Source organism: Hipposideros armiger, unplaced genomic scaffold, assembly GCF_001890085.2.
Source record: "Hipposideros armiger isolate ML-2016 unplaced genomic scaffold, ASM189008v1 scaffold_38, whole genome shotgun sequence".
Lineage (NCBI taxonomy): Eukaryota > Metazoa > Chordata > Mammalia > Chiroptera > Hipposideridae > Hipposideros > Hipposideros armiger.
In genome coordinates this window covers 4,486,449-4,558,537 of record NW_017731388.1, presented here as the reverse complement: position 1 = coordinate 4,558,537, position 72,089 = coordinate 4,486,449, and positions in this window count along the sequence as shown.

Sequence of the window (72,089 nt, the reverse complement as noted above, 5' to 3'; positions counted from 1 at the left end):
AGCAACTCAATGTCCCTTGGTGCCCTCACCTGCTGCATTCATGGATTGGGCTCCTCAGATCCCCGAGGGCTCTCATGTTTGCATGTTCTGTGATTCTGTGATTCACTTGCAGGCAATTGTGAAGGGATGAGATGAGAAAGGAGAAAGATGAACAGGTTTGTTTCAGAAGACCACAGGCTCCCCAGTATAAGAGAGGATGATTGTATTTACAGGGAGAGTCTCACATCTTCTCTGCAGTCACTGCATAAATGTGGCTCCATTGGTATACTTACTTACTGTCAAGTTGTTTCCCAGGGCTCCACTCTACAGCACACTATGCAAGAGGGAGAAGCCGTGTTTCTTTCTTTGACTTGAGCTAAATGCCATCTCCTGTGTGACGTTTTCTAGGATTGACCCCGTTCTCTCCTACCACCTATCACTTTGCACTGTTGCCCCATACAGGCCTATGACTAGCACTAGTATGCATGGAATGCATTCTAGATCCTTTGCATTATTTCTTCCCTCCTAAAAGGAAAGAACCATTTGTGTAGAGCTCTTCTGTTGTGCTGCGGCTATCTGGGGAGCAGCATAAAACAGAGATATGGAGAATTGGGGTGATGGCAAGGACAGCCATGACAGCTATTGAGCTGGAATAGTGTACAACACATGGAAAGAGAAAATAAATTGGGTGATTTAACCCCTCAAAGCTACCAGATTTCTTCTAAAGGCCTCTGTCTTCCCTAAAACCAAATCTCAACAGAATCTACCTGAAGCACACTAAACTCTTTTAAACAATCTCTTACATTCGCTAATGTTTAGCCCACATAGAAGTTAGATATCATGTCTGGCACTTACTGGAGCCATTGCATTCAGGGATAGATAAGAAATGATAAGCCTTGCTTTCTAAAGAGTTCAAATGGAGAAACCTAGGATGACACATATGTAGTAAATTATGATACCATGTATTTATGGCTATAATAAAAATATGCAAAAAAGTGTCGTTAAGGTTGAATGACTTTAACCTTTCAAATTCTCAGTTAAAAATGACAGTGGGATGTGTGGATATATTATGACCAAAATAACTTATACCACCAGTTTGCAGAAATGGTAAGACCTCAGTCAGCTTGATTAATGGCCATCGAGCTGGTCAGTGATACCAGGTCAATACTAAATAAAAAGAATGCTAAAGATCAACAAGAGGTAAAAGTTGTGACTATGCTTAAATCACTCCTTTCAAAGTCCTTTACCAACATCCACTAATTAATCTTTATAATACTGCATTAAGAGTGATGAGTATCATCCTCCCCACTTAAGATTTTGAAATACCAGGGTTTAAGGCCTTTCATGGGAGATGCTCAATGTGAGACCAGAGCACTGACACAGGCTGCTAATAGGCTCTTGATACCGTAGCATAGGAGGCACCCCTGGCTAAGAGCATAACGAACACAGCCAGTGATGCATGGTCTAGAGTCTCAGCTCCCTTTTTTAGTATCTGCATGACCTTAGATGAATTACTTAACTTTTCTGAGTTTCAATCTCCTTGTTTATTCAAAGGTGTTGATGCATTTCCCTAAAAAGCTGTTTTAACGTTACAATGAGTTAATGCTTATAAACCCTTGGAAAATAATAAGGGCTCAATTAAAAGCAATCATTGTTGTTATTATTAAATGGATTTTTGGATACACTGGCCATGATCTGGGTAATTACCGTAGGATGGGACCAGCTAGGAGAGGCAAAGTGCAGGATCAAGAGGTGCCCCTTGGGACAGAAGGAAACCAATGTGACTTGAGTTCTTGCTATGTGCCAGGCATTGTGCTAAACTTAGTCATGCCCTGCTTAATGAGGGGGATATGTTTTGAGAAATGCATCATTTTGTCCTCAGAATATCATAGAGGGAACTTACACAAACCTCGATGGCGCAGCCTATTACACACCTCGGCTCTATGGTAGAGCCTATAGTTCCTAGCCTGTACAGCATGTTGCTATACTGAATACTACAGGCAATTATAGCACAACAGTAAGTATCTGTGTATCTAAACATATATAAACATACAGAAGGTACAATAAAAATATGGTATAAAAGATAAAAAGTGGTGCCCCTGTACAGGGCACTTGCCATGAATGGAGCCTGCAGGGCTGGAAGCTGCTCTGGGTGAGTCAGTGAGTGAGTGGGGAGTGACCGAGAAGGCCTAGGACACTACTGCACATGACCATAGACATTATATACATTGTACACTTAGGCTACACTAAATTTATAAAACAACACGAGATTAAATCAAACCCAAGAGAAAATGATGCAATCAGGAGACCCGGTAAACACAAGATGCCTGAGGCTGCTGCCAGTACATGGCATACTGTTTTACAGCAAACTTTTTTCATAAGTAGAAAGAGTCCACTCTGAAATAATAAAAAAGTACATTATAGCAACATTTTTGTTGCTAGTACAGAAACTAGCAACAGTCATTTATTATCATTATCAAGTGTTATGTACTGTACATAATTGTATGTGCTATACTTTTATACAATTGGCAGCACCACAGACACATGAGTAGTGCATTGCCATATGACATTATGACAGCCATGCTGTCACTAGGCAATAGGAATTTTTCAGATCCCTTATAAATTCACGGGACCACCATGGTCTATATGAAGCAACACTGAACGAAATGTTGCTATGCCTCTTGTGACTGTACTTTATGGGTTGGATTCTAAGTTGTTTTTCCATTGATTCCTCACAATAACCCTACAGTGGTACAACCAAAGCTGATGCCCAAACCCAAGCTCTTTTCCTCCAAAGCATGGCAGCTTCTGCTGCACTGGGGCGCACACTGTTGGGAGGGTGGTCCCTGCTGCAGTGTGGGGTAGGCCAGGGCAGCGGTTCTCAGGAACACAGGCTGGCGGGCACAAAGTCCTTCAGTGAGGGTGAGAGCTCAGCTTTGAGCTGGCGCTCCGGGGAGGCTCCAGGAGAGAAACGCCAAAACAGCAAAACAGAACCCTCATCCCAAGATTAGAGGACTAGGAAGAAAGTAAAAAGAGACACTCAGATCCAGGCAACTACACAGAGATCCAGGGATGACAACAAGATACAAGGGCAGGGGGCGGAGCATCCTCTGGGAAGCACAGATGTCAGAATTCAGAGCCCAGAACATTAGCAAGGAGCATGAACAAGTTGACGGGATCCCACTGAGGACGTTTGTATTTTATTTTACTTCCAGCCACTGGACCTCTGTTAGTGATCAACTTTTTGTCTCTCAGCTCTAAATGTACCCTTCAATATATGCTGCGAGATAAATAATGGAATTCCCTTAAATACTTCTTTATAGTGAGCACGCTGTGAGTCTTTCTAAGTAAAGAGTACTGACAGAAGAGGCAGGAGAACGAACCTTCCCGGAATTTATGGCGCTGGCTGGAGAGCGTGGGAGGTCGGGAGGAATCCAGTAGAGCCTGGACCAGCAACAGTCCCTCAGTGACCTTACAGTTATTCTTTTATCATAATGAATAATTCTTTATATTGAACTTCCCTGTTCACACTACTGTGAGGGTTCTCTCTCCTGATTGGACCCATTCTGATACAACCCCTTTGTCCATATGGAATTTTATCAGAAATGCAATGTTAGAATACTATCCACACTCTGTATCTACCCAGGCCCGTGAGACCTGAATCCCTGCTTCCCTTCTGACACACTCTTATCGTCCCTTGGTTGCTGAATACACGAACTTTTCTTCCCGGCTTCACTCTCTACAGTGATCGGGCCTTCTACCTGCAACTTCTACCTGTCTCTTCCTTGTCCTCCTGACGGGGCCCCTGCTCCTTCCCCAGTGCAGCGCCCTAAGGCAGCCCTTCCAATCACTCTATTTAGAGTGTTGTGTTCATATCTTCATGGAATCATCACTTACTGAACTCTTGCTAACTATCTCCTCCCACCCTCACCCAACACCTGCAGCCCCCAGCCCCTGTGCAAGACGACAGACAATGGCTGCCACCGCCACGCCACCAGCCTTCAGCACAGTCCTGTACATGGAGGGGCCTCGTAAAAATTTGTCAGATGGGTGAGGGATAAATACAGAGCCCTGATGAAAGTTTCCACACCGGAGGCTCCGTCCTCTCCCTTTCCTCCACACCCTACTCTTCTGTGGCCACTCAGGCATCTTAGTGGGATTCCAGGACTGACAGGAGCTATCCTAGGGCATATGGCGAGAGCTCCTTGAAATCCTACACTCCTCTTGAAATCATGATTGTTCTTTTAGGCAGGGCTGCCAGGCCGCAGCCAGCTGCAGGGAAGAGGAGGCAGAGCCTGAGGGCTGGGCTGCATGCCACCAGGAATCTCCCCAGGGGCCATGTTGAAAAACTAGAGCCTCAGTCCCCGCTTCTCACTAGGGCAGACAGCCTGCTCGCTGCAGTGAACAAAACAAAGCACGTGTGTGCCCTTTATTTCTGTGTTAACTTGTTATTGTTGTTAACGGGAGATTTGAAAATAAAATACCTCTACACTTAGAATCATACGATCCTAGAGCAGAAAGAGACCTTGGCACTGCCCCGTGTAGCCACCTGCTCAACTTGCATTTTGCCTGTCTGCTTTCGGGAACTATAATAATTACTTATTTCAAACAGTAGTAGAGTGGAGACCTGCTCCTGCTCTCTGGCCTACGGAGGAGGAGGTGCTGATGGCTGTTCTGGGAGCTGGGGTAAAAGGGTCACTTCAATAGCAGAGGTAGCTCTGACCCCAAAGAAAGTAAAAATAGGAGCTGACTTGCAGGTCATCAGAGAGAGAGGGAGTGGGAGGAAGCAGCACAGCCCTTTGGGCAAGCCCTGGAGGCGGGGTTTAAAGAACTTGTAAAATCAGGGACTCCTCTTGGCTTTCCCACTGCCCTCCAGGCAGGCTCTGGGGTCCGAACCCAGAGGCAAAGTGAGAATAACAAAAAAGGCTAGCCAGGGTGAAAGAGGCAGAGTGTAGAACCAGTAGGAGTTTCCCAGACGAAAGCTACGATTGCACCTATATTTCTTGGGAGATGCTCTCTGTGAAACAGAGAGGACCAGGGAATGGCTGACAACTCTTTCTTCATTTGCAAAAGAAAGTCCAATATAGTGAGTCTCTGGGGTTTATGATTTACTAATCAAATAAGTAATATCTAGCAGTCAATATTTTCTTGGTGACTGATTTCTCAGCCTTATCCATGGACATCCATAGAAAATGAATTATGGTGTGTGTGTGTGTGTGTGTGTGTGTGTGTGTGTGTGTGTGTTACACAGATTTGACTTACAAATGAGGTGATTATTTAAGACATAGTAGAGAAAGGGCATAGCTCTTTTTTTTCTTTTTGCCATAGCTATCAAATATAGATAGCTTTAGGCAGTTTATATGAGATGCAACATGATATACTTAAGAGCTTTGATTTCCTTTGATGATAATTACATAATTAGCCCTAATTATTAGCATTAATAGCTAGCATTCATTGATCACCATATGCCAGACATTCTACTTCACACTTAACACGCACAAACCTTAAAATAATCCAACGAGGCAGACAGTATTACTATCACTGTTTACTGATGAGAAAACTGAGACTTGGGGAAACCAAGCAATTTGGCCAAGGTTACATGGCTAATTGGTGGGAGGATTGGAATACAGACCCTATATTGCTGCCTATACACTGGAATCCATTAATCTTATTGATGTACACCAGCCACACAGTCAGGAAATGGTGATACTAAGCACAGCCCATGTACAAGTTTAGAAGTAAGTGAAAGCCCAGTACAATAAGAAGGAACTCTTCTTATATAGCTCAAGAGTAATACATGAGGAAGGGTCAGCGGGCAGTAGAAGATGAGGAAGAGGAAGTCAGGGACTAGATTTTACAGATGAGATGTATAGTATTACAGGTGTTGAAATTTTACCCTAAAGGCAAGTGACATAGTTTGCCTTTTGTGTTTTGAGCAAGGCAGTGTGATATTTAAGTTTTAATTTTGGAAAAGCTTGCTACATTGGAAAGGAGGAAGGTAGGATACAGCGAGCGGAGTAATAAGGATATGGAAACGGTCCAGCTAAGCTAAGAGATGGTGGGAGCTTGAATTAAGCCAAGGGCTGTGGGAATGGGGGAACCTCAGGCCCAATATGTGAAGGAGGTAGGATCAGCCAGCCTTCATGATTGACTGGATTGAGGAGAGTGAGAGAGAAAAGAATCGAGGATAACTCGCAGGTTTTCAAGTTGAACAAAAAGGAGAACGACAAAGGCATGTAAAGTGATGCACTCTTTTGCAGCAAAGTGAAATGGGAAGCTTGTAGGCTCCATTTGGGACATATGAGTTTGGGATGTTTATTCTCTGCACAGCAGTGAAGATGTGAAAAAAAATTATCTAAAATTAGTACAGAAGTGGGGATACCTTTATGTTAACATGAACAATGATGCTATCAATAGGTATCATTTGCATTCTATTTTCAGAAAATACCCATGCGTCTAAACGGCATACAGTTTTTAAAAACTGGATGAGAAAGTAAACCTATGACAAGCAAAACACCCTTGTAATATAAGTAAACAACTTGTTCTAACTTCAATGAAAATAAGTGAAAGGTTAAAAATAATCACGCTTGTGCACCTCTCTCAAAGAGCCTCAGCAAGCAAAACACATTTTGTCATAGTGGGATGGCAGTGAAGTGTTCAAAAGCACCATAAAAGTCGAATTCTCCAAAAAGTAATGTAGGTGTCTAGGTCAAATGCAAATGAAGAAGTATGCAAATAGAGCTATACTTGACTACAAAATCAGATGCTTAAAAACATTTCAGGAAAGTGAAGTTTTAGTAGCACAAAATTCACCCGGTCTTCATTATAATACATTTCCCATTTGTGCCATTCATTCAATGTACTAAATGCATGATGGGACTCCAGTTAAGTAGATTTAGAAGCTGATTATGCTGCATTAAATGTATTCACTTCAATTTTAGCAAGACTTTTTTTTTCCTTTAAAAGGATTACTAAACCAAGAAAAGTAGAAAGTAACACGGGAAATAAAATACGTTTTGATGATGCTATAACAAGATTAGAAAATTGAATGGCTTCATGATATCATGTAAGAACATACGTCCTCGCTTATCTGATTTAAATAACTAAAGAATACATTTCAGCTTTGTTAATTGCTTTTACTCTGTACTTGACACCTTCTGTACACATTAGTTCACCGGCTGAGGCAGTATTTCTCTTGAAACACCTATTTTTTGTTATGAATTTATAGGGTTGGTTTTTTTCTTATTAGAATACATAGGACACTCAACAATTAAAAAAATGATCAGGAAAAACACCCTGGCAGGTGTTTAGAAGAACTGGCCCTGTCTGCCATTAAGAACGAATGTCATCAGTCTGGGCCTTAATACACTGATCGCTAAAATGAAGATGTTGAATTACATTATATGATCTCTAACTCTCTCCTTGCTCCAAAAAATATATTTTTTGGGGAAAAGCTAGTTGGATGCTATTATTTGATCCTGCCTTCAATCTGCTGCTATATAAAATGATTTAAAAAATGTAATGATCAGCATTATAAACATATCCATATGAATTTATCATCACAAATAGACTATATTGTACACCCACCAAAGCTACCTAAAATTTAGCAGTTTTACTATAGTCATTTCCGTTTGTTTCTAAATGAGCTCAGAAGAGAAGTAGCAGAAGAAGAGAATGATTGAAAAAAAAAGAGAAGAATTTCAACCATTTATAAACTCATAATTTTACATGGCATGAGTAGCCTAGCCTATATACTTTCAGAAGTGCCCTTTTCAAGGAGCATTTTTAAATTATAAACTAATACAGTATGCCCACTTAAATAGGCATTAGGCCGACCATCAGCTTGCATATATGATGGGTAAGAGAACATTTTTCCCCAAGGCCTACAGTTTTAAAAATTAACTAATTACCATAGCAGTGAAAATACTTCAGAGTAGCCTGTCTTTTATAACAACCCTTGAATTTAAAAGAGCAGTTATAATAAATGTAAAATAATTTGCAAAATAAAGCTAGAACAAACAAGTTGCCCAGCCTCACATTATTCATAAACAGCCAAGGTTCTGCCGATTTTCTCAGTTTTCAAATATTTGCCCCAAGCACTTGCAGGCACATGTTTTCTTCTCTTTCCTTTTCTTCATTCTCTTCTTTGGAAATGATCCAATTGATCTTCAATTTCTGTCTCTTTTTTTCTCATATTTTCTGACTCCTTACCTTTTTAGTCTACATTTTGGGATTTTTTTGCTGGTTTGTTTGTTTTTAAACATTTTCTTCCAACATCTCTGTTAACTTCTTTCAGTTTGGGCAAACGTGTTTTAAATACCACAGAGCTCTTTCTTATTTTCTGAGGACTCCTTCATAATAGCATCCTTATTTTATTTTATAGGTGCAAAATTTCCTTGAGTTTTCATAACTATAAACTATACATTTTTTATTTCTTTATTCCTGAATTATTTCATTTCTCTTTTGATAAGTTATTATTGTTATTATTATTATTATTATTATTATTATATTTGTGAGAATCATTTCCTCAAATGCCTGATATTCCTTGGTTATCTTTTCACATTTAAAAACCAAGCAATAGAAAGGCTTACTGAGGGCTCCACAGGATTGAGTGAAGCTCATTTTTTGTTTTAGAAGCTTTAATTTAGCATAAATGGCCATGAGCTCACCATTACACTGGAAATACCTTCCATCAAATGCTAGAATGTGGAAAGGTTTTTCTCTAGGTAACCGGCATTCACGCTACTTACACTATTCTCTTTTAACAATAACTTCCAGTTCCACAGGGGAAAAGAAAAAGAAAAAAAAAGCTTTTGTATTTCATTTGTTTTTTGTTGATTGAGGAACAAACACTTAGCAGCTTAGCAGTCAGGAATTTTTCAGCCAGGGATAGGAAAGAGGGCTGTCAACAGTTACCTATACAGACCTATAATTAACACCTTCGATTTCTCTCTTACTTCTCACTAGTGTCCACTGGTTGTGGTTCTCCATCAAGCAGGTCAATTTTCTCTCCCTACCATGGTGATCTCAGTGTTGATCTCTAAGTTGATGTTTGTTCACCCTGTTTCTTATGTGATAGTCTTTCATCTCAGTTTTATCTTCCAAGAATAGGTTGCAATGGCATCCACTTTTTATTTTTAGGATTGTACCAATTTTATAACATTTATATTCGTTTTAATGGGCATGGGCAAGTGATTAAGAATGATTCTGCCTTAGGGCGAACCTTCTGCATTAGGGAGAACCTGCAGGCTCAATGGGCCTTCACATAGGGGCTGCATGTAGGACATGAGCCCCCACACTTAAGTTTGCAATTTGCTGTTTGCAGGGAAGATTGTGGGCTGCTTCCTGATTCAAGTCTCGTACTTCCGGCTGAAATTCCAGCTAATTCCTATGACAGTCTTGAGATAAACTTCTTGTTTTCAGGTTATTTGCAGTACAAAGATGATTGACATACCCTGACATCAGTGTAAGATCAAGCTCATGCAAGTGCTTTTCTATCTTTCTTCAAAATTAACTCTTCTGTTCTTAAAGGAATGGATTCCTGGAAGTCTAATGTGCGATCTTGTATTTGTTTAGAGCAAAACATATATTAAATAGTGCACTTTTCTTTATGATTTTATTTTACTTCCTTTGTTGGCTTGTTAGCTATAACTCTTAGAGATGCTTTAGAGTTTACAGTAGATATTTTAACTTGTCACATTCTACCTTCAAGTGATATTATGCCGCTTCACATCTTGTATAAGAACTGTACCATAATAGACATAATTCCATTTCTTCCTGACCCTTGTGCTATTTTTGTCATATATTTTACTTTCACATGTTATGAAACTAACATGACATTATTATGTTTTTTTAAATACTTAATTATCTTTAAAAAGATTTAAATAATCAGACACTTCTATTATTTCCTATGTATTTACTGTCTTGTTGCTTTTTATTTCTTTGCTTAGATCTATATTTCTATGTGGTAAAATTTTCTTTCTGCCCTAAGGACTTTTTTTAACATGTCTTATACTACAAATCTGCTGGTGTTAAATTTTTTTCAATATTTTATATATGAAAAATACATTTTAATTTTGCTTTTAAAGATATTTCCATTCAGTCGAGAATTCTAAATTGAGAGGTTTTTCTTTTCCTTTCAGTACTCTAGCGATGTTGGTCTACTATCTTCTCGCTCACACTGTTTCTGATGAGAAACCTTTTGTAATGCTTGTGTTCATTCCTCTGTACATTCTTTTTTCTTCTGGCTACCTATAAGATTTTTTTCTTTATCATTGGTGTTCCACAATTTGATTATTATGTGCCCTGATGTAGCTTTCTTTATGTGTCTTGTGCTTGTAATTCACTGAGCTTCTTAGATCTGTGGCTTTATAGTTTTTACTAAATTTGGAAATTTTTCTATCATTCTTTCTTCAGATGTGTTTTGTGTCCCCTCACATCTGCAGAGACTCCAATTGGAAGTTGCCCCATAGCTCACTGATGTTCTTTTCTTTTTTTTCTTTTGTTCTTTTTTTCTGTTTCATTTTGTATAGTTTCTCTTGTTATACCTTAAAGTTCATTGATCTTTCTTTTACAATGTCTCAACTGCTATTAATGCCATCCAGTATATTTTTCATCTCAGACATTAAAGTGTTCAACTGTGAAACTTGTGTTTGGATTTTTTTCCCCTTATGTTTAATGTGTTAACATTTTGAATACATGAGAATCTTTTTATGTCCTTATCTGCTAATTTTGACACCTGTGTCAATTCTGGGTTGGATTTGATTGATTGATATTCCTGTTTCTTTTACAATCAGTAATTTTTGATTAGGTACCAAATATTGTGAATATTACTTTATTGGAGCTAGATGATTTTGTATTAAGTATTTTCAATAAACATATATTCTAAATATTATAAATATTCTGGAGCTTCAGAATGCAATTAGGTTATTTGGAAGGAGCTTGGTCTTTTGGGATCTTGCATTTACAATTTATTATATGGGATCAGAGCAATGCTCAGTCCAGGATTAATTTTTCCCACTGCTGAGGAAAGATCTCCCTAAATACTCTACCTAATACCTATGAGTCTTGAGGTTTTCTAATATGGCTGAAGGGGACATGCACTAATCCCAGTCTTGTTTGACTACTGAGGACTGTTAACTGTAATCCTTTCAGTTTGCTTCTTTCCTAGCTTGGGTAGTTTCCTCACATGCATGTACATATATAAGTATTCAATTGAATGCTAGAAGAGAACCATCTGCAGTTCTCCAGAGTTCTCTCTTTGTGCAGATATCTCCTCTCCAGTATTCTGTCCTGTAAACTCTAGTTGTTTTGGTTTTCCCAGACTCTCAGGTCCCTCGCCTCAACTCAGGGAGTATACCAAGCTCTGCCTGAACCCCCAGTCCCTACACTGTAGACCAGAAACTATTGACAGTAAGCTGGAGAAATCATAGCACTCATTGTTTCCTGTCTCTCAAGGACCACCGACCTTCACTGCCTGATGTCCAGTGTCCCACAAGGCATTGTTTGTATATGAGGTCAGACAACTAAGTTCGCAAACTTGTTGCAATGATGTTGCTAAACTTTTTTGATATCAGAGAGCTTACGCATTATGAATTAGTACCACTGAACAGTTAACCAAGTTTACTATTTGGAAATGCTGAAACGACTGCATGAATAAGGTAGATGACCTGAACTTTTTGCCAACAATTCATGGCTTTCACATCACGACAATGCACCAGCTTACATGGCACTGTCTGTGAGGGAGTTTTTAGCCAGTAGACAAATAACTGTATTGGAACATCCTCCCTACTCACCTTATCTGGCCCCCAATGACTTCTTTCTTTACCCAAACATAAAGGAAATATTGAAAGGAAGACATGTTGATGACATTCAGGACATCAAGGATAATACAACAACAGCTCTGATGGCCATTCCAGAAAAAAAGTTCCAAAATTGCTTTGAAGGGTGGACTAGGCACTGGCATTGGTGCATAGCTTCCCAAGGGGAGTACTTCAAAGGTGATCATAGTGATATTCAGCAATGAGGTATGCAACACTTTTTCTAGAATGAGTTCGCGAACTTAATTGCCAGATCTTGTATATTGTATCCACTTTTTGTTGTTGTTTCAGGCAGGAGATTTGATCCCTGTTACTCCATCTTGAGCTATTAAATAGTTTTCCATTGTTCCAAGAGGACCTGGAAGCCTCCAGAAGAAATGACAGTGTGGTACATAGCACAAAAGCAGCTAAAATTTGAGACATAAAGGAATCAAAGAAGCTGTGATAAAGAAGCTGTGATAAAGGATGCCTTTGAATCAAATTTGTATAGATGTATGACTAGTGGCCTGTTGAGTCTAAGCAGTGGGGAAAACTTTGCAAAATCTTGCGTCTAAGGATAGTCCCAATTTTCTGGAATCCAAGAAGGATGGGGACTTACCATCTAAAATAGGCTTTTTTGTACAAAATAGGAACAAGTGTTTTTTGATGATGGCACTTTTGTAATATGAAGCATGATAGATAGATGATAGATGATAGATAGATAGATAGATAGATAGATAGATAGATAGATAGATGATAGATACATAGATACATAGATGATAGATAACAGAAAAAAATAGTTAATTCTTATAAAGTGTTTAGCTAGGCATTATTAGTGTTCAACAAGTATTAACTCACTTAATCTTTTCAACAGCCCTGTATGTAGGCACTAATATTACGCCCGTTGTGCAGATGAGAAATCTGAAGCACAGAGAAGATTAAAATTTTGCCCTAGTTCACATGACTGCTAAATAGAAGAACCAGGACTTGAGCCCAAGTAGTACAGCTCCGAAGTCTGGATTCTTAGCCCCCACACTCTACACACTCTCTAGCTAGATGAATAGAGAAAAATGAAAACATACAGCTTCCACACCTAAAAAAAACCCTAATTTTCCACATCACATCCTGGATATTCTACAGTAGAATAATATTATTCTGCTTTTGGTCACTTGGCCTCTACTTCCTATCTTTTTGTGGAATTTTTACTTTTAAGAAATGGACATGTTGATTGAGTTTGAAGTGAGAAAGAGACTCAGAAACCTCAGATGTGATGATTCAAAATGCAGCAGTAAGTGGACATATAAGGAGCATATTTTCTAAAAGACAAGGTCAAGAGTGCCTAAAAATGTCTTTATAATGTGTGTTCAGGAAGTCTATGGCACCGTGATTCAACTATTTTAGAGTTATAAGACTCTATCATTTTTCTCTGAATTTTGCAAGTGCTCATTTCAGAGTGCTGTGTAGCATTAAAAAAATTAAAGTGATATAAAATTTAAAATTTTACTTAAAAACAGTCGAAGCACCGTTTGAGATAACTGATGGCACACTATGTTGTTGGGGTCACTGAAATTTTAAATTATTTATTAAATTAGAACTTCTCTAAGAGTTCATTGTAATCAATTTTCCTATTTAAATAATGACTCATGGGGAGATAAAATACAGCATTGGGAATACAGTCAATAATATTGTAATAACTATGTATGTTGTCAGATGGGCAATAGACTTATCAGGATGATCACTTTGTAAGTTATATAAGTGTCTAATCACTATGTTGTACACCTGAAGCTAACATAATAGTCTATGTCAACTCTAATTGAAAAACAAAAGAATTTTAAAATAATGACTCACATCTATATATGCAGGAATACACTTTAAATATGATTTTTTCTGACACTAATGAACATACTTATTATAATTACACAGCCCAGAGCAAACATAATTTTTTTAAATGTATAATTGCGCTTCTCCTTCCGAATGAGCCTACACCAATGAACGCTACAGATGGGAGTGCTAGAGACGGTGTTGCATTGTAGCTGTAGCAGTGATTCTGCTTATGAACTCTCTACATGCCCCAGGCTCCCTCCTCCAACCTCTTCCCTGTGTCTTCTCACTCTCTTGGTGGTACCACTCAATCACATGGTATTCATACCAATTGCATATCGAAGATACTTCTGCCAAGACCTCTTCCTGATTTTTATTTCAAAGTGCCTCCTCCTTAAATTTCCACTTGGATTCCCAATAAGTGTCTCGAGCTTGACATATACAAAACTAAATCCCTGAGCTTCTGCTCAAATCTACTCCCCCATCTTCTCCATCTCAGGGAATGACAACTGAATCTTAATGGACGAATCTCCTTAAGACAAACACTTTGAGGAGTAATTCTCAGTTCCTCTCTTTCTCTCAAATTCCACTTTGAGTGCATTAGAAAATATGCTGGTTTCCAATCACTTCTCACCATCTATGCTTCTACTCAAGCCAGAGACATCTCTAGCCTCAGTTATTGCAATGCCCCTCTAAGGATCTCTTTGATTTCATCCTTGTCCTCCAACAGCCTATAAAACAGTAGCCAGGGTGATTTTATCATAAAAATAGCAGATTATGTTCATTTTCTGCTCAAAACCCTCTACTGGCTTCCTTCTCACTTACAGCAAATGCAAATGTCCTTATAATGGCCTACAAAGCATTAAAAATAGGCTTTCTATCACCTTTCACATCTTGTCTTCTACAGTAGCGCCTCCAGCAGAATATAAGGTGAGGCACACAAAAGCCACAAGTGCAATTTAAAAATTCCTAGTAGCCACATTAAAAAGTCAAAAGAAACAGATGAAATTAATTTTAATAATCTATTTTATTTGACTCAATATATCCTAGATGACTATATGTGAATATTGGGTTGTCAGAAAAGTCATGACGTATTTTTTCTATGTTTTTCATTGCAAAAATGCATCATGACTTTTTTGACAACCCAATATTATCTTTTCAATATATAATTAATAAAAACGTATGTATATTTTCCATTCCTCTTTTTGTACAGGCTCTGAAACCCACTGTGTATTTTATGCTTACAGTTCATCTCAATTCAGACTAGCCACATTTCAAGTGTTTAATAATTGCCACATGTGGCCAGTGGCGCCATATTGGACAGTGAAGTTCTACAACTTTTCCTTCTCATTCACTGTGCTCGCATTATATCTGGCGTTTGCCTCTCTGACTTCATATTAATATATACCATCAGTAACTTTAATTTTAGGAAACAAAATCCTAAATGTTTGTAGGAGTGTAACGGTTTGGCAGGGGTGGTAATGGTGGATGGCAGACAGGGTTTATAGGCAAGTTTTACAACAGAAATACACAAGCCAAAAGCCTGGTTATCCCCTTGGACTGAATGGACAGAGGTGTGGTAAAAGTACAGTGCAAACAAGATGGGTTATTGCAATGAAGTCTCAACACAATCATAAGAATTTTGGGAGATTCTAGAATATTTTCAAAAGTTTTTTTTAATGGTTTATGTTCCTAGGAAATCCTCTTAATTAAAAATACTTGAGTACTTCAATTTTGGTGCAAGGAAAATAGGGAGCTCAAAAGTACTGTCTATGACAGGTCTTGAGTGGAATGGAACCTTTAAGGAATGGAGTAAGAAAAAGCTGTGGAAATGAAAGTGAAGCAAATAGATTCTTTTTTTTCTTTTTTAATTATTTTTTATTGTGAAACACTTGAATGAAAGGAAGCTGGGAGCACCAAGGAAACAGAAATCTGAGAAAAGAACAGAGAAATAACCTGATTTCTGGGTTGGGGGTGGGGAGTAGACAGGAAGAACACTGCATGAGCTGTCATTTCAGGCCACAAAGCTTCATGGAGGAGGTGTCTTGAAATGAACAACTGCTTTTTGAGGATAATTGAGTTGTATGAGATCTTACAACTAAATAGAAGGTGGTGGCAAACAACCTTCATTGAATATCTCCTCTGTGTAGGTAATTCTGCACATAATATTTCCTTTCATCTTCACAATATCACAACAAAATAGATGGTTTTATTCTTATTTTCCAGATGAGGAACCAGAACTCAGAAAGATTGAACACCTTGCCCTGTGCCTCCATCCATTCAGGTTTCTATAACCAAATGCTATAGACTGGGTGGCTAATACACAACACACATTTACTTCTCACAGTTCTGGAGGCCAGGAAGTCCAAGGCACTGGTAGATTCGGTGTCTGGCAAAGCACTACTCCCTGGTTCATAGATGACCATCTCTTCACTGTGTCTTTATATGGCAGAAGAGGTGGAGGAGCTCCCTGGAATCTCTTTCATGAGAGCACTGATCTCATTCATGAGGGTTCTGCCCATGTGACCTAATCACCTCCCAAAGACCCCACCTCCAAACAGCATCACACTAGGGATTAAGTTTCAATATATGAATTTTGAGGAGCCACATTTAGTCTTTAGCCCCAAGATCACACAGCAATTAAGTGATAGACCCCGGAAAAGAGTAAGGCTTGAAACTAACCGTAGATCCCACATTCATGCTATGGCTACATCCTTGGCTCTCGGTGTTTTGTGGGAATCATTTATTTCCCAAACAGATTCCCACAATGCATCTGCTTCACACTGAAAACGTTCCCTCATTTCTGAAACATTATTTTTTCACCTTCTTTACACTTTATACTATGCTTGAGGTAGGCAATCAATAAACATTTAATGAGTAAGTGAGAAAAAAAGAACCCTCATACACAGGATATATGCATTCTATATTTCTTTGTCCAAACTGCAAAATTTGACAGTAACAGCCTGTAAACATAAATAATATTCATAACAAAAATATGCATGGCAATTCAGGAATCGTGACCTCTTAAAGGCAGTGTCCCCTCACAGGGCACTATGTACTCATCGGCAAAGCGAAATCTGGGGATTCTGAACAAATTGAGTATATGCATGAAAAACGTCTCTAATTTTTGTATTATTAAGATTTTATAAGATATGTAATGATTCTTTGGCGGACTTGGTTGCAATGCTCATTATGAAACCTGCAAAAGAAGATTAAAATAAATCTCAGATGTCAACACAATCTCCTGAGTAATTCTTCACCCAACCAAATGATGCCATCCACGACTGCATTATCTATGAAGCTTAGAATGGCTAATGAGGCCCATCTATTGTGATAAAACCTGAGTTATGCTGAGAGACTTTTTCTCTCTTCTCAGCCAAGGGCTGTAACCAGCCCCACTTGTGGAAAGAACCTGGCTTTTATATTTAAGGCAACAGTGAGAATGTGTGGTCTAGGGCTAGAAGATTTCAAAGTCAAAACAATCCTTGAGTTGTATAGACAATTCTCACAGGCCAATGTCAGCTTCATGAGGGCAGGGAACTTTGCCTTTTCTATTCTTTCATGTTTCCCAGGAAAGTACTTGGCACACAGTAAGAGCTCAAATCATATACACATAAATATACCTAGACAGATACATGCATATACAGAGACACAAGCATATATATGCTAATATCAATAAAAGAAATATTCAAATTTTGTTTATGTCACCAAAAACCATCACATGTACCCCTAATCATCCCACTACCTGAGAATTACAAGTGTCATTCTTTGGAAAACACTGAATAGAGTGATTTTTAACACCATTTCCAGCTCCTACATTCAGTGACTTGTTTATTCTGTTAACTTCAGCCTCCTACTATGATTTCAGATGTCTCTAAATAGCATTCCAGTTATTTGTGTTTTCATCTATAATTATTTTCTCAACAAGGATTTTTTTAAATCCTTATGTAGCTTTTAAAGAAAAAATAAAGCATTTGAAATATGAAATTTATCTTTCCTTATCTGAAAATTTCTGTAATGTGCCTCGGAAACAATTAAAGATGCAAATATAACTAGCAATATGGCAACAGAGTGATTCAAACTCAGTAAAAAGGAGTGAGCATTAATTCTAGTTCTGCTATTAACCCTCTGAGAAAATCTGGGCAATGTGTTTTGATGGTAATGGTGGTATGTTTGTTTGTTTACCTCCCTGGTCCTCACTTCCTCATAAGAAAAATTTAGGGAATTGGGTCCTGAGTGACTGCTAACATTTTTTTCAAACTCTGAATTTCTAGGATCCTAGGAAACATTCTAACCAAATGTATGTCAGCATGACTGGCTTTAAAAAGGCACAGCTAGAGACTGACAATCGGTCTGACTGCAAGGGATATTGGCAGAGTGTGCCAGGCTCCACCTCTCCCTTAAAAAGTGAATATACCCGTATGATTAAGAGTAATCCTTGATGAGTACACCTGCATGATTAAGAGTACAGGAAGGTAAATCCTGCTTCTACTACAGAATAGCTATGGGGCTAAAAGTCCCTTTACCTCTTCAGTCATTCATAGAATGGAGAAAGGAGACCTACTCTCATAATACTGAGAGTATTAGATGAAATACAAACATAAAGTATTTGCAGTCATACCCAGTGCACTCTTCATCATACAGGTATATTCTCTCTTTAAGGGGGAGGTGAAGCCTAGCACACTCTGCCAGTATTCCTTGCAATCATACCCAACTAATAGTTTTTATTGGTGACCTTATCAGAAAGCATCAAAGAACAAGGAATCTACTTCATGGAAATAGAGGCTTCCAAAAGGAAAGAATTGGTCCAAATTAAATCTCCTCTTCAGACTAAATTGTTGTTGAAATTTGTTAAGACTTATATCATTGTTCACAAGATCTGAACCCCAAGTAATTCTTTTCATGCCAGTTCATGTGGTAGATAAATGGATAACTTCAAAACGAGTAGATTAACAGATAACCCTGTTGGGCTTTTATCTGTGTTGTTCTTCTCTATAAAGTAGAGTGTTTGGTCACAAAGTATACACTTGGTTCCATATTAAGATAACTATCCACATTCCAGTTTATTTCTAAATAAAGAGCATAGCTGCTTTTGTAAAGTCAAAGGCAAACCCTTTGTTTTAGAGGTTGAATGGGCTATTTCCCTACATACCTGATTACATGCTGAGCATCCCTAAGCTATTGACGATTTCATTATACTGAGTGCAATAATCCATATCAACAGCTTATCCCTGTTTTGAATTATAAAATGCAGTTATTTAAAAAGCTAAGTATAAGCAAACTGATCTACGTCTAGTCCTTCAAGGATTGGACGAGGTCCAAAATCAAGCAGGATGCCGAGCAGCTCCTTAAATTTAAACACTCCCTAAAATTGTCTTTTCACCAGAATGAGGCCACCTCAAAGATTAAAAGCTCTCTCCTTTTTTTTTGTTAAAAAAAAAAGAAAGAGAGAAACCAAAAGCACGTAATTACATTCTAATTTAAAACTCTAATTGAGTGCTCTTGTATTCATAAGATGTTCCACTTTCCTTTAAGGACAATATTCTTATTAGTCACACAAGCTATCTAATCATTTAAGGGCAAGGCTTCTTCAAACCATATACCTTTGTTGCAAAGCAAATGAGAAAGTACAATCCTGTCTTGTTTTCCTGAGTGCTTCTCACTTATATACCTATAAAAGCAACAATCAAATACTCAGGCTGAAAAATGGTACCTTCTTGACTAGAACAAGTCCAAAGAGAGCTTAGGCCTGTCTGCATTTTATAAGGTAGCACTCCTCCTGATCTAAATCCAAAGAGTGGGAAAAACAAAAGCAAACCAACAAAAACAGCCAAGGGCACTCATGATTAAAGAACAAATAAATTTGGTTAGGGAAGGAGAAGGTGAAGGATTGAACACACTGGCTTTGGAACCTGGGAGCCCCATGTTTAATCTTAGGTGAGTAACCCAATCTCTGAGCCTTGCTATCAAGAAAACAAGGGTAATAATAACAATATCTCTCAAAAAGAGCTGGAGTGAAGATTACATATGATAATACATTGAAGTGCTTTAAACTCTTCAGACAAAGTAATCAATAGATATTCAATATAATCATCATTGATATGATCAGGAAATAATTTGCAAGCAGGAAAGATACTGCAACTAATCTCCTGCTCTCCCTTTTGCTCTCTCTCTATTCAAAAGTGTCAGGGGAAAGGGGAAGGAACTGGCATTCTCAGAGTCAGCCATGTTCCAAGTATATAGGTTATCTCAACTAGTCATCATAACATCTATTAGAGGTAGAAGGGATTATATCCACTTTAATGATAAGGAAACTGAGGGAGAGAGAGGGAGAGAGAGAGAGAGAGAGAGAGAGAGAGAGAGAGAGAGAGAGAGAGAGAGANAGAGAGAGAGAGAGAGAGAGAGAGAGAGAATGAGATCAAGAATTCTGCCCAAAGTCATCTGACCAGAAAATGGTAGAGACAGCCTGAAGCCAGGTCTCCAACTTCCCAGCCCATACTTATCCTGCTACAAAAAGTTTGGGTTCACACACACACACCTTTTTCTAAGGCATTTTGAGGGTTTGTTTGGGGAGGTACTCACAATCTGACACAACCTAAGCCTAGTAGCTTCTTCATTTAATCCTCAAAACAGTCCCAAGAGGTACTATCATTATCTCTATTCATAAATGAAGAAACTGAAGGTCAGAGGATAAGCAATGTAAAAATTCAAAAGCTAGCAGCAAGTTGTGGATTAGGGACTAAACCTGAGATCTGTTGGATGCCAAAGTCCATATTGTTTGTCCTATACTGGGCACTTTCACGTGAAGGGCTTGTCTTAATAGAAATCCTTCCTTAAAATGCATAAAAACTTTCCCTTTTAGTCTCTTCAGTTATATAAGATTTTATTTTCTCTTGGAAAATTAAGCTGCCTTGTGGTGAAATTTTTCCTGCTGAATAAAAGTGATGAGAACAGGTTCTGTCTTTGAGCTTGGTGAAAAGGATGAGCAACTCAGCCCAGGCATCCTGCTGGCTTAGAGCTCGTGTATTCAGGCATCCAACAAAGGGGAAAGGTTCAGTTTGATTCTAGCAGAATGTGGGATCCATGCTACTCATTTGGAAGCTTCTTCTAAAGCAGCCCTCTTCCACACAGAGAAGTCACAATGGTGCCCATCTAAATCCTCGTGACCCACAAGGTGAACTTTAATAGACCACATATTTCAACTAGGGAATTTCAAATCAAGCCTGCTCTGGGCTTTGTGTTTCCAAGCAGCTCGCAGATCTTTGTCTGAAAACACTAGTTATAGCAATGAGCTCACAATGGTGTCTCAATAAATGCCCGCAGAACCAAAGAGTAACGCAGGAGGTTCTCTGATTGACATTCTAACAAAGTGAGCAATACTACCTAAAATGCTACCTTTTGGAACTTATTTAAGGAACCATAGCTGGGATTCTATTGCCTGAAAAGACTACAATTATAAATAGCAATTGTCAGAAGTTCTTGAACTGGCATCTTGATGGCCAAGTAGGTTGACTAAAGCCATCTTACAGAGATTTCCACAACCCACACATTTTTTTAAAACAGGATAAATTAAGATAAAAATATGCAAATGGAGTATAAATTTATAAAACTATTCCTTTTGTATCAGAATAAGCTACCAATTAAGGGTACAAAGAGAAAAAAGAGCCAAAATGAGCTAAATATCCCAACCTAAATTGGCTTTTTAAAGGTCTAACCTCAACATGTAGCTTTTCCTCTTTTGCAACTCTAAAGATTTTGAACAGCAAATTATCATTTTGATTTTTTTAAATGCTGTGCCTAAAGGTCTTAACTAAAAAGCATTATCTCGGTTCTAAATTTAAAGCTTGTCAGAGGAAACAAAGCTAATTATACACAGTCTGCTGAAAAGTATGTCTTAACTACAAATCTGTTGTTTAAATGGAAGAATTACAAGTCTTCGGTGTCACTTTTCAAATTCTAAATTCCCATTAGAATTCCTAGCAGTTCTGGATCCTTCTTCCCAAAACACCATTAAAAGTGCTTAAACACATGCGCAGACACACCACATTAAGGTATATTTATTGAGAGAGCACAAATGTTCCTACACGTATAAAAAAAAACAAAAACAAAACCCTGTGATATAGAAGACGAAGACTATAAAGATACGTAGAAAAACCATGGTGCCTCTGAAGCACCACCATTCATTCTAAATGACAATGATCTCAGTTTTACAGCCTCTGGCTCCGTTTATGGAGGTGGTTACTGCCCCCATCAGGTGCCCATCACCTGTTGCCTGGACGACAGCAACACCTCTGATCTCCCTTTCCTCCCGCTAGCCCACTAGCCTGTTGCAAATTACTTATGGTGGTCCTCTCCTTAGAAGCTTTTCATGAATTATGTCCCATCACTACTTTGTAGCATTTCTGGACCTTGGAGTGACTAACAATATTTACCTGAGTTTCCTGAAAATCACACATTGCCTAGAAAATCCAAGCAGTATGTTCTGATGAGCAGTTGTGTCGTATCAAACCCAGAGATACCTCCAGCAGCCCCATTGCTGCTCTGGGGATGTAGATTGTGATTAGGTTGTTAAATGTGGGAGCCAAAGCTTACAATCCGCGGCTGGAAGTATTCCATCTGCATTTCATTAATTTACAAGAATCATCTATGGAGCTATTAAAAATTTGGATTCCCAGGTTCTGACTCCTCTCCCCAAGGTTCTGATTTGTTTAGTCTTGGAAAAGAGCCAGGAACCTGCGATTTAATCAGTCCCTGGTCATTCTGATACAACCCAGCAGCAACCCCATATTTGGAATCATCCAGAATTTATGCTCCTTGTTTTGCACATGTGAAAACCGAGACCCAGAGTAGTAATTTGCCAGTGCTCATAAAGGAAGCTGCTACAAACCAGAACTGGAACCCAGGTCTCCCAGCGCTCGGTTCTCCCGTCCCTGTGAGGCTGCCTACGCCACTAGAGCAATAGGAGTTTTCATGCAGCAGTCTCTGTGCAGCTTCCTAGAACTCTCCACCTGATTCCACAAGGGCTCTGTCACTGCAAATCCACCTTTTTATGAGAACAAAATTTCACAGAAAAGCTTATCACAGGTCAGTGCAAGAAAGTCATTTCACAAAAGGCATTTTTCTGGCTCATCTACTTCGTCAATGTGTGCTGCCTCATTTACGCTACTCTGTGCAGTGGGAATAGAACCAGCTCTCACTGAATGGTCAGTTAGCATTACCAAAAGCATGGACTGAGATAAGAAATTCAGTCTTACCACTTGAACTACTCTGTGACAGATTTCCTGCGACTAACAATAGATGTGTACATTTCTGTGACAGCATTAGCATCAAAGACAAAATGGAAAAATCAGATCGTCAGTTCATAACTTAGCATCCTCATGAGAAAAGTTTATGCATGTCGTATAAATGCCTCACAAGTTGACATTTATGTTTTGGGCCAACTGAGATACAGTTACCCCTTAACTCGAGCTGAAATGTATACTTGGAAATGAATTTGATTCACCTGGTAGGAGATTATTTCTCTGGCTGACCTTCTTTAAAAAAAAATACTTGACATCTTTGATAGATTAATTAATTCATTCTGGATGAAACTAGTTTTACGGGCTCAAACAGAAACTTCTTAAATACTCCTCTGCTTGACTTAACTAATTTTATGTAGCTTCATTTACTTCCATGGAATAGTGTAAGTACCAGGGGAACTGGCTTCATGGTCTGTTTCACAATAAGAAAATGTGCTTAGTAGGGAAAAAAGTATTTAAAGACATTTCCAGCACTGGATTATAAAATTATTGCTTTTTCTTACAATAGGCAAACTTACTCAAGTAAGACTTAATTATTCATTCATCCATTCAACAAATATGTATTGAATATTTACTATGGGCTAGAAACTGCTGGGCCTGCGACAAAACAATGAGCAAAAACACATTTCCCTTGTTCAGTGGATGTATAGGGGCTTCCCGGGGAATAGAACCACGAATCATGGAATCACACAGCAGAGAAGCTCTTCATACTGGGGGAGTGTAGATTGGAGGAGTATCGGTGAAGTCAGAGAAGCTGGTGTGAGGCCCCAACTCCCCCGCTGAGATTGGAGGGGTGAATAACTAAGGCCAGGATGGAGAGCACGCACAGGCATGATAGTAGGAGCATCATGACCAAAGAACATAATAAATAAACTGGTTTTTAAGAAATACCCAGAGCTTCTCAGTCTATGCATGAGGTTTTTTTGAAGCCAACCTTGGGGCTTGTACCAACACTGTAGGTCCTTGATCACATGGTGGTTGTGGTTTAGTAGACAAAGGACTTCATGAGAAGAAGACCTGGGAACATTACTTTAATCTCCATGATTTGGGGCCTTCACATCTGAAAGTGAGGTTAATAAAACCCACTGCCTAGGGTCCTGGGGGAAATTAAATGAGACCCTCTGTGTGCTGAGGTTTATAAACCCAGGAGTAACATAAGTGAAGGGTTATAGATTATAGTGACTAACTCCTCCAGAATATAGACTACTCTGGGGTAAAATGCAATTGAGTATCTTGAAGGTAACTGTGACCTGTTACACAGCAAGCATGTGATTTTCTCACAGTGCCATGCCAATGAGAACACCAGGGCTGGGAGCCCTAATCTACAGCCTGTTGAGGAATTAAGCAAAGGATGAGAGCCTCACTCAGAGCCTGGCTTCGTCACCAAGTATCTGTGGAACAACCGCCCAGCCCTAAAGATCAGGCAGCTCTGGAGGATGTAGGTTTTGCCTCCCACCAAAGGGGGAACCACAGAGATTTTGTGGAGCTCCTCACCCATAGCTCTTTGAACTGTTGTCATCCAAGTTCTGTTGTTATCCTCACTCAGAATCTCTTCTTTCCAGGGTCTTCCCCAGGCCACTCGGGAAACACCCAACGGAACTTATACTGTGCAAGAATGTTTTAACAAAGTTATGGTGTGGTTATAAAATGAACATCAGGAAATTCTGCACTAATTAATCTAATTAGGGATTGAATTTTTAAGAAGTGGTAAATGGAAGGTATTACAGAAGAAAGGAAAGTTGATACAGCCAAAGAACAATATGTGGCTTGAGGCTTTTCAGGGAAGGGGGAATGGTTACTCTGATAGGGAATTCAATAAAGAGAAATTAGCAAACTATGGCTTTAGTTATGTCAGCCCAATCTAGATAGGGCGAATGGATCCTGTGGTGAAAACAGATACTTAAAGTGGTGCAGGGAGTTAGAAATTCTTCTTTTTGGAAGGAATGCATTTCCACCGTTGTTTATTTTCTATAGGGGCCATATTACTGCCCTTAGAAAGTGTTTTGGTTTTGGTTTTGGTTTTTTTGTTGTTTTTTTTGTTTGTTCGTTTGTTTGTTTTGGAATTAGAGTGGCAAACCTTAACTTCTACAAAAATTCCAGTTACAAGAGGAATAGTACTTCCCCTTACATTACCAGACACCGTGCTTCTAGGAGGAAGCAGCTGCTCATTAGACAGTCAGTACAGAACTTCTACTAACTGATGTCCAGCTCCCCCTCCATGAAGGGTCCCTCTGTTGTACGGAACAGAGGTCAGCCAGGAAGGGTCACCCTACATGGCCCAGGAGGAGTCAGGACAGTGGTCTGATCTATGACCATCACTAAAGCACCTGAAGAAATTTGGTCAGTGTCTCAGCTTGCTGTGAAGGAGTGGAAGAAACAATCTTGGCATTCCCCTTTATGAGTGCGAACCTCACTTGCATAGTCAGACACAGCTGCACCCCAGCATGATTTTAAAGCAGTGCTTGATTCCAAAGCAAGGCCAATTCCGTGTCTTTCAATTCTGGGTTGAAGGGCATCAAAGTGCCTTCATCATCTTTGTGAGAGAGCCACTTTCCAATTGCATTCCAGTATTCAGGGGAATGTGAGGTGTTTTCTCATTATAACCTAGGTCAATCTCCCAGCTCTTCTCCATCAAATTCTAAAACTTCTTCTATATAACACCAATACAATGAAGCTAGAACACTGCTCCACATGGGACAAATTTGAGTATTCCTAATAATAGGAAAGGTTTTCCTTCCTGTGAGCATAGAAGCTTTGAGTGATACTTCCTGACATCATTTAATTGTTTATTTGTCATTTTGTTTATTTGCCATAAACATCCTATGAGCTTTCCCATATTATTTTCTGTTCACCACTTGTGTTTGCTTTACCAGGAAATAACTGCAGCTCTCTCCAAGTTACTCAGGCTAGAAATGTTGATGTATTCCTCATTCGTGCATTGTTTCAATCCTTATTTCCAATCAGTTTATGATTTCTGCCAATTATATATTCAAAGTGACTCTCCCATCTATTCCTTTTTTTCCTAATTACTACATCTGATGCCTTAGTTTGGACTCTTTTGATCTCTCTCTGAACTTTTGCAATGGCTTTTTAACAGGCTCCCTGCCTCTGATCTCTCACTTTGTCAACCCAGCCTTTACATTTTCCCCAGGTTTATCTTTGTAAAACAGAGTTTTGATCATGGTACTATTTTAAAAACTATTTGACAAGTCTAAATGCCCATGCCCATGGTATAAAGACAAAAGTCCTTCAAGGCTTTTATTGTCTGACCCCAATTCAACTTTATAACACATCTCTTCTTCCGTACATCTTAGAGAACAACAAAGAAGATTATTTGCCATTTTTCATGTATCTCACTGTTTTGTTTTGTTTTTCCCCACACTTCTGTTTTTTGTTCCCTGGTTCTTTAGCTCAGGATATCATTGTGAGCCATCATTGTTCTTCATTACTAGCATGGAAAATACATTCCCATCCTTCAAATTCCAACTGAAATGGCCACAGCTTTGTGAAACTTTCCCTTTTGTTCGTATTTCTAAATAATTGCTCCTTTTAATCCCATTTGTCCTGTACATCTATTTTTCACTTATTCTTTATAATTTGTTGTTTAAGCAGGTTCTCAGTTATATGAAGAGCATCACGATGATGGTCCAGGATGTCTTCTACTGATTTTTGCATTCTCTAAGAAGAATCTAGAGCAGCGGTTCTCAACCTGTGGGTCGCGACCCCTTTGGGGGTCGAACGACCCTTTCACAGGGGTCACCGGGTACTCGTATGTGGGCGTATCTGCATGTGGGCCTGGAGACGGATAGAGGAGCAGTGTCTCCGTTCCTAAAACCATCAAAAATATGTGTTTTCCGATGGTCTTAGGCGACCCCTGTAAAAGGTTGCGAACCGCTGATCTAGAGCATAGTAAATACTGAAATAGTTCTGAAGAATTAAGAAAATCTAATAATTTGATTTTCCACATTAGTAGGTCAAATAATAAAACAATAAGATATTCCTAAAGATGCTGACATTCCTAGTTTTTAAAACTTTTAGAAAATTAGGAACACAAGAATGTTTTCACATCTTAAAAGATTCTATTTTAAATAGGTAACTACAACATTCTATTTTTTTAATTATGCTTGCTTTAGCAGCACATACATTATTTTTTTAATTAACAATGAAAATGATAGTCCTCATTCAATATGGTTTATTGCCTTACTTCCTGAGACCATATTGAACTGAAACTAATTTTTAAAATAAAGTTTAACCCCACAAAGAAGCTTTTTTGGAAATAAATGAGTTTCTAGAAGACTGAAGCATGGAGCTAGAGAAACGGCATCTATGAAGCAAGGCAAAGGGATATAAAGCTGAAAATACTTAAATATTAGAATATAGTGAGGAACTGCCTTTCTGCTTTTCAGAATCTCAGAAAGATTTGAGACTCATAGGTTCACTGTCGGGAAGGAACAAGGCATGAGAGTAACAACAAGAGAGTACTTGAAAGTTCGTATAGTTAGTTCCATACACACCCTGTATGCAAAACTGGAAAGCTGGGTAATGCTTCTCAATAAAGGAATCAAAGAGATCAGAAACCTGGGTAAGTTGAACAGTTCTAATTTCTGACATTCAATGATCCCATAGCACATGAAAACTTCCCCTCTGAAACACACTACAACAGTAAAAATCCCCATACATGTTCACAGTTGCCAGGGGATTTTTATTGTCCCATTCTTAGAAATAGACAACTAAGGATCACCTGACAAAGGGAAAATGTGAATTTTTTTAAAAACCATAATAAAAAGAAAAGTTGTCCCTAAATAAAATGAATGTAATTTAGAGGGAAAAGAAAGTGTTAACGATTTGAGAAGGGGTCTCCTTTACTCTTGAGAATAAGACTAAGATGCTTTCTGTCATTAATATAATATTATTGAAATTATCTTTGAGGGCCCAGCCAAAGTAGTAAGTAAAGAAATAGAAATAACACATTTTTGAAAGGTTGTGTGAAGAGTAAAATTATTTATAGATTATAACATTTATAAATATAAAATATTTAACAAAAGACTATTTTAAAACTAGAACACAAGTATTAAGGTGCCTGGATGCAAAATAAATGTACATATCAAATGTACATTGACTACTTTCCATATACCAAGCACACTGCTACAAATGTTATATACAATACTTACACCAGACTGTTCTGTTTAAAAAACATATTGTGAGAAAGAAATCCTAATTGAAAATAGTAAACAATAATTTAAATAGTAGAGAATGACCTTTAAAAATGTGCATAAGATTTGAGGAAAACTAAAAAAACTTTACTGTTGTGATTAATTCTATGTGTCAACTTGAAGGGTGCTTTTGGGTGAGATTGACATTGAAATTGGTGAACTTTAAGTAAGAAGATTGTCCTAATCACATGGGTGGGCCTCATCCAATCAGTTAAAGGCTTGACTAGACCAAAAAGACTGACCTCCCTGAACAAGACAGAATTCCCTAGCAAATTGCCTTCAGAGTTTATCTATATCATTGACTGTCTTGGGTATCAGCTCTCTGGCCCACCCTGAATATTTGGACTTGCCACTCTCTATAACCTTATGGTCCAATTCTTTTAATAAATCTCTTTCTACATATATACACATCCTTTTGGTTCTGCTTCTCTGGAGAACTCTGACTACTATAATGTACTAAGAACCTCCAATAAATGGAGATAAATACATATATAGATATAGATATAGATATATAGATATATAGATATATAGATATATATACCAAAATGGAAAGATGAAATTTCATAAGTGATTACTCTAATACAGTGGGTTTAACTTAGTTCTCAGTAATATCTTGATGCTTTTGAAAGCAAAATTATTCTAAATGCATATTTTTAAATCAATAGGTAAGGATAGTTAGAATAGATTGAAAAAAATAAAAGATTAAGATTGTGAATGTCTTCCCCATATAAAACCTGACTATAATAAAACTACTGTAGTGGAAAACCTGTTATTTTGGTGTACAATTTGAATGATGAATAAATGAAGTGGAATAAACTTTCCACATGGGCAAAAAATTCGATTTGTCTTGTTCACATAGTAGGCACTTTCAGGGTTTGGTTTTGTTTTAATAGTAAGTGAACAACACAGATAGCAGGGAACCAAATCTGACATCTATGAGATCTTAACTTATGGGGAAGGAATGAAAGGATTAATGAGTCAACAAGTTATCCTGACAAAGTAGACCAAGTGATACTTTGTGTGTATTGCTTTATTTATCTATTATTTATTTATTTATTTATTTATTTATTTATTTATTATCAAGTTAGAGGTACCAGTACATCTGAGAACTTATATCAAAAAAATTCCAGTGACCTGGAAACATGCCACCAGCACTCCTGGTAAACTCAGGTGGTTCAAGATTATAGGATGTAACATCACTGGTGTTATGGTACCATTCCAAGAGAAAAAAAACAATAAAGAATCAGTACACTCAGCAAACTCATACAAAGACCTCTTACAAACCAGTATGGAAATAATTACTACTCTACTAGACCAACAAAAACTCACAGAGAAGAAGAAATAATTGAATCCTGTGGTTCAGATAGATATATTCACATTGCATAGACAACAAGAAGTAAGGGAAGAAAGACAGATTCTTGGAGGGATGAGGTGGGTGGGGCGTACTGAGGCGTTCCTCTTCATCAGTGAGGAAGGGGTCTGGGAGCGGTGAGGACCAGAGCAGCACTGGGGCCTCAGACCTTGCAGGGGTGGTTGCTCCAGGTCTAGGTCCAACTAGCCCCAGGCTGGCCCTTTGGGGGAAAAGGCTATCACTGCATTATTAGCAACATAAGTACATTAACATCAGGTCTCTCCAACCTGCTACTCTCATGAAAACAAAGGAGTGAGGTGTGACTAGATAAGGAAAGCCATTCTCTTGAGAAGCAAAATAAGTGTATGAAATCCAGAATCTAGTGGGATGGGTGAGTAGCTTCCAGTGGCCCAGGTGGGGAGATAATGAGGGAGGATGACATAAAGCAAGCACCACTTGGAAGACTTTCTATAGGCAGAGTTGGAAGAGAAGAACAGGGCTAAGTCACAAGCTTTGTTTTGTGGTGGTTGTTTTTCCTCCCTCAGGAAATTCAGTCACACAGGTTAAGTCACACATATCATTCCCTTGAATCCGGTTAGTGGATTTATGCAGTAACATCTCATGTAACTGTTACCAACCTCAGAGTAGCTGCTCTAGAGAACTTGGCAGGCTCTTTCTTTTCAGAGCATTGTAACGAAGAACGAGTAAAGTTCTTTGGAAGACTCGATGCTCACACAAATGCTGACGTTTTCAGGCTAATATCCAAGATGGTTGTGTCTCCAGGAAAGGCATCCTCTCAGTCTTATTCCAACCCTTTCTACATCAGCTTATAAGCAAGCACAAAGGGAAAAAAATGAAATATAGGGGGAAGTATTCTTCAATTAAACAATCAACATTTTATCTTCATGGTAATAACAAAAAAGAGACTATTTTAAAAGAACCCTCAATATGATCTATCTGCTGTGTTTTTTGCTTTTTTGTTTGTCTGTCTTTTAAGATTTCTCCACAGACAATCTGTTTTAAATCAAATCCAAACTTGACAGCTAGCAAACTGCTTTACTTCAGTAAATTTCCCTTTTGTGATAACTTAATGAGTATAGTTGAAATATATCACGAGTTACTCACCATTTCCTTCTATTAGTTAATATCAATAAGTCTTTCTAAAAGTTGTCAGGATCTCTTGACAACTTACGTTCATTTAGTTTAACAGGCGATATGCTGAAATATTATAACATTGTTTTTGAGTTCCCTCCTTTTCTTGCCTTGGGTAACATAAGAACATTTTCAACTCCAAGTCTGTAAGATATACATGCTCGAAAAGATGGATCGCTCTAAGTGAATGGTTTGTAAATAGCCTCTTAAGTAATCAGTCCGGGTTGTGTGATCTATCTGGCAAGACAGAAAGAGCTTTATCAAGATGAAAGGCTGTGGCAGACCACACTGCTCTATCTTGCTGTCCTGAGATGTGTTTATTAAGCACAAATTCATGGATTCATAGAATATTGGGTTATACCAGTCCTTGAGGCTCTCTACCCTTCATTTTACAGAAGATGGGCCCAAGACCTAGAAAGAAAAAGTGATTTTTCCAGAACCCCCTGGTGAAGTTAGTAAAAGACCCAGAACAAAAACCCCAGTCTTCGGGAGAAGATATTTGTGGCAAATATAAATGGCAAAGGATTTGTATCTATCATATAGAAAGAACCCTAGGAAATCAATAAGAAAATAAAACAAGCTAATTAAAAAATGGGAACAAGCTATTTTAGTAGTTAGGATGGAATTCTACGATTTACAGAAATTTAGTTAGAGAGGCTTCAGCCAACCTCGTATATTCATACAATGAATGGATTAGATGTACATGTGTCAACATAACTGCTTCTTGAGTGTATACGCCATAGCTCTCCTCACTCTGGTTTTGATCCCTAGGCACTATTCAATTATACCCCAAGTCTATCAATGTCTCTAAAAATCTCTTTGGCCTCTCCACCAGTTTCCACAAAAATTTTTCTCTCACTGAGATGGCTGATAGCATGCAGAATTTGCTGAGGATTTCTGGGAGATTTGATGGCGTTAACTGGGAACCTTTGACCTAATCCTATTTTTCATGCTCAATTCAGTGTCTCAGCTTCTTCACTGTCTTCAGGATTGCCTTACCCCAAGTCCCAAATTCTTTTGTCTGTACACAGTGCTTTATCACCCCTTCATATCCATCCCCCAACACACACACCCCTTCAGAAGATTCAGTGCCTTCTAAGAGCCGTGTAACCTGGACTGTTGAACAGCAAAGTCGTTTACCAACCAAAATAGCTCTCTCCCGCAGAAAAATTCTGGTGCCAGGCGCTCATAATTGAAGAATGTATTTACCACCTTATTACCAAACAACATTATTTTTATTGAAATTGGTTCCTCCTCAACCCTCCTGAAGATTATTATTAAATCATTAGTGCATCAAATAACCAATGGCATCTTAGCACCCAGGAATATAACAACTGAAAAATTCTGTCAAATAACTATTTTCGGAGGGTGGGAACGAGAAGCAGTGACAAAATTTTTATGACATTTTCATAGTAAATGATAGCTGTGGTGTGAAGCTATCGTTATGAAGTCTTATCCTTATCCACTCTCGCAAGTAGGAATGATAAGGCTATGAAAAAAAAAAAGTATTGGGGACAAACAACATAACCCAGCTGGAAGTGCTTACTCTTGCTATAGAGAAGATATTTAAAACATCTAAATAGTAGTGAATAACCCTCTCTCATAGTCGTAGATATATTTACTTAAAACACATATTTTGTAAGCAGAATGGCATATAATAACCATATGGCTAATAATTTACACAATCTGTAAATCATAGCTGAACCGGACATTTTCTTTGTTACAAAGAAATAAGGCAATTTATGTAATGATTGAGAAGAATTATGTGTTAAAGAAAAGGGAACTTCATGTTTTGATTATGTAGGTAAGGAATGAAATTAAAGTGGCCCTTTCTGATTTATGGCTAAGTGTTCTATGGCTGTATAGACAGACCTGGGAAATGTATGTTTGTGCATTTATACCCAAGCGTTTTGAAAGTGCCATCACCAGCCCTAAAGATGATGTACTATTGACTTGTTTATTTCAAATCCATCTCAAATCGGTGGAAACTACAGGAGTGAGGGGTTTTAAATTCTAAAATATGAATGTTGCTTTCAGATTTTCAATCTGAGTTTAAATGTCCCAAGAGGCATATAAAACATCCCATGTTACCCAGCCCGTGCTGACACCGCGTTTCCCTGAAGCTCTCTCTGGTGTCACGCGCTCGCGGTTGTGCCTACTAATGATGACCAGGACACAGGCAGCCTGGCAGAGGGAGAAGCACAGAATCGTGGCACCTTCATAATTTCTAGCACTACCCCCAATGATCCCAAGTAAGGCTTGTATTTAGGCACGTTTATTACAAACCATGTAGAAAAGGGGACTGGATGGGGGTGGTGAGGATGGGAGGGTCATAATATGTGATCATGTAAATCTAGAAAACCTAGATAAAATAAGGTATATAACTCTCTCTGGTAAGCTTGATAACCTATCTAACTCGTCTCCTAATGGTTGGGCGTCAGCATTATAAAAATTTATGAAAGGATAAAACTATCATATTATGGTAGGATAGATTTAATCACATATTTTCAATTTGTATACTACCTAATTCTAAAAGTAATAGGAAGTAGAATGTGCTTTTCTATATGATAGACAATAGAGACATGTGGCTATTGAGCAATTGAAATGTAGCTAATGTGTCTGAGGAACTGAATTTTTAATTTCATTTAATTTTAATTAATTTAAATCAAAAGAGTCACACGTGGTTAGTGGCTACCATACTGGACAGTGTTTAGGCTACAAACATTTAAGCTATAGTTGAGCGTTAAATGTAGGCCTGCTTTCCATTCGTCTAGGAGGAAAAAGGAGACGCACTGAGCAAAATTAGCTGGTCAAAGAAAGCATCCTTGTTATTCAGGAGAAGCAGTCTCTTTATTCATTCTCAGTATCTAATAGAAATATATTTCATAGACTTTATCCATACAGTGAATAATTCCTTGGTGTGATGGTTTTACTGAGGACACAGCAATGTTATTCATGCTGCTATGTTTTTATATAGTCTCATACTAATCAGTGCTGAAGAAATAAAACTAAACCATGATTCAGGAATGACACCTTCATGGGAAAGCAAAATAAGTGGTTTGGTAATCTGACCTGTTGCAGGAATGAAACGGAGAAAATCTAGAGGAATAGGTAGGGAGCCTGTAACTTTCTCTCTCTCTCTCTCTCTCTCTCTCTCTCTCTCTCTCTCTCTCTCTCTCTCTCTCTCTCTCTCTCTCTCTCTCTCTTTCTCTGTCTGTCTGTCTCTCTCTCTCTCTCTCTCTTTCTCTGTCTCTCTCTCTCTCGCTCTCTCTCTCTCACACACACACACACACAATCATCTTTGAAACAATAGATAAAAGCTATATTTAGTAATGTCTATTCATAAATAGAAAAACATACAGCTATTAAAATTATATTTTTGTCAAGGGAATTGTAATAGGTATGTATGATATTGGGGGGGGAAGTGGGGCGGCGAATTGGGGGAGGGGTTGTCACCTTGAGGGGTAAAAAGTATAACTATTGCACTGTGTTGTACAGCTGAAACTAATTCTAAAAAATGTGTATTTCACAAGAAAAAATAATTTTAAAAAATTATATTTTTGATGTATAACGTCAAACAAAAATGGTCATTATGAAATTTTAAGGGAAAAGGAGAGCATAAACTGTATATGTGGTAAAATCAATATTTTTATAAGAACTAAAATATACATAATATCAATATTATACATGAAATTAAACTGGAAGCAAATACATCAATATGTAAAAATCAGTTCTTTCTTACTGTGAAATAAAGTCATAGGGTCATAACTGATATTGTGTTTTTATTGTATTTTAAATATTTTAAATACTCTAAATTAATATTTGAAGTATTGTCAATAAAAATGAACACAATAATAAAACAATAAATATTTGTTTCTACCAGGTTACAATTTTATACACCCCACGTGAAACTTATACATGATTTGAGTTATATCAGGAATCTTTGGTGAATCTAATATTTGAGGACAAAATGTAACAACAATGGCACAAGCATGGATGCCTGGCTGTTTAGCCACCACCAGGGTCACCATCCTCCTTCTTAAGTCTAAGGCTGTGAGATGGGCTCCCTTTGGCTTCCTATTCTGCAAGGCTCTGTGATACACTCATTTCTTCAATGAAACTGAAAAGATAAATGAGCATAATCTGTATCTCACAGGTTGTTGAGAAAGGTATTAAATGAGATAAATTAAGTAAAGCATATAGTATGGCGATTAGCACATATGGAGGTTCAATAGCTCTTAATCACCCTTTCCTCCTTGTTTTTCTGTAGCAATGGGTAAGTTTCTCCATAGAAACATGTAAAGCATACTTACAAATACAGTAAAACCTTGGATTGTGAGCAACGTGGTTTGCGAGTGTTCCGCAAGATGAGCAAACATTTCTAATACATTTCATTTTTTTTATTAGTTTCAGGTGTACAAAGCAATGTCTAATACATTTTAATGTGGTAAGCAAGCAACGTCTTGCAATATGAGTAGTTTGTTTCCAGAACGAATTATGCTTGCAAACCAAGGTATTACAGTACTTGATTTGCCATGGACAGTAAGTATTCCTAAGAACGTTATGAAGAATTAGCTCTCTTTAAACATTTTCTAACAACTCTTTGTTTAATGGCCTGTCTTCCCAGGTCTTACTTAGAATAAAAGTAGTTCTGGGCTCTCCTGGCTACTTCCCATACAAATAGGCCATACCTAATAGTTTGACCTAAAACAACAGTCTACGTTGGAATCATTTGTCAGCTTGTCATGTACAGCCAACCACTCCTCTGATGAATCACAGAAATATCGAAGGACTCTTTGTCCAAGACATTCTTTTTTGGACCCAAAGGCTTGTATTAACTTTAAAAATAAGTAAACTATTTCCTAAATTAAAAAAAAAAAGAAAAGAAAAAAAAGATAGGAAAATAAAGATCTCACATAGGCAAGCTTAAAGTGCTCATTTAATTGTTTGGGGTTTTTTTTCTGCGAAATATATAGGAATTTTAACGAAATTTATCTAAATCTTTTGCATAGACTCAAATTGTTTACATGGAATCTGATGAACAACAAATAATTGGAAGATAGGAAGAGACAGGCAGGGGGCAGAAAAAGGAGAAGAAAGAGATAATGAATTGAACAGCAACCTGCAAGCTGCTGTTTCAGTGGGCAATATATCTATCACATGTCTCCTAATGAAAGCTGGAAATCAAGGATTGCTGACTTAATTGTGGGAGAGAATGAGAAACACTGCTCTTGTCAGGAGATTTTGAGAAATGCACTCTATTAAAGAGGCATAGACCCTCTGTTCTCACCAATTGTGACCAGATGCAAACTGCAAACTTGTTCTTCACAGCAGGAACAATTTCATTATGGAACCATATGTATGCAGGAAAATAACCCACTTGATTTTCCGTCATTTTATTTTAACCTGTCGGGGGCTATGTCAGAAACAATCACATTTAAAAGAGTAAAGGAATCAGATGCAAAGTTAGTACCAATTCTAAAGACATAAAAATCTTTTTTACACTAAAATATGGCAAAATAAATGTGTAGAAAAACAGCATTTACTTGTAATGAGATTCAGCTTTGTTAAAAAAATATATATTTTTTTGTAATACTAATAACCCTCACAAACGATACGTTGACTTGTATCACAGCTTAGGCTGTGTCTATGCTAAGCAAAATATCCTATAAATATAATATCCTATATATCCTATAAAAAGTGGAGGGAAAGGGTCTGTCCCGTAGACATGTGGTCATGATTGGGGCTGTTCACCACATGTTTCTCAGCCATCATCAAGGCACCCCTTTGAAAGGTAAACACAGTCTCATGACTTGCTCTGACCAACAAAATGTGAGCACAGCCTCTGTCTGTTACTTCTAGGTAGATGTTTTAAGAGCCAGCTCATGCTCTGATACCTTGCCTCTTTCCCTTTGCTATGGCAATCAGTGTTGCCTCGGATGGAAAAGAATCTGTCAGCCAGGATCCCAGAATAATAGCAACATGGGATCAAGCCCCCAGCTAACCCACATTGGTGATGTGCAAATGAGAAGTAAATCGTGCTTTAAATCAGAGGGTTACTGCAGCTAAGTCTATCCTAGCCTGGTTCATGCTGACAATGAAATTTATTTTTAACTTTGCATGTGGTTGTCTTCCTATCGCACAGAGTCAACTAATATTCTTTCACTGAGTGATTTAGTCAATCATTTATTAACCAAATATAATTGAGCACTTCTCTGGGCTAGATCCTGGAGAGACCACGGTCGGCAGGACACGTCTGTTCTCATGGAGTTTGTAGTCTAGTAGGAAGAGGTGAACAATACATAGGCAAATGCCTTTCAAAGATTATTTCAGGTTATAAAATGTCCTGGAAGGAGAACAGGATAAAATGAAGGAAAATGGCTGGGAGTGAGAGGAAGGTAGAGGAGAGGATGTGATTTTTAAGCTCAGGCTTGAATAACTAGAAGGAGCTCAGCACAGATAATTAGGGAAAATATAATCCAAGCAAAGGAAACAATGTCTTCGAAGGCAGCACGTTTGAGGGACAGGAAGAAAACCTGTGTGACCAGAGTTTACTGGACACAGCGAGGCAGGAGTTGAGGTTGGAAAGGCAGCCAAGGACTGGGAGCCCCTAACATTTGTGGGTTCAGGGAAAGACGACAAGTGGAGAACCTTGGCCCCAACCAGCACTCCCTGCTTTTTATCCCACTCTACAAAGCACTTTATCATATATGTGTGGATACCCCTGCGCACCTGCCCACAGCCCTCTCCCAAATATTTAACCCTTGACACCCCTCAGGGTGCATTCATAGTGGATATTACCCCAGGAATATTCATAGTGATGGCTTAGTCTGCCTTCAAAGGACAAACCAGAGAGAAAACCTGCTTAGGCCCAGGAAGTGGGCTCTGGGTCATTGGGACAAGGGGTCCTAGGAGCATGGGGAGATAAGAAGATGCTTGGGCTCTGGGTAGCCATGTCTCCTTGACCCTGAAGACCCCTTACCCAGTGGTGAAAGCTATGGCTAGAGAAATTCTAGAATGGGCATTTCATGACAGATGCCCATGGTGACCGCTGGCAGGGCCATACTGGGTCGGGTATGCTATACCATGGCAAAAATATCTAAGAGTTTGTTATGTGCAAATAACAATGTGCTAGGCAATGAGAAGGAACTGACACAATCCTTTCTCCCTAAATAACATACTTCATTTGCAGAAATTCCCCCAAATAAGAAATATAATAGGCCAAGCTGGGGAAAGTTGCCAATAATCTCTTCTCTTCGATATGAAGAAATGGAACATTTAGGCTTGTGGGAGGGTGTGCATATCAGGAGAATAATTCAGAGAAGAAGACAGTCTCTCTTCAGGTGTGGCAATTCCCTATCACTAAGAAATCAAGGGATTATAAATTCAAATGGCCATTGGGTCTGGGTGGACACCATGTGTGAGTTAAATCAGAATATTATGACAATGATGGACAGGACAGTGTACGCCCTTTGAAGATAAAACGGCCCCTCAGTTTCAGATGCTTGAGCCTGTGGTGTGGCCAGATAGTCTCAATTTTTCAAGACATGCTAGATATCTAAATGTAGGGGAGAAAAACAAAAGGAATTTTAAACTCTGGGCAGTACAAATATACATGACTATGGTCCACAGATCCATACTAAGGCATAAGGCCTTTACTCAAGAGCCTATCATCAGAAAGGAAAATAAAAGAGAGCTTAGGAGGCCTGAACGTTAATGCATATAATGATAAACATCTTATGTTTCTATTACGTTTTCTAAATGTCAAAGCATGTTCACATATTTTCTATTTTATCTCATTTGGCCCTCAAATCTTTATCACCTGGTCATGAGATTTCAATGCTCTCTCTACAAAAATATCTTCAAGCTTGTTTATAAAACTTAGCAGAAATTTCACAGCTTAGTATTTTTCTGAAGTCATTTAATCTCTACTCAAATATAAATATAGTGTAACATGAAGATTGTTATGGACTGTAGTATGTCCCCCGAAATGCATCTGTAGAAGTCCTCACTCCCACATGACTATATTTGGAGAAAGGGCCCTTAAGAAGTTAACTGAGAATAAATTAGGTCATAAGCGTGAGGCCTTAATCCAACATGTCTGACACCCTCATAAGAAGAGAGAGAAGGACAAGGGGTGTTCAGGCACAGAGGAAAGGTCGTGTGAGGACACAGCAAGAAGGCTGCAAGCCAAGGAGAGAGGCCCCAGGAGAAACCAGACCTGCTGACACCTTGATCTGGGACTTCCAGGCTTCAGAACGGTGAGAGGCAAAATTGTGTTGTCTAACCGTTTCAGTGCATGGCAGCCCCAGGGAGACTAATACAAAAGATACTAAGTATAACCTTGGTTTTCTTGTTTTTTTCATGTTTCTGAGTTCAGTCTCTTTGTAGGGTATGGATCCTATCCATGTTTATTGAGCACCATCATTCAATGGAATTGGCTATACACTGACCCAAATTCACTATTAGGATGGCCTGAAACACTAGATCAGTTATATCTCAATTTACTGATCTGTGAATTGTGTTATCTACACATAACCAACCTTATCTCCTTATTCTGAAATATGATCAAATTGTTTTAGGTTCTATTAACAATTAAATCATGCAGATCCTATATCAAACCAATTAAATGCTAGGAAATCAACTAAATCTATCTCAAAATAATTATTGGGTCTGTGCAGACTGGAATCAGTCATATTCTATGGAATTTTACAACAAATCCTATTATAACTTCATAACATTAAAAATTATAAAATATACTGTATTAAACTACTTTTCCCTGAAAGTTTTATCATCATAGTTCTTCTGAGAAAGCGCTAACATCGTAACAAGTTCTCCACATAGTCCCTAACATGCTCATCATAATAGAGTGAACAATTGAGATCTAAAAAATCTGAATGCCTGAGACGCAGCAAGTTCATACAGAAATTCATTGTGTAAGGGAGTAGTTTGTCAAAGAATTACAGCACACATGGAAGATTTGAAATAAAAAAGAGAACAAAAAAGTCACAGATGTCACTTAAAGTCAGCATAATATTGAAAAACAACCCTACAGCCAGAATGAGTAATAAGAAAATGATAGAAAAAAATGTTTACACTTTGTTTCCCTCAGAAAACCATAAAAATTATCTTTCCTTTAATAAAAGAACATATATTGACATACTTCTCATTCTGGCTTTGACAAAGGAGAGGGTATCCTATTTGAACTCCCACTATAAATACTTACAAAATTGGACAAAAATATACAAAGCAATTGTTTTTACGCATTGAAAAACAGAGAGTTCAGGTCTGTATCCCTTGAAAGAAAGTATCCAGAGAGTGTGAGTGTCACATTCATCAGAGCCTTCTGGGACCATATTTGAAACCGGGGTACAGGAAGTGAAACTGAACAGGCAGCAGTGGTCCCTCTGCTCAAGCTGAGACTACATGTCCAAAGCAACTGAGGAAGTTGGAATTTACAGAGTAGAATATCAGCGAAAAAAAAGCTGTGCTGAGAGAAATTGCTAAGGATTCAAGAGTAGGCTTCCTCTTCTACTTTTGGTCAAATGCTAAGTTGTACAAACACTGTGAGAATATCTACAAGAGATACTGATCACTGTGAGCAGAAGGGATATTTCAGAACTTACATGGTGCAGGGAAATACTAGAGTTCCACCCAGCCAGAGTGAAGCAACCTTATGAAGCTAATGGTCATTCAACTGAAACACTAGAAAGGCCTTAGAAATAAAATCCATGCCCTTAGTAAGGCCTCCATTGGAGTGATCCTAACAAAGCCTAAACCCACGTCTTCACAGGACCAAGCCAACTGAACAATATTAACCGCCTGACAAAATAAAACTTAATACTCTCTAAAGAAAACAAAGTTCAGAACTGCAATGAAATATTATCAACAAACGTCTAGCATTCAAGTTAAAAAATATATCAAACACTTAAGCATAAAAATGTGACCCGTAACTGGAACAAATAATTGTCTGGATGACAATGTTAATATATGTTATCTATGAATATATGTATGTATGCTTTAAAATGTAGGTTTTATGATTAGTTAGTTATGATGAGATCAGGAGATCAGGAAGCAACTGCCGTTGAAAAGACAGTTTGTTATAGCTGCAGATCTCAAGAGAAGGGGGCCTGCTAAGGGGAGTAACACAGGAAAGCACCACAGTTGATCAGGAGGCAGAACAAGCAAAGGGGACAATGTCTTTTGTAGTGTCTGTGAGAAGAAATGGACATGGCAGGGTAAATAGGTTTAGGAGTGGCTAGTTTGAATAATTTCAATGATCTCTGGGTCATAGGGGCTGTCCCTTTTTTACTGATACCTAGCCCTGGAGCGATTAAGTCAGGTGGATAGTGTCAGAGAATAAAAACCCAAAAGAGGAAATAGTTGGGGGTGTGGGCTTTGGGTTGGCTGGTTTGTATATGAAATGCATGCACACAGGCATGTTGTTGACTATCTATAGGAACTGACTAGCCCAGGAAGAGCTGTTCCATCCAGGGCCAGTGAGGTCCCCAAAGCAGAAAATAAGAAAACCTGATTAATGCTGTGCGTGTCTGTGTGTGCTCGTGTGTTTTCAAGGATTTAAATAAAGTAATGATCACAATGAGTGAATAAAAAGAGAATCTCAGCCAATAAGTGGAACCAATAAAAAAAAACACCACATGATTATTCTAGAACTGGAAAATAAATGATCAAATTTAAAATTCAATAAATGTGCTGAATAACAGATTAAAAACTCTGAGAAAAAGAATCAGTACACTTGAAGACAGAGTAATAGAAAGTATCCATATGTAGGCAAGAGAAAAAAAATACAGAAAAAATATAGAGCCTCAGGAAGCTACAGAAAAATATCAACTGGTCTAACTTATTTATAACTGGAATACTAGAATTAAATAAGAGAGAAAGAGATGAGCCCAGAAACAAAATTATTTGAAGAAATAATTGCCAAAATTTTCCCAAATTGGAGAAAAAAAAGTACCAAACCATATTTTGAGAAGTTTAACAAATCCTGAGCAAAAGAAACTCAAAAAACCCCACAGTTGGTGTCAAAGTAAAATCTCTGAAACCTCAAACCAAGAAAATAAATCTTAAAATCAGCAAGAAAAAAAAAATCATTACTTACATGGTTAAAAAATTATTAAATATAATTAATTTCTCATCAGAAATAATGAAAGTCAAAAGATAGTGAACATTATGCAAGTGCTGAAAGAAAAAACCCAAAACTATCAAACTAAAATTCTATATTCTTCAATAATATCCTTGAATAATAAAGGCAAACTAGAAGCTTGTATGGGTAAACAAATGCTGAGAGAATAGCACACCAGTTTTTTATTTAAAAAAGTAATAAAAGTGAGCCTTTTCTCCTTAAAATGGATAACAAGGCAAGGCTCTCACCACTTATATTTAACACTCTACTAAAGAGAGGAACAAAATAAAAGAGCATAAGCATTGGAAAAAGCAGTAAGCTATCTTCATTCACAGACAACATGATTGTTGATGTAGAAAATCCTAAAGAATCTTAAAAAAAATTACTAAATTAGTAAGTAAATTTAGATAGATCAAAGAATATAAGATTAATTAATAATCAATTGTAAATCTAATAAGTCATTAACAATATAGTACTATTTATAATAGCATCATAAAACAAAAAATATTTAGAGATAAGTTTGACAAAATGTATAGAAAATCTATACTAAGAACTTATAAACATTCCTAAGAGAAGCTATAGACCTTAAGAAAACATATCAAATTTATGGATTGATACAGTCAATATTGTTAAGAGGTCATTCTTCCCAAATTGATTTAAACATTGATCACATTCCCAATCAAAATCACAGCAAACCATTTTGTAGAAATTGACTACTTGATTTTAAAATATATAGAATATAAAGATTTAAAATATATTTAAAAAAATGAAATAACCAAAAATTTTGGAAAAGAAAAAAGTTGGAGGACCCGTAATACCAGATTTCAAGAATGCTTATAAGTCTACAAAAATTAAGGAATTTAGATATTAATTTAAGGATAGATTAATTAATTGAGAACAATAAAGAGTCCAGAATTATATCTACATTTGTGTGGCCAATTGTTTTCAACAAAGGTTGAATTGTCAAAACAATTCAATGGGGTAAAAAAACTTGTTTAAGAGATAATGCCAAAACAATTAGATATCTATATGGAGTGAATTGTATTTCGACCTCTAATTCTCACCCTACACAATAATTAAATTGAAATAATTAATAGACCTAAATATAAAAATCTAAAACAATAAAGCTTCTAGAGAAAACATAAAATATCTATGTCAATTTGGAATAGGAAAAGATTTCTTAGAATACAGAAAGTGCTACCTGAAAAACAATTATAAATAGAACTTTAAGGTTTTTTTGATTATCAAAAGTCACCATATATAGGATATTGATAGAAGGGAGTTTGTGTGGTGCAGATAATTTTGCTGTAAACCTAAAACTACTCTAAAAATTAATGTTTATTAATTTTCAAAAATGCACCATAAAGTAAATGAATGATCAAGTCACAACCTAGGACAAAATACTTATATATTTATAAGACATTATATATAATGTTTATATATAAACATGTATACATGTATATGACAAAGGACTTATGTCAATAGTATGTAAAGAACTCCTATAACTCAATAATAAACACACACAGAAAAATTGCCCAAAGATTTAAATGGACACTTCACAATGAAAAATATACAGATGGCCACTAAGCACATAAAATGCTGCTCATCACCATTAGTCATAAGAGAAAACACACACACACAGACATACACACAATAAGATATGAGTTCCATCAAAATAGTTAAAAATAAAGACTGACAATACCAAATATTGGCAAGGATGTGGAGCAACTACATTTTGTTATTAGAAATACAAAATGTTACATTACCTTTGGATACTGGTTAGCAAATTTTTGTCATAAAGTTCAAGATACATTTATGCAATGGACATCACTCATTCTTAGGGTCGCCAGGAGTCGGAGTCCACTCAATGGCACATAACATATACACATGACTAAGCAATTCTACTCTTAGGCCTTTACTGAGGAGCAATGAAACCGTATGCTCACTTGTATAAGAATGTTCATGGGAGCTTAAACCATAATAATGCAAAAGTAGAAACAGCTCCCATGCTCATTTACTCAAAGAGTAGAATTGATAAACAAATGGTGCTATGCTCATCCAGTGGAAGACAACTCATGCTGTGCTAGAGCAGACGTATGTCAGGTCACAAGAACTGACTGTTCAATTTTCAGAAATTCTTCAGAATGACCGAACACATGTTGGTGGCTGGAAATTTGCTATTTGGGGAGTATTCACACCAGGAAAACTGGCAAACACTGCCATGCAGAGATTTTATTGTTTTGTGTTTTGTTGGTTTTTTTGTATTTTTTGTTTTTGTTTTTAAGAGCCAGTTGCTAAACATTTATCAGCACATCACTGAATACAACTCAAAAATAAAAAGGAGCAAACTACTAGGCTCCTAACAACACAGCTGAATCTCAAAACCACTATGCTGAGTAGATAAAGCTGGGCACAAAAGAGTACAAATTTTTATTCAATTTTTTTATCCATCTAAGAAGTTCCAGAACATGGAAAACTAATCTATGGTCATAACCATCAGAACACTTGTTGTTTACAGAGGTGGTTTAGGAACTTTCTGGGATGATGGAAATATGCTATTATGGATGTAGATGTAAATTCAAAAGATATATGCATTTGTCAGAATGCATTGATTACCTTCCTCTCAATTTTGCTGCAAATCTAAAACTCCTCTAAAATAGTAAAGTGTTTTTTAAACATGAATTTACAGTAGACTTAATATCTGTGCATTTTGGTATATGTAAATTGTATCTCATTAAAATATAATGCCAAAAAAAAAGCATATGTTGGAACTCAATCAAACAGGTAAATAATACAGCCAACTGAAAGGAACAGCAAACATGGTGATTTACTTAGGAAGCAGTGGTCTACTACTATTTCTACTCCGGCCGCTCCTGCTCTTCCTCTGCTATATAGGACGTGGTAAATCACCTCTAAATCACTTTGGCACAGATTTCCTCAAATAAATTAACAATCGATGGACCAATGCGCCAGCTGATTTATGTGACACCTTCACAAATGTATTAACATGTTTTTGGATAGAGGTGCTTTCATATCCTTTGTTTTTCACAGCACCATCTTCTAGCCTAAAACTTGGTGTATTATATAATATGTGTATTGTAGTTAAACTCCAAAGTCACGCGAAATGAGAATGTAGAACAATGAGAAAAATTCAGACATGCTTTTGCCATTACATTTAATTGTTTGGACTATCTCTCACTGAAATTCATATCAAAGCAAAATGTTCCTTTCTCCCGTCTCACAGCACACTGTTTATACCTAACCCAGAGTTTCTTTTGCTCTGTTTTATGGATACTTTATAACTTATTTTATATCTTCATGAAATCAGTCGCACCTTTAGGGCAAGGACTATGCCCTGTTCATATTTGTGTCTCCAAGCACACACATAACATACGGGCTTCTACACGACTCAGGGGTAACTCAGTGTCTGATAAATTGATTTGATTTCTTTCCAGAATAATTTTTTATTTCATCGGTAACATTCCTTCATAGCAGAGGCTTTAGTCATCACTTTATATGGTATCAATGCATGTAGCCTATCAAATAGATCATAAACTTCTATTCCTTCTCGAATGGGTTCTACTAAACTTGCTCCATTCTTAGGTGTCAAAGACAATAAAAAAAAATAAAAATAAAAAAAAGGACAGACTACACTCTCAGAAAAACCAGGGAAAGGAAAAAAGAGGAGAAGCAGCAATCGACTAACTTTAGCTTAGAAGCTGCTATGGGCAAGACATTATGGCCTTCACCAGTATCTCACTTAATTTTCACAGCAAGCCTGTGAAATCGTCTAATTTGGATGTAAAGGAAAATGACTTTCAGGTCGTCTCCTGTTCAAGGTTACAAAGCTAGTAGGTCACAAAACCAGTTCTAACTCCAAACTCATATTCTTTTCATTAAAAGAAGAAACTTCACAGAAAGGTACAGATAGAAGTCAATTCCCAGTGATCTCATTTACACTACAAATGCTACAGGGTTTAGGAGGATGACAAACATTTGCTAAGTTTCTATATATTGTTACTTAAAACCATTTTTGAACTTGTGTTAAAGAAGAAAAAAAATGAGATTTTTTTTTATCATCTAAGAACCAATAATAAGAAATAAAACATATTGCACACATATAAAAACATGAACGGAAAGAAGAAAATTTATCAGAGAAAAAAAGTAAACACTTCCTGAATGAGGTAAAATTTCAGAAGCAAATTGAATTAATATCTAGATAAAAATTCCTCTATATGATATCTATGATTCTAGTTAAATGTCACTGATAAATTTAAATTGCCCATTTTATCACATTTTTTGCTTCTTTTCCTAGAAAATAATTAACCGTTTGCTTTTATTTCATATATGTATATACCATCTTTATTTTTGGAGAAATATCAAGCCATCTGGAAGCCATTAAATGTTGAATGAAAAATTATTATTAAATTATACTTGATATTATTGATGACTTCATTTATTTTTACAGTTTATCTGAGAACAGAAGAGTTTGCTGTATTTATAAATTCCTTGGCTTGACAATTTGTATTCTGCATATGTTCCAAACCACTAGGAAATGATATTTGTACCCTTAACTAAATGCATACACCATTAAAAATTCTTTTTTTATCTATCCAATGTCAGTCACTATGTTTCAGAAAGGATATCTTCCTTATATTGAAGTTTGAAATACTCTTTATCCTTTTTCTTTTATCAATCTATCATTTGTCATAGAAAGAAAAGGAAAAAAGAAACGTTGCATTTGATTTGCCACTGAGCTCATTTTATCTCCCTCGCCATATGTTCTGCCATGTTTTGAAGCAAACACTGTATCTGCCATCTTGTAGAGCAGCACTGCATATGATGCAAGGTGGGAGAATTCTAGACTCTGTCATCCTCAAATTCAAACCCTTGTTCTTGATGAGCATATCTAGTTTGACTTGCTATGCATTGGATTGCTTTCTAATAAGGCAATTGTAATTCTCGTCTACCTAGTCACTCTCTGTTACTGCATGGTAATGTCTTTGACAGAAGGGAATTGTATAGACAAAAACCAAGTTGTCTGCAAACTACAAATAGTAAGTTATTATTTCAACAGTGTGCTGTGCGACAGACCCGCAAGTGGGCTTCTAAGGTGGCACATTTGTTAGAGACCTGGGAGAACTGTCATGTGTTGCTATGACATTTCTTTCATATGTCAGCTCCACTTTCAAGGGAATCCAGTCCACATTTCACTTCACCATGAACCAAGGGCTGTGCCTGCCATTTCAGCCCGTGCTGACCGAGTGCAGTTAGATCAGTGTATTGAGCGAGATAGCTTCTTTAGCAGTGCTATCTTCTGACAGTATCTTCAGATGCAAACCCCCTTCCCCCCCCCCAAAAAAAAAGTATGACATTGGCTTCGTTATTTATATCTTTAGCTTTCTAATTCTTTTCTTGAGGCACAAATAAAGGTATTTAACAACCACAGGTATTCCTCTTATATTACTTTTCCCAATTCTGAGAAGAAACTGGTTTGTAGAGGCCAAGTTTATATCAGTTTCCTCAACTACTTCAGACACAACGCTGTGAGTAAAAACATCCGCTAGCTGCATAGTGCAGTACTTCTCCACTTTTTTCTCTCACTTAGTTACTTTTATTAACAAGGTAAATATATACAAAAACATAATCACAAGATAAACTTCTAGTGATGCTAATTTCTTTTGAAGATGGAGGCTCATTACTTTGAAAGTTAGATGTAACTAAGGGTTGCCAGATTTGGCAAATAAAAATAGGGAATGACTAGGCAACTTTGAATTTCATATAAACAAGGAATAACTTTTTAGCATATGCCTCCAATATCACTCCCATATTCACTTTGGAGTTAAAATAGAACTCCAGTTTTAAAAGAAGAGGCTTCAGAAGCAGAATCTCGAGGCAAAAGCTGGAAGGAATTCCTTGACCAGAAGGAACTTTTCACAGAGCATGGCTACTTATCATTTTGGCAAGGAAATGGCAGCTAAGTCAACCAACACAGTTTGGAGAGGGTCACATCCTTGTGTCAAGAGTGAATCTGTGTCACTCTCTGGTCAAACACTGAGGGCCCATTTATAGTCTCAGCTTGGTTTTGAGTAGCTTATTGATTTAAAAGAACTTAAGCTACAATGTAGGGGAAGGTAGGACATTTAATGAATTCTCTAGTTCTATTGATGTTCTTTAGTAGCTAGAAAGGCCCAGGGATGACACCAGTGAGAAGCTCAGTGCCACAGAGTGGAAATTCACAAGCACAAGCAATAGTTAGCCGGAGTTCCCAAACTGCTGAAGGTGTCTTCAGGACCAGCTGGTTAATGGGGCAATTTAGAAGAGTGAAGAACAAAACGGATAAGATTCAGCACCGATGTGGTGGGAATGTGGGACTATGACAGTAACATGCCCCTTGAGGGACATACATAGATGTGCATGGCATTTCCGTACACTCTTAGATCACTCAAACAGTATATGATGCTTTGTTTTTTGCTGATACACTCATCTGTTCCAAGGTGTTAACTGATTAATAAAACCTGAATTCCGAAAAGATTGGTTCTTACATAGTCATGCTTTCCTTTAAAAGAGAATAAATTGTCATTGTACCTGAAGTGGGACTTATTCAGCTGAGTTGGTCCAGTTCTCCTTAGATAAAGCTGGAAAGAGGAAAGCTAAGTCAACATGTCCAATCAAAGGGTGTTCTTGTATAAGGGTGGTAACGATAGCAAGGAGTATGAAAGAAAGTGACGATTCTGTGTCACTGCTTCTCCTAAGGTTATCTGTTGTAATCCTTGTAACCCAGTTCTGCCTCATACCAAAGCCCATGCTTTTTCTTTGGTACCATGTCATGCATTATTCATTCATTCACTCATTCATTCATCTATTTACCTAGCAGGAGTGTGCAAGGTAGTCCAGTTTTCACATAGCATTAGACATACACACACAGACACATTCACCCACACATCTTTGGATGTGTATCCTTCTGTTATGACAATAACCATTTGTTGAAATGACATGAGTAAGCAGCACAGTGACTGCCTGATACTGGGGTTACTGGCATGGCTGTACGTCCACCTGGCATGAGTAGGTCCCCTTTCTTAGTGGCACAGTTTGGTCAGGGGCTGAGGGATACTGGCCAAGAGAGGAGGTCCACCGCTCCCAGACACACGCTCCCAAAGAACGCAATTAGCTCTTTGCATATGAGTGTGGCCATGAGATGCTGACCTTGCTTAGTCTGAAGGACATTTGAGGTAGATAGCACAATGGTTATCGATTGCTAATTTATTCTGCCATTAGGGGCCCTGGTTCTATTGACACTAATGAGAAAGTTGAATTTGGATAAGAATAATCTCTTTCATCAGTGGATGCTATTATACTAGAAGAAGACAGAGGAGGAGTCAGTTGCTTATTGTTTTTGTTTTGTTTTGTTTACCTTCCCAAGTACAGCAATGGAAAATAGCTTTTATTCCCCTGCTGCATTAGTTTGCCTGGGCTTCTGTGACAAAGTGCTGCAAACTGGGTGGCTTCAACAACAGAAATGTGCTGCCTCAGAGCTCTGGAAGCTCGAAGTCTGAGACTGAAGTATTGGCAGTCTTGGTTTCTTCTGAGGGCCGTGACAGAACTGTCCCCTCCGATTCTCCTAACTTGCAGTGGTTTGCTGGGAATCGTCTCTGTTCTTTGACTTGCAGACTCCTGCCTTCATCATCACATGGAGTTCTCTCCGTGTTCATAACTGTCCCCAACATTTCCTCTCTTGTAAGGAAACCAATCATGTTGGGCTAGAGCTCATCCTAATGACTCATTTTACCTGATGACCTCAGTCTCCAAATAAGATCATATTCTGAGGTACTGAGGGCTAGGACACCAGCATATGAATTTGGGGGAGGACAGAGTTCAATTGTCAAGACTGGCTGACGTGTAGGGGAAGCCGCCTGAATACTGAGAGTAGAGGGCTCTCCTGACTATGGTTGGGATAAAACCAATGAGAGGATGGTACTTGATTAGTGATGTCTACCACAAGCCACGTGGAGGTGTTTTGATATATTGCCCACCCCAGCCCAGGGGGGAGTGAGGGTATTAACAGGGCAAGTTAGTCAAATCAACATAATTTACTTTCATCTATATTTAGATTTGACCATTATTCTAATATGCAACAATGATGAGCTTGTATCCTTGCTTCCAGAACTGCTGTACTTGGGAAGGTAAGCAAATCAAAACAAAAATCATAAAGGAATTGACTCGTCCTCTCTCCTCTGCCAGTATAAAATCAGATTTATGAAGAAGAAAGGAAGAGTGTCTCTTGGTGTCGAGATACAAGACATGCTTTGGAAACAGACACACTTTGAATACTGCCTCTGCTGTTTACTTGTTCTATGGCCTCTGGAAAACCATTTTACCTCTTGGAGGCTCACCAATGAATGGAGGTTGAACTGAGACAGTTGATTCAATGACAACTCACTAAAGCTGTTAATATGCTGGCTGCTCATGTGATAACTGAGGCTCAGGAATGGTTAAACTGCTCGTTTCACCCCACAAAAATGCCCTTGGTCCCAACACTTTAGGTGTGACATAGTTCCCTGGTGTGTACATCACACTTACAGTTACTTATTTCCTTGTCTGTCTCTCCATCCACTTCATTAGAACACACATACACACTTTTCACTTGAGTCCACATACACTCCTATAAGAGTGTGACTTGTAATAAAGGGTTAACAACAAAAAAAAGAAAGATAGAAAGAAAACACATACACATAATCCAATACCCAACCCACAACAGGAGCTCAAAAATTCCAGGTGCTCATTAAATGAGCTTGGAGAATATTTGCAATAACAATGCCACTACCCCTTGAAACAAGCAAACAAATGATAACAACAGAGCTCTTAAAAGAGACAGAATAAGTTTAGTCTTTTTTTTTTTTTTAACAGTCTGTTGCAATGGTAACTTCTTACTTCTTAGTGCAGAAGCCTAAGAGGGCAGCAGGAAGTAAAAGAAAAAGCAGCAGGATAAATGACTCACAAAGGAAGAAGCTGGCATGGAAGGAACAGGAGTTGGCTTGAGGGAGAGCTCATCTGACGGAGAACGATGGCCCTACCTGAAGGGATCATTCAAGAGCGAGCGGCTCCACGTGAGGCCAAAGCCCCTGAAAGGGGTGAGGGCAGGTCCCAGGAAAGCAAGCACATACGCTCCACGACTGAACACACCGACTAGTCTCTTCCCCACACATTCTCTTGCAATTGGGTGGACACAACCTAGGTCACTCCGTACAAAAGTACACAGAAAACTTTCAAGGAAGTTCAGTCTGGGGATGTTTCCCTCCCTGTCCCAAATCAGCAGGATAAGGACTTTGACAGCTAAGGTGAGGGAGCAGGGAAGACACTGCACAGCCTCACGAACCGAGAGAATTTAGGACTGGCAGAGGCCCAACTCTTCAATCACTCCAGCCCTGGTCGACTTTTCCTTCTCTGAAATCTTTGGATCATGCCACTGATTTATGACCCGTCCCCTTTCCTGAATGTGGAGAAAAATGCGATGCTCAGACGTCTGATGGGGGAGTTCAGCCAACGCATCTCTTGGCCCTTCCTTAATTTCCCTTGCGTTTTTCAACAGGTCAGAGTGAGGAACGTTCTGTATGTTTAGAGCTGAGGCTTGTGCTGAAGGTCAGGTTTTTAATTTTGCAGTGTTCGGCCTGACCGCCTCGCTGTGCAAAGTTTGACTAAATACAGGGTACGTTGTTACTGTTGAAAATATATTGCTCGTGGATATATAATGCAGAAAATTCCCGTGTAAATTTCTCTATAGCTTGAAGTGTTGAAACCGTAGCCCAGTTTATCAAAAACACAGCTGCCTTCCTTGGGGTTTCTGAAGGCTCATAACAATTTTTTTCTTTATGAACTTGTGAGAACACCCTGAGGAAAACAGCTGCGTTATTGCAGAGATGAAGAAATCTCAGATGAGTATGAAGTATTGTAATTTAAATAAGAGCGCTATTTTCAGGCCTTTTCATTTTAAGATCAATTTCATTATTTTATGTTTCCCTAAATAAGTCATCCAGGAAAATACGGGAGCAATTACTCTCAGGACTGCAGGCACTAAAGCAGGCAAATTAAAGGTTTTAATTGAGACTATCAAATGTTGTACTACACTATTAATAAAAATGTGATACCAGTGTTTACATATCAGAAATATTTACCATATTTACTTTGTTTCATTTAAATATAAAACTAAAATCAAATGAAAAATAGCAGATTTTGTTGATTTAATTTTCTTCAAATGTGATATCTATCCCAAGCAACTCATGCCATTCAGCATAAATGTTAGTTTTTTTCTTATACTATTTGTAAACCATACAAATTTTATAAACAAATATACATAATACCATTCACAAAACAAACCATACAATGAGAAAGGTGCTTTTATGTTTTAGAAGTTCTAAGTAAGAAATTTTATCTCAAATGGAGTTGTCTACTGAACATGACTTATTCAGACCAGACTGAAAATTTTAGTTGATCTAACTACTCATGTCTAACAAGACTCCTCTGAAAAGATGTGTGTGTGTGTCTGTGTGTGTGTGTGTGTATTTGCATGTCTTCTTTGGATTAAAAATTTAAATACTAGTACTTACACCTTGAATCTTAAGTTAATTGTTTCCTCAAATTTTTATTCAATAGATATGTGGGGTATAAACGACAGGAACCCAACTCCAACTGGTTCAAGTTTTAAAAAATGTATTTGTCGTGCCATTAAAAACTTTATGTGCAGATATAGATTGAGAAATTTTGAATTTAGCTATTAAAAATTATCATTAAATCACTTCCTCATTTGCTCCCTCAGTCTCTCTCCCTCTCCCCTCTTTCTTGCCTTTCAATCTTATTTTTGTCTTGGACTCTTTTGTCCTCTCCAAACAAATTCTTCCAAGTGACTATGGAGGAAAAAGCCACAAGTAAGCTCTGCATACATTTTTTTTTATCATAAAGGAAGAGAACTGACCTCTTTCACAGCTTCTATAGGTCAACTCTCAAATATTGGACAAGCCTGTACTTGGCTTTGCTTGAGGCAGATGCCAGCCCTACACTGATTGCCATGAGCAGGGGGCTGAGTGGCTCTGCTTGGCCAGGTCCCCACATGTATCTTCACCTGGGGCTGGGGAAGAGCAGGAAAGAAGGGTCATGGACCCCTGAGCTGCATAAAATGGAGGGAAAAGGGTCCAAGAAAAGAGGAAGAAGGGATACTGGATAGAAAAGGTTGTTTATTATTATTGATTATTATGATGGTGTGATTATAAAGAAGTGGAGGAGGAAGCACAGAATAAAAAAAAAGAGGAAGAAGAAACAGGAGGAAGAGGAGAAGGGGAGCATGATAATAAGAAGGGGAAGAGGAATTGCTGATATATTACCAATTTTTCTAATCATCATTCAGAAGCACATCGCAAAGCAGGCTCTTATCAATAGAAAAAATAAATATATTGAAAAATCTGTCGTGTGTGACTAAGGCTCAGCATGTTTACCTGATGGGGGCATTTTTAACTTTCCATACAGTTATGGGATAAGTGTTCTATTTCAGAGGGACTGGATGCTTCCGTTCTGATTTATTCACATTTACACAAATATAACTTTATTAAAACAAATTTAGAACACCAGAGTTCTCACTGGAACATGTTCCATTGTTTAAAATGTAGAGGCCTCCATTTTATCATCAGTTTTCCTCTCCTCCTTTATCATCATCATCATCATCATCATCATCAACATTGCCTCTAACATGTATTCATTATCATCATCATCACCTTGAACATAACCTAGCTTACCAGGTGCTAAGAACTATGCACTAGCCCATTTAATCCTGACATAATCCTATGTTGTAAGTTATATTACTCCCCATTTACAGATAAGGAAACTAAAGTTCAGAGAGATTATGTAAACAATTTCATAGCATAATATGTCATACATACATTTAAAAATATCATTTTCCCCTAAGCAAAATAATAACAATAATAATAATAATTAATAACAACAACAACAACAAACAAACCAAATGACCAAACAAACAAATAAGAAACTTTCTGGGGACATTCTTAACATCTTTTAGATCCGATAAATAAAAAAAGAAGTTGCATACATCTTTAAACACATCTGTTTCTGATATTGTGGCAACTTCATTCAGCTTCCTGAACTCCTTTATCCAAATTGGTTTTCATTATGTCCTGTTCTCCACTTTCTGTTTCATAATGTACACAAAGCTCTCCTCTAAAACTCCAGAGAAAGGAAAACCCTTCTATGGGAGCACCCCATACAGTAGTCAAAAATTCACTGGTCTTATGATTTTGGTGAAAACATGATTCAAAAACCCCAGTGGTCACAGATTGTACCAGCCCCTTCTTCCACCCCCTGTAGGACACAGTCTGCACATTTCATTTTATGTTCCCCCTAGTAGCTCAGTGTCCTTAGAAAACTTGAATTCCATACACTTGTCCAACGTTAGCAAAGTGTTAGTGATGACGCAGTACGAACATCGTTGGAAGAGCTAGTGCCACCTGCCTTATCTTACTTCCTAGTCTTATCTGCCATTTCTCAGCCTCAGCCTCCTCTGTCCTAAGCCAAAGTGTAGCCTCCATCCATTTGTTTGCACGGCTTAGAACATCCTCTCCTTCACTGCCATCTTTGCTGGTCATTTAAAGACTAGTACTACTGTCACTGGGCTCTATGAATGGGTAAGGAGTGGTAAATGATGGATCAGGAACAGAGTAGCATTTGTATGGGAAATAGTCCCTTCACCTTCTGAATTTCCTTACACTTGATTAGAATCTCTCTTATGGCATGGATAACTTTATACTCATATTATTATTAATTTATTTCCCACCTCCTCCACTAGACTAGATAGAATAAAAGGATCTAAAATATTGTCATTCTCTGAAAAAACTGTTGATGAGGCATGAAGTTCTGGGTACAGATGGGATGGCTAGTTTGATTGGGGTGGATTAAGGCTTTGAGGGCTGGCTCAGCCTGGGATCTTCTGCTAGGCTCTGTATATATCCAAGTCAAAGTCTTCAGGCCCTACAAATACAAAATCTACCAGAGCTCTGACCTTTCCTTCCCTTTTACCTCTGTGTATGTTGGGTTTTTAGCTGAGAGCATGGCTGCCCAGAATAAGGACTACATATCCCAGTTTCCCTTGCAGAACGTGTAACCATTTGACCATGTTTTGACCAATGGCATGTGAGCACAAGAGCCGGGTGAGACTTCTGAGTGACGAACTTGAAAAACAAGGTGTGTACTCTCCTTTTGCACTTTCCTCCTTATAATGGCTGGAATTCACACATGTACTGACCAAGGATGAGGGGCATTATGAAGGAACTTCGACTTCTGAGTTCTGTGTACTACAACAGAGCTTCCATATAAGCCTGGATTCTCAGGAGAACAGTGAGCTCATTTTTATATTATTTAAGTCAGTGTTAATTTGATCTTTCTCACAGTACCCAGTCTTATATCCTAACTAATACAGGCCCTCAGAGGCAGAGCTACAGTTCACTTCCTCAAACAAAAGCCTGTGATTATGTGCATGTGGGTGCAGGTTAGCTCTTGAAGCCTCCGTTTACTTCAGTGTCTTTAATGTGACATTGTCACGCTGGAGTTTTGGGGAAAGTGACCTCTGTATCCCCAACCAGTTTCAGAAGAAATAAATTTTCTTATCACAAATATATTACACTACAAAAAGCTATTTGGAAAATAAACAGTGACCTTTGTGCCATAATTTCCTTGGTTTGAAGCCATTAAGAATTCATTTACAAGTAGAGCATATCTACTAACTGGGGAAGAGCCACTAATGAATAGGAAGCCGAATTCACAAACTGTGAAAATTGTATTTGGGTGGATAACCACAGCAGTAATATTGAGGTTTATTTTGTAATTACACCTAAATTCTTCAAGATTAAAGTAATTTCAAATCCTCCGATCCCTTTCTCAAGTCTTTTTTCTCATCTTGCATACCTAGTTTAGTGGCTAACACACCCATGATTTCAATCCATTCAGTCCTCTTAGTTGCCTCTGGAGGGAACGCAGGCTGTCCATCCTGAGATGTATAGAGAGAAAGAAATACAACCAGATGCTTCCGTTTCACACTGCAGTAACTCAGGATGGAAAGAAGACATTTTCTCTTCTCCTTATGGCAAAGCTGAATGCAGAGATGTGACACTGCTTTTTAAGGGAGCCAAGCAGTCTTTGGAAATAAACCAGGAAAGCTTCAGATCATGTCCTATGCCCACACCACCACTGGGACATGCTCAAATTGGACGTGACAAGTTATGTCATCAGTGAATTGCATAGTGGAAGGAGGATGGCGAGGTGCTCCCAGAGCCCTGTACACAAGCTTTGCCCCTCACATCTATTCAATATAGAACTTCCATTGCATTAGGTTAGCCATCGCCCTCATCCTTGACCTAAATATTATTCCAAATTTAACAAGGCCTTGAGCAAGTGACTATGCTATGAGTGTAGTGATAATAAAAGCTCATATTTGCTGAGCAGTTTCAATGTGCCAGGCAGTTGACATACATCATTTCCACTAATCCTCAGAATGACTCTGAGATGGACATTATTTTTCTAGTTAACAAGGGAGGACTTGAGGCTGAGAGGAGTTAAGTAATTTTAAGTAACTTTCCCAAAGGCATGCAACTAACAAATGGCAGAGTCTATATTTGACCTAGATAGTCTGGCCCCAGTGAATAAACTCTTAAACAATGCACTGTATAGTGCAGTACATTTATTCATTTTTATTTCAGCAATGTTTACAGAGGACCTATTTGTCCTAAATGCTCTACTAAGCACTTTTACATATTCATTCATTTAATTATGGTAGTAACCCTAACTACGACTTGCCCCATTTAGAGAGGTTAAGTCACTTTCCCTATGTAGAAAGTGAAGAGTGGCAAAGTTCTGAGCCCAGGTAAAGACCTGAAAGAAAACGAATCACATGCATGAGACGAGAGGCATCCTCACAATGTGGCGATGAGCTGCTGTTTGCAGTGGGTGGACATAACACTCGCACCAGAAAGATGTGATGCCCCAAATGAAGAGGACAGGAGATGCTGGATGGCTGAGGATACAGTTTCTGGCATTTGGGGACATGATCACTTTTACCAGGCACCCCCTTGGTACTTTTCTCACTTGTGAGATAGATATTAGGATCATCCTCATTTCATAGAGGCTTAGACAGGAGCAAGAAGCTCTCTCAAGTCATTCACCACCTTGGTGGTGGTGTAGGGCTAGAAGCCACACCTGTTGGATTTGATAGGCCAGCTTACACCATAGTACTGTACTGTCTTATTATGATAGGAAGAGATATTTTTCTGGGAAAGGGCTGATAACTAGAGCAAGGCTGCCTCTACTTTTAATGACCTTATTCAAATTAGCTTTTTGCTAAGTAATTAACATCCCCCCAAGGTATCCAGGCAATTGTCTCAGACCCTGGCCATCCGATATCCTCCTCACTTCTCCTGCCTAGGTCATGGCTCATCACCCTAACTAAGAGCTGACACCTTAATTCTGGCCCTTCTTGGGTGGATAATGCATTTGGCATTAGTTCCGCATAGCCAGTGCCCACTTCTCACCACTATCTCTCCATGAGACCTTGGCCAAAATCCCTAAGTCTTGTCAGGGCCAACCATAGCCTCCTGCCCCATGTCAGCTTCTGAGTTAACTGCACCATCTTTCCTGAGTCAGACTTTTATCTTTTAGAGAAAGCATAAAATGATTTTGCTGAGCTTGTTACTACCGACCTGGGACTTAACATAGAGGTAGTTTGGCAGAAAGGAAAAAGCATAGACTGAAACTCATCCGTCTGTTCCAAAAACTCAGAAAGAAAAAGAAAAGGCCAAAAGTAGCTAAGCCAACTTCAGAGAAGAATAAAGGGCAAATAAGTGCCCGATAAGATATCAAAAACTACAAGATTATACACAATAGGGTAAACAGAGACAAATGGCCCTAAAGAGAAACCAGGTCCAGGCCCACATATGTATGGGGGCTTGATAAATGAAAGTACATTCTACATAGTCAAGGAGGTGGCTAGTCAAAAGTAGTAATAGCCAAATTGGTTACCTATATAAAAATAAAATAAAATTGGATATCTATATTACATCATACATAAAAATAAAACCCAAATTGACCAAGTCCTAAAAGTAAAAAATAAAGCTTTTAAACTTTTACAAGAAAACATAATAGGTTACTTTTATGATGAAGAAATATGAAAAGATATCTGAAGTAATACACTAAGAGTGTCAGCCCTGAGAAAGGAAATTACAAATCTGACTGCATTGAAGTAAAAAACTTCTCTCAATGACGTGAGAAGACACCCTGGAAAGCTATTTGCAACCCACATAAGTAACAAAGGATCAGTAATCACAACATATAAAGAACTCTCACAAATCAAAATAAAACATAAATTCATAGTCAAATGGAAATTTGGGCAATATTTATGGTGCAGCAGGTCACAGAAGAGGAAATATGAATGGCCACGACATACAAGAGAATAGGCTCAATTTCACTATGATCGAGGAAATAAAAACTAAAACAAAAATGAAGTACCATTTCATACTTTTTAAAATGGCAAAAATTTTAAAGTCTGAAAATTCTAAGTACTGAAGAAATGGGTGAAAATAGGAAATGTCAAGTACTGACAATGGGAAGGGATATGAATTGAAATTGCCATTTTGAGAGCAATTTACCACTATCTGATAACATATGGATGCATGTAAACCAAACGCCCTACAATTCCCTTCCAAGATATAGATCCTAAAAAAATGCTTGCAATATGCTTAAGGAAACGTGCATGGAGATCTTCTCTATAGTTCTGTGTACAAGACTAGAGAAAAGTTAGGAGTGATATGCATGTCTATCAGTAGGACAATGGATAAATTGTACTATAGCCACACAATGAAATAACAATACAGAAGAGGGGAGATGAATGAATCAAAGCAACATGCATCAACTGGAATTCATCTTGGAAAACATATGGAATGAAAATGTAAATTGCAGAACACTGCCTTCCTTTTTTAAAATATTAAAGAGCTGCAAAACAATACTATAGTCTGTTTTTAGGTACATGTATACATTGAAAATACTAAGACCTGAATGGAAAGGTATGTGTTAACTTCATAGTTATTCTTGTTGAGGGAAAAAAAAAAGGGGGGATCTAGGAAGGTTTATATATAGGTTTAAATTTCTAGATCTTTATTTTATATAAAGAAGCAAATATAGAAAATTGTAATATTTCTTAGGCCTGGTTTGCTGATATTGACAAACTATATATACATATATGTATATGTATATGTATATATGTATACGTGTATATATATGTATATGTATGTGTGTGTGTGTGTGTATATATATATATATATACATATATATATATATGGTTTCCTATAAAATTATATACAAAACACGAAATATTCTCTGGACCACTTTTGGGGTCAGCAAGTCCTGGGCTGGAACATTGGCTCTACCTCTTTCTGGCTGTATATCACAAGCAAGGTTTTCACCAGAATGACTTCACTTCCTTCTTCTTTAATAATATATATTTCAAAGGGTTGTTCTACAGATTAAATTAAAAATATATATCGCATAAAATATACATAGCGTGTTAGCATAATATCTGGCACAGAGTAGACATCAATAAAATGCTACTATTTTATTTCTTCAATAAATATCTACATCTTGTGTATTGCCAAGCTTATAAAAATAAATTATCTGGAGTCGAATTGTAACATTTTATCAATAGCTTTAACATCAGATGCAATAGAATTGAATAGTGCTCTTTTGACGATTTATAGACACGATTTTAAAGTGGCTTGAAGCAGTTCTCATCTGGAAATTCCTTTAAAAAGTATTTGAAAGCAGTGATGGCCAATAGAATTTGCTGTAATGACAAAAGTGTTGTCTGTGTAGTTACTAGCCACCTATGGGCTTATTAAGCACTTGAAATTTGACTAACGAGATTGAGAAACTGAATTTTTAATCTTTTTGAATTTTAATTAATTTAAACTTAAATAGCCACCTGTGGCCAATGACTGTCATATAGTACATCCATGAAGATCCAAAGCAATAAAATGCATTTTTCCACAAGGATTTATTGGGCAATTACTATACGCAGATCATTGTGTTGGACCATGTAGGAGAAACAAGGCAGTTTCTGTCCTCAAAATTATAATCTGTGAAAGGAAACTAGACTTACATGAGACATTTAAATGACAAGAGGCAGCAGTGGCTAAACTGCGATGACTGGAGAGTTATATGGCAAAATCTGTCAGAGCGCTGTGGACAGCTCTAATGAAGGAGGGCTCCTTAGCTATGGCAGGCTGTAATCATGACTGAAGATGTGAATACATTTCATAAGAGTGGACAGCAGTGGGAGGACACTCCTGACACCCAGTGCTGTGTAAGTAGAGGCTGAAGTGACTGAGCGGCTGACGAGGTGCCTGGTCAGGAAGCTACGCCTGTGACTGCAGTTGGAATTATTATGGCTGTCCTTGCTCTGTCCACATCTGCAGCCTCATTTCTTTCCATTGCCTGCCCCATGCTTTCCTTCCAGCAGCTGTGCGTTACCTTTACTGCACCTGCACGTTCCCACCCACATGCATTCAACTGATGCTGCTCTCACTGCTCAGTTCGCCCTCTCCTGTGGCACCGCTTGGGTAGCTTCTACCGGTATCTCAGACTCAGCTCAGGCACTGCTTCCTCTAAGGGGGCCTCTCCTGACCTCCCAGCCCCATCCAGGGCATATTAAGATGTCTGTCTGTGTTTCCAAAAGACCCATGCATGTTCCTGGCACTGATCTTATTACATGTTCTTATGACTAAGCCCACCCTCATTAATCGATCAAGAGCCCCTTGGAGGCAGGGACTATGTCACACTCATGTTTTATCCCCAGTTCTTATTATACTTTCATGAATAAATGAATGACTTTTTCATGTAAGTAATAAAGATTCTGCAAGGATTTGTGAACATGGATGTGGCATGATCTTTGTGATACTTTGGGAAGCATAATGTGCTAATAATATTCAGTCTGGTTATGTCTGCCTCAAATGAAGATTCATCTTTGGAATCAGTGAAGACAAAGTAGCGGGTACTTTAAAAAATATTAATATGCATTTCTATTTCAATGTTTTTAATGACCTTCTCCAGCATGACATTCTGCCGGATAACCCATATGGCTCCCTCCCTAGCTTCCGTCTGATCTTGTTCAAATGTCACTTTTAAAGCGAAACCCAGCCTCCACCTCCAGCCCTTAACTACCATCCTGTCTTGCTTTATTTCATTTTTTCTTCATACCACATATCATCACCTCATATATTTATTTTACTTATTCATTTGGTTTATTATCTGTCACCTCCCTCCAAAATGACAGCTCCTTAGAAGGAATTTCATCTATTTCCTTAACAAAGGCATCCAGAGCACCTAGAGCTATATCTTTATATCTTATACGTTGTGTGTGTGTGTGTGTGTGTGTGTGTGTGTGTGTTAGGGAGACGTGTATTAGAATTATTACATTAGAATTGTTCTGGCATTCAAAATAAGTCTTTACAGTAAGATAACAGGCTTTGAAGCCAAGCTTTGTTGAGAAATCTAAAGTTTAAAGCTTTTTTGCATATCAAGGACCAAACCTGGAAATTCAGACACTTGAGTGTTCTCCATAATGTACGTAAAATGCCCCTTCCACTGTGACAGCCAGGCCACAGGTTGTTTGCAAGAATAGAGGACAATGTGCTATGGAGCAAAGACAAGTCCACCCAGCTTTTCAAGTCCTTGGGGACTGAGGCAGGAGTGAGGCAGGAGGGTCTAATCTCCCCCCTCCAGACCTGGGCCAAAAGATGAGGAGGCATTTTATGTATATAGATGAAAAAACTGAGAGCAAAGAACTCTAGAAAAGATTGTATTATAGATCATCACTGCATCACCTGGTAAAAAGTAAGGGATAAGGGGAAGTGGTGACATCAAAAATAATGAATAGCCCCAACAAGGTAATCAGAAGAAGGAGCAGTGTATAACTTTCTTGGGCCTCTCTTGGTCCCAGTATAGTGTGGGCAGGACCTAGCATTTCCTGCTGGTTCATGAGGGACAGTGACTGCAAGGCAGTTGAGTTGAGAAACCATAGACCTCTCTGATGAGAAGGGGAGAGGGGACCCCATATCAGGACTGAGCCAGGAGTGGAAAAGGGATGTAGCTGAAGTTCAAAGAGGACCACAAAGAACCAGGAGAGGCCAAGTTGCAGAGGATGGCTACTGAACCCAACAGGGCAAGATCGAACACATCACACATGATGCCGGCCATGAAGGCTGGGAGGGTCCAGGTGGAGGAGGACATCACTCAGAGGGTAGAGGAGCCACAGGATTCAGCCTAGACCTTAGAACCCCATCACTGGGCTGCTTCAAGGCCACATAAGCCAGTTTTGATGGGTGCATGGAGCAAATTATGGAAACTGAGAGACTTAGCATTTTACCTACAGGCTCACAAACCTAAAGGGATAGTTTCAGCTATTGTATCAGACTCAGGTTAGCAAGTTGATCTGTCCCTACAACTTAGCAGGAGAGTGAGCATAAGGAGAAACAGATTAATGTAGATGTGATGGAGAAAATGCACTGTCGATGCACATCTGAGTAGCTGTGAGTACTGATCCAACAAACCAGCTGTAGCACACGGCCAGAGCTCCTTGAAGGATAAAATGGATGCTAGGGAGCAAACGCCAGAGAATTTTCACAAAGTCAGGTTCTTTTGGCCCCTGATGCTCCCCGCCCCAAGCATACCACCAAGTTGTGAAGCAACTGTTCTGCTTCATGCTAATAATGCATAAAAAGATCTTGAAACCGTTTCCCTTGGGGGGTTTAGAATAAATGTAATTCCCATTTACATTCCATTATCAAGTTCACCAGCGGCTTCCTCAAATATGATTTTATTTCATCCTTAAAGAACAGCCTGTGGTTGTCACCAACTCCATTTGACAGATAACAAGGCTGAACCACTGGCTCTTAACTTCCCGGGGCTGTGTCTGGATTCCAGGCTGCAGGAATCCTCAGACTACCCCACACCGTGGAAGCTACCCGTGGTTCTCATTTCAGAAATTGGGGAGTTTCTCCCATTTCCTTGCAAAGAATTTTTTTCTCCAGCCTCTGATCTGGGGCTGTCTTGTTCAATTCTGCTGAGCCCATCAAATGGGCAGGTACCAGCATGATGCCCCGCGAGCAGGTGCAGTCAGATGAATGGCAGCGCTCAGTGATGCTTAATCAGTAGCCCCACGCTGCCACAGTTACACATTCTGGTTTGAATTTTTAATTCCATCTCATCAAACAGTCCCATAAATCATCCTGCGCTCCATTTAGAGTTGCACTTTCCAAAACCATCTCTGAAGTAATTAAGAAGAAACTACTCAGGCCTTTAAATCAGGTCTCCACGAAATGTAGGGACAATGAAAAGTCTGCAGCTCGCTTGCCTTTTTTCCTCTATTGCTTGGCATCAATTCATTCTGGTTATGACAAACTATCATCCCCAAACCTTCATTCACCAAATATTTATGAGCCATTTGTGAATCTCTAGCCACTGAGAAATATAATGCTGCATGACAAAAATGAGTTATATGAAAGTGTACAAAGTCTTACTTTAATATAATCCATCCGGGCCCAGGTCCACAGATTAATAACCCAAGCCCGACTCCAATATGAGATCCAGACCAAATGCCACATTCTAAAATTTCATAGCGGTGCCCAGAGACCTTGCAACCTAACCTAATTCACCTATTGCCTACATTTTCAAAATCAAATAAATACATAAATAACGAGTAAGTCCAAAAGAGATTTCCTCAGCTCCAGGGAGCACTTTTATAGCATATACAAAGCAAACCAATTTGAATGTTTCCCAAACATGCAGGTGCTAAATACTCGTGCTTGGCAGGAATAATTATTTGCTGTATCCCCTGGATCTTCTATTTTGCTGAACTTAATTTGTTTTCACTACTTAGAGGGAGTAAAAATATAAAAGTGCACCAAAACATTAGAAAAACTGTGACAGTAAATGAGAGATTTACCACAGCGCTTGTTATGAATATTGTTTAGGCAGCATAAAATTGAAAACTATCAAGAGCCTCTCTCTCCTGATTCTCTCCTTCCCACTCTGCAGCTGGTAGAAAAACACGAACCTGAAACAATGGAGGATGGAAGGAGGCTGGGTACAGAGTTGCCATGAACTGCACTTCAGTGACATTCTTGAGAGATTTATAACTTCTCCAGAGTCTCTGGTCACCAATAAAGGCTCCAAAATGATGACAAAGACAAGAGTGGCTAGAAGAAGGCCTCACACAGCCCCAAAGACGCCAGGGGTCATGGAAGCAAGGCGAGGTGGTGGCACGGTGTCATGCTTGGTGGAGATGGAAATGTTTCCTTAAGACAGACGTTCTCAAACCTAGCTGCACACTAGAATCGCCTGTGGAATTTTCAAAACTACTAATGCTAGACATCAACCCAAGACTGATTGAATCAGACTCTCAGCAGGTGGAGTCCAGGCCCTGTTGGTGGTAAAATTCTTCCCAAATGAGCCTAATACTTTGGCTGGGGTGAGAATCATTGAGTTGCGGTTGACACTCTTGGTCAATTGTGATTGGTGATTGATGCTCATGGCCCCTTGGTATAGATAAGGTACAAACTTGAAACCTGGAGGCTTTATCTACTATGGAAACAGGCTTAGTTTTGGCATGTATTATGTTTAAGCCCAAAACAATATATTTTTTTAAAAAACAGGACATTTCACATAAAATGTAGGTGTCTAATTCCGCTGAGAATCAGTACTAGACATTGTACATGGCACATTCATCTGGACCTAAGTGAGGCCTGTCCTTACACAAAGCAGCTCTTCTTCAATTTGCCACAGTCCCCATCATACAAGACCACCTCTCTCAGAAATATTACCCGAATGGCTTTCATAGCTCTTTTTCTTCACGACCACCAGCATACACCTATAGAACTACTAGGGATCATATATTCCTAAGATTCCATTGTTTTATAAATAAGAAAATGGAGGCCTAAAATATGCAAACTTCTTCATAGTTCTATTATTCCTTAAGCCCTGTCATACTTTCTGAAATCCCCATTTACCTAAGCCAAAGTTGCAGGGAAAATTTGTTTTTGCAGATTGGCCTATTAATATTTAATGATGTTTCTCTTTGAATTTTAAAGTAGTAATTAAATCGAACTGTTCAGAAGGATCGTATTAATTCCAAATTTTTAAATATGGAAGAGAATAAATCTTGCTCAAAACAAAAGCACAGTAAAAAAATGAACATTAATTCCATAGGGTGAACCTAGGTGTCTTTGATTAAATATTTATTTCAACAATGAGAAATAAATTGGGATAACAGCTTCTATAGAAACTTAAAATATATACTAATATGAAATGTTTCTGCTCTCTAACTTTCTTAGCACCTTGACTAACACTTCTCAATTTCCGACTTAGTTTATATATGTTTACATTCCTCTAATATATTATAGATTCACCCAGGATGGGGTCCTTGGTTTTTGTTATCTTCTGAGTCTACAACAGCATCAAGCACCGAGCTTTATGTACAATTAGTATCCAATAAATACCGGTAAATGTCCAATGAAATATACAAAGTGAACCCCAGAAAGTACAAGAAAGCAATAAATCTTGCTCAGAATAAAAGCACAGTAACAAGTGAACATTAGTTCTGCAGGGTGAGCCTACAATAAAGAAGTGTAGATAACTTGGGCAAACCATGTGGTACTTATCATGTTCTCTGTACATAATTCATAGAAAACTTAACAAAAGCAAGCTTAAAAGCCCAAGAACATCAGTACTGTGGGGAGCACAATGCTGTGATAGCATCTAGAGAAGGAAACACAGATCCATTCCACCCACTGCCATTTACCCATGGCTTCCATGGTGAAAGGAAAAGTCAAACCCATTGAGCTTCTACCCTGCCCTGGCCACTGGCGCCAGTAGGAAGGATCTCATTGGGTTATCATGTCCCTACGCTACAGATGAGGTATTTTGGTCTATAAGTAACTTCCCCAAATTCATGCAGCTCGTTAGTAGCCTAGCTCAAGAGTTTCTCACCCTTCTCACATCACTTGGCGATCACATGAAAATGCAGATTTTGATTCAGGAGGGTCTGAGGTGAGTCCTAAGACTCTGTATTTCTAACAGAGCCCCTATGATGTTGAAGCTGCCAGCCCACTTCCACCATTTGCACAGAAAAGTGGATTTAGAATTGAAATATAAGAACCCAGAAAGCCCCAATCAGAGGCTGGCTGGGTACTTTGAAGTTTCCCAATACAATGAATTGTGCAATGATTTCCTAAAATTGCCATGTAATTCAAATTATCTCTTCCATTTTTGCCTTAGAGTTTACAAGATCCTATCACACTATACAACTTCACCACCTCCTTCTATCTTTTTTTTTTTTTTTGCTATTCAGTATTCTTTACTCATGTTCCCAGCTGAAAGGGAAGTGGGATTCTAGGCCTTCAGTGGGCCATTGTTCCTTTGCACGTTTGAAAAAAAAATTTTCCTGGAGCACTTCCTCTGCTCCAGGAAATATGCCAAGCTATAGGATTCAGTCATAACAGAAAAACCCCAAGAAATAACTGCTCCCTAAACAAACTCAAAATTACAATCCATAGCAGCAATATTATTATAGGAGAAAGAGCTTGCTCCATGAGTACTTTGGGCCAAGAGCTAGTCATAACCACAGGTGCTTGGAGCCTATCTCCCAGAAGTGACATCCCAGCTGAGACCTTAGAGTAAGAGTTGCCTAGGTGAAAAAGGAGTTAACATTGAGTGTGGTGGTTAAGTTTTATGTCTCAACTTGACTGGACCACAGGGTTCCCTGATATTTGGTCAAACATTATTCCAGGTGTACCAGTGAGGATCTCTGTGGATGAGATTAACATGAGTCAGTAGACTGAGTAAAGCAGATTGCCCCCTTTATGTGGATAGCCTCATTCAATCCACTGAAGGCCTGAATAGACCCCACTGCGAGTAAGAGGGAATTTCTCCTCCCTTGTCTGTTTGAGCTGGGACATCAGTCTTTTCGTACCTTTGGACTCTTCTTGGGCCTGGCTTTTGGGCCTGGCTTTCAGGCCAGGATTTACACCACCAGTCCTCCTGGGTGTCCAGTTTGCCAAATGCAGATCTTGACATTCCTTAATGCCCATAATCACGTGAGCCAATTCCTTAGACTAGATTTCTTTTTATACACACACACATACTCACTGTTTCTCTGGAGAACCCTGAGGAAAACACCAAGTAAAGAGTCAGGGGTTATGGAGAGCTCAGGGTACTGAAAGATTGTCAGGTGTAATCCAGTCCTGCTGGGGTCTAAAACAATAAGTGGGGCAGGCAAGCTGTGAGGCTGAAGACCTAAGCAGAAAGAACCAGGCAGAATGAGACAGTTTGCCTCAAGTCTCTGTGGCTCGCCTCTTCGAGTTGCTCCTGCTCCCCAGAGAAGAAGAGGGTAAAGGGGGTCAAATGCATGGTGATGGAAGGAGAAGTGACTCTGGGTGGTGATATACAGATGCTGTATTACGGAATTGTACACTTGAAACCTATATAATTTTACTATCCATTGTCATCCCAATAAATTTAAAAACTCATCAAAAATGATAAACTAAATGTCAGAAATAGAAGACAGTGAGGACATTCTAGATTTTTATTAATTGTATTAACTATTTCATTTTATACAATTATCCATCCTGGTCAGGATCAGAAACACAGGTTTTGCTTGTATTTGTTCATTTAACAAATATTTACCAGGCGCCTGCCATGGGCCAGGCACCATTGTAAGAGGAGAGGAGACACCAGTGAACAAAGTCCCTACATTCCAGGATGGTGATGGGGAGAGAAGTGCAGACAACAACCAAGTAGATGACACTATGTATTCTGTGTGCTTATTTCTATGAAGAAATCAAGCAGGACATGAGGATAGGATGTGCTGGGATAGGGTGTGAGGACTATCTCACAAGGGGTGCCAGGGTCTGCAAGGTCTATTCCACTCCCCTCCTCTCTCCAGTCTCTTGCCTGATCCTCATTGGCTGAACCCAACCAGAAACAAGAGGTGCTGTGTTCGCTTGCTAGGGCCATGTAACACAGTACCACAAAGTGGGTAGCTTAAAGAGCAGAGCTTTATCATCTCACAGTTTCAGAAGCTACAAGTCCAAAATCAAGGTGTTAACATGTTTGGTTCCTTCTAAGGGCTGTGAGAGAGAATCCTCTACTAGCTTCTGATGGTTTGCTGACAATTTTGTTTCCCCTGAAGTTGATGAAGTAATCTGCAAAGGTCAGCCTCGAAGGGCACAGAGCTGGTTGGCAAAGAGTGGGGGGGCGCGGGGAGGACAGAGGGGGGTCGAGTGAGAAGCTTCAGGGCAAATGAAAGATGATTTGCCCAGCACAGAGCTAAGGGGCATCCCAGTATTTGGGGGTCTGGAAGATGAGGAGGAACTGCAAGGAGAGAGAAAAGGAGCCTGTGAGGTGGGAAGAATTGAGAAAGAGACATCCCAGAGAGTACAGAAAGTATTTCAGGAAGGAGTGATCACTGTGTCGAATGCTGCTGATGAGTGAAGTAAGATTATTTTAACATTGTCACTTCTTTGAGGGGCTTTGAGGTTGGAGACTGCTCAGAGACACCTGCAAACTCTCAGGTTACCCAGACCACACTGTAACTACCGCTTACGAGTCAGAGACTGACCTTTGCAGATTACATCATGGACTTCAGTGCCTGTGATGCGTTGAATTGTGCGCCACCCCCATTCATATGTGGAAGTCTTAACCCCCAGTATCTCAGAACATCACCTTCTCAGAATCATTTCCCAGTACCCGAAGACACACATTTTGAAGCACATGGATTCGCCTCAGACCATAAGCACCTACTGGGGAGTGAGAGCAGCTGACTCTGCTCTTGCACAATATTAAACACAGTAAACGCATGGGTAGATGGACTATTAATCTTTCCACTGCAATTTGGCTGGCTGCCACAATACCTAGCAAATGAAAAATAAATGGTTTGGTATTAAGGATTGTCAACTAATATATAATCCCAAAGGGTTAATTCTACACTAAGCCTGCTTGAATTTTTTTTTTTTAAAGAATATAATCAAACCATAAAGAACAAAGGAGCATGTTCATGGAGAACTCTTGCTGACCCCAAAGGAAAGAATGCCCCCTCCGTTCCGCCTCCCCACAGGCCAGGAAAAGGGAGGAGCGTTTCTCGCAGGGAGAACAACTCTCTTCAGTGTCGTTGACTAAAGCAGAGCGGCCGATGCTGTTGATGATCAGACGGAATGAATCACGTACTTGGGTACCACCCAAATCAAGGCAGGTGCAGGAGCTTCTACTAGACATTGATCCCTGTGCTTATGAGAACGCTGAGATAGCGGGGCCAGGCTGGGGGGTAAATGCACTGCATTTTGCCAGTGAGTTATGGGGCATTGGTGGATAGGCCACAGGCAGCGGAGGGTCACTGTTCTGGGCAAATGGCCAAAACTGGAGGGTGTTCAATGGATGAAAAAGGGTACAGCGTCGGCAGGCAGCCCGAGGGCAAATACAGACGTCATGGCATCGGGTCAGAGAGAGTGTGGAGACAAGAAGGCCACAGGGCACACACGCTATGAGGTCTAGCCCTCTGGAGGTCAACAAGGGGCTGCCCGGGCAGGCCAGAGGGCAGGCGGCAATAGCAGGAAGCCAGCTCAACAGACCCAGGTGTGGAGGTCAAGCACAAGGCCCTCAGGAAATTTCCGAGCGTCGTCGGGGACTGGGATTCTAGAGAACAAGACTGTAGTAAATGGAAACACATGCCCTTGTCAAAGAGATGGCCGCCGTAGCAGTTTCCTGACCTCGCTTTCTGGTCTTTTCTACGCTGTGAGTGGTGTCAAATGCCAGTTCCAGATGGTCTCTTCTGAGGCCTACAGGTGAGAGCTGGCGACTGGCAGCCAGCTGAGGTGGGGTGTGGGGCCGCTGAGGAGAGGCAGCAGCTGTGCTGACCATACCATGTCTTCACTGGAGGGAGATCTGAGGGGAGGGGTGATTCGGTGCTGCCAACCCAAGCCCTCTCTTCTCACTTGAGCTATTATTATTAATGTCATTGTCATCATTATTAATTTTTGAAACGTTTACTTCACAACACAATGTACTTTGTCTTTTGCATTCATTGTCTTAATTTAACACTCTAACAACGAGGTAAATACTCTTCTGATCATTTTGCAGGTAAAGAACCTTGAGTCAAAGAGTACGAGAAACTTGCCCAAAGTTACACAATTGCTGAAAGGCAGAGCCAGGATCAGAACCCATTTCTGTGCTGCTCGAGACCAGGGCTAACTTCATGGGCATGTGACCTGGGAAGTCACACAAGGCATGCTTGCTTTAATCTTCTCTGTCACCATCTCAAAAAGTTTAATGATTTTTGACAACGAGCCCCCATTTTCATTTTGCATGTAGCCTGGTAATTTATGTAGCTGCTGCTGCTCAAATCCTGTGCTGTTTACTGCACCTCACTGCCCTCCCCCAACCACCTGCTCCCAGGGATTTATAAAATTGTGGGGAGTTGATTTTCCAGGGTGATTTAAAAGCATTTCATCTGTTGTTGATTTTTTTTGCTAAAGGAAAATGGAAGAAGATACTGACTGGAGCCAGAGGGTAACTGTGGTTTTTGCAAAAGCAGTTCAGAAAGTTGGAGGCACTGCACAGGTGTGAGGAATTATGAATTTTTTTTCAGCTTTATTGAGATGCACTTGACAACTCAAATTAAATCTATTTAAGATGTATGACTTGATAATTTTATATATATATATGAAATAATATACCTATAATAAATATATATAGTGAAATAATCATCACAATCAAGCTATTAACATATTCATTACCTCAAATAGTTACATTTCCTTTTGTGTGTGTGGGGGGGAGTGCACTAAAGATCTACCTTTTTAGAAAGTTTCTAGTATACAATACAGCATTGTTAATTATAGTCACCATGGCATACGTCAGACCGCCAGAACTTATAACAGAAAATGTGTACCCTCTGACCAATGTCCCCCATCCGTGAGCCCTGGTAACCAAATTTTTTGAGTTTCACTTTTTTAAGATTCCACATAGAAGGGAGATTATGCAGTATTGTCATTCTGAGCCTGGCTTATTGATGAATGAAATCTTAACCAAAGGTTTTTGTTAACTTCAGGATGTGTTTACCTGACACTTCTACACATGTTTGAAAATTAAAGGCATTTAACCAAATACCTGGATGCTTTGTCTACCTGACTAGGAAAGAGTCTTAGGGTTTAAACAGGGAAGAGACTGCATCCAGTAACTCTATCAGAATTGCTATGCTTTCCTCTTTTTTTCCCCTCCATGTTGGACCACCTCTGCAGGCCTCCAGTGTAAAACCCTCAAGGTCAGAGCCAATCCTTCTCCTGGTCAGCTCTAGCCCCAAGGAGGAATATTCATTTTCTGAATGTTTCTGTCATGCAGACATCCTCTGCCCTTCTCCCACGCCACTGTTTATCAGGAGGACTTAGACGAAGCTGTCTCTCAGCAAGGATACAGAATCATGGATATAAAATGAAGCATGAGTCTAGGCGCAGGGTTCTTTGAGAGTAGCAAGCTGACTTTTCAACTTCTTTATGAAGTTGACGAAGAATGCAAACTTCAGCAATTTCTGCTTGCACCAAAAAGTTTATTGTCCAGGAGATTAGTCACTGGCTGTGGGTATAGCAAAGAGGGATGAGAGCCTCTTCTATGGAATGCTATGTTCCTGAGCACCAGCATCTCTGTTCACTTCTCATTGATGTGAGTCCGACAAAACACTTCTCTCTGTGTAAACTCACTGAAAGTAGGTTGGTTCCAACCATCTCTCACCTACCTTACCGTTTCCTGGAATATTAAAGGAGCCATCCTAATTCTTTCAACGCTTCTGACCAAGAGTATTTGATAAGTGCTGAGTCAGCTCTGACAGAAAACTGGGATATTCATATCTGATGACCCGGACACCAGTCTGGACTAAACAAGGATTAGAGTAAATGTGTCTTTAAGTCATGAAGCTACTGATTTAAAAAAAAAAATCTGACTGTTTTTGGAACATATTATTCCTATTGTAGGAAAGATGCCATAGGAAGTACTTCATTCCACTCCTGTCTACATGCACATAATTAAATGAAAAACACATGTGATTGTTGCGTTAATTTGTGACATAAACCCATTCTCCTGAAATTTTCAGATATGGCAGGAAAAGGGGCATGTGTATTAAAAAAGAGGTAGCATCTCTTGTGTATTATTCAGTTAATCCTGACTTTAGTCCTCTCCTTTGCTTTTATATGTTTT